This window comes from Hyaena hyaena, unplaced genomic scaffold (genome assembly GCF_003009895.1).
Source record: "Hyaena hyaena isolate Hyena2069 unplaced genomic scaffold, ASM300989v1 scaffold_135, whole genome shotgun sequence".
Lineage (NCBI taxonomy): Eukaryota > Metazoa > Chordata > Mammalia > Carnivora > Hyaenidae > Hyaena > Hyaena hyaena.
In genome coordinates this window covers 271,112-343,200 of record NW_024080767.1, presented here as the reverse complement: position 1 = coordinate 343,200, position 72,089 = coordinate 271,112, and the positions used below count along the sequence as shown (strand labels likewise).

The following is a 72,089-nucleotide window of genomic DNA, read 5'->3' as shown; positions in this document are numbered from 1 at the left end:
AGACCTAACCACCCATTTTATAGTGAATACAAGAGATAGAGGAACAAATTAAACAACACCAGGAGCAAGTAGCCATTGAAATAAAAAACTCAGTAGATGGGTTTATGGCATATTAGATAAAGCTGAAGAGAGACTTAGTAAACTGCAGGGGAAACCAGAAGAAATTTTTCAGAACGTAGCACAGAGGAAAATGTAGAGAGTAAATCAAGAAGTTCCCACATGTGTCTGTTAAACATTCCAAAAGGAGAGAATCAAGAAAAGAGAATGGCTTATTTCTGAATTAAAACAACAGAAGTCATTGGCCACATTAGTAAGTCTGGCTCTACCCCTACTCATTCAGACAACCTCCTTGCCTCTTTCCAGCCCTGGATAATGCCCTGAGATAAGTGTGCATTAGTAACATGACTACATCAGGAAGCGTATGTAATAGAATATAGTAGAAATCATTTATGAGACTTGGACTGGAGAAAGCTAATATGAGTTCATGAGGTCCCCAAGGTTACCCTGGAGTTTAGGAAATCATTAGCAGGACTTCTAGATGACTCATTCTTATCAGGTAGGACATTCTAAGGACTTACAAAATTACCTCCCAGGAGCCAAGCCAAAGGGCCAAACGTTTCTTTGGGTAAGATTAATCCTTTATTAAACAGCTTGGTATGTCAAATACCCCTTAACATAGTGTTGGAAGTCCTAGCATCAGTAATCAGACAACAAAATGAAATAAAAGGTATCAAAATTGGCAAAGAAGAAGTCAAAATTTCACTTTTCACAGATGACATGATACTCTATAAGAAAAACCCGAAAGACTCCACGAAAAGGGTGCTAGAAATGGTACGTGAATTCATAAAGTTGCAGGGTACAAAATCAATGTGCAGAAATCAGCTGCATTTCTATACACCAATGATGAAGCAACAGAAAGAGAAATCAAGAGACTGATCCCGTTTACAATTGCACCAAGAACCATAAAATACCTAAGAATAAACCTAACCAAAGATGTAAAAGATCTATATGCTGAAAACTATGGAAAGCTTACGAAGTAAGTTGAAGAAGACACACACACACACACACAAAAATAGAAAAACATCCCATGCTTATAGATTGGAAGAATAAATATTGTTAAAATGCTATTACTACCCAAAGCAATCTACACGTTCAATGCAATCCCAATCAAAATTCCACTGGTATTCTTCCCAAAGCTAGAACAAACAACCCTAAAATTTGTATGGAATAACAAAAAACCCGAAATAGCCAAAGAAATATTGAAGAAGAAAACCAAAGCAGGAGGCATCACAATCCCAGACTTTAGCCTTTACTACAAAGGTCTAATCATCAAGACAGTACAGTATTGGCACAAAAACAGACACATAGACTAATAGAATAGAGAACCCAGAATTGGACCTACAAATGTATGGCCATCTAATCTTTAACGAAGCAGGAAAGAGTACCCAATGGAAAAAGTCTCTTTAGCAAATGGTACTGGGAGAACTGGACAGCAACATGCAGAATAATGAAAGTAGAACACTTTCGTACACCGTACACAAAAATAAACTCAAAATGGATTAAAGACCTAAACGAAATCATACGGTATTTGTCTTTCTCTGACTGACTTATTTCACCTATCATTATGTTTGCCACTTCAATTCTTGTCGTTCCAAATGGGAATATTTTATTATTTTTCATGACTGAGTAATGTTCAGTTGTATATGTTTACCACATTTTCTTTACCCATTCATCTATCCATTGATAGATATTTGGGCTGCTTCCATAATTTGGCTGTTGTAAATAATGCTGCTATAAACATTGGAGTACCTGTGTCCCTTCAAATCAGTGTTTTTGTTCATTTGGGTAAACACCTAGTAGTACAGTTGCTGGATTGCAGGGTAATTCTATTTTTAACTTTTTGAGGAATCTCCATACTGTTTTCCAGAGTGGCTGCACTAGTTTTAATTCCTACCAACAGTGCAAGAGGGTTCCTTTTCTCTACATCCTTGCCAACATTTGTTGCTTCATTGTGTTTTTGAGTGTAGCTATTCTGACAGGTGTGAGGTAATATCTCATTATAGTTTTGATTTGCATTTCCGTGACGATGAGTGATGTTGAGCATTTTTCATGTGTCTGTTTGTCATCTGAATGTCTTCATTGGAGAAATGTCTGTCCATTTCTTCTTCCCTTTTAAAAATTATGTTCTTTGGGGGCACCTGGGTGGCTCAGTCGGTTAAGTGTCCGACTTCGCTCAGGTCATGATCTCGGGATTTGTGAGTTCGAGCCCTGTGTTGGACTCTGTGCTGACAGCTCAGAACCTGGAGCCTCCTTCAGATTCTGTGTCTCCCTCTCTCTCTGCCCCTCACCCACTCATGCTATGTCTCTCTCTGTCTCAAAAAGAAATAAACACTAAAAAAATTTTTTTAATTGTGTTTTTTGCCTTTTGGTGTTGAGTTTGAGAAGTTCTTTATATATTTTGGATACTAACTATCAGATATGTCATTTGCAAATATCTTCTCCCATTCTTTAGGTTGCCTTTTAGTTTTGTTGATTATTTCTTTCACTGTGTAGAAACTTTATTTTGACACAATCCCAATAGTTAATTTTTGCTTTTTTTTTTTTTTATAACACAAGAGACTCTTTTTTTTTTTTTTAATGTTTTATTTATTTCTAGGAGAGAGAAAGAGAGAGACAGCGCAAGCAGAGGAGGGTCAGAGAGAGAGGGAGTCACAGACTGAAACAGGCTCCAGGCTCTGAGCTGGCAGTCAGCACAGAGCCCGACGCGGGGCTCGAACCCGCGAACCGCGAGATCATGACCTAAGCGAAAGTCGGACGCTTAACCGACTAAGCCACCCAGGCGCCCCAGTTAATTTTTGCTTTTATTTCCCTTGCTTCAGGAAACATATCTAGAAAAATGTTGCTGTGGCTGATGTCAGAGAAATTACTGCCTGTACTCTCCTCTAGTACTTTTATGTTTCATGTCTCACACTTAAATCTTAAATCCATTTTGAATTTATTTTTGTGTCTGGTGTAAGAAAGTGGTACAGTTTCATTCTTTTGCAAGTAGCTGACTAGTTTTCCCAGCATCATTTGTAGAAGAGGCTGTCGTTTTCCCATTGATCACTCTTTCCTCCTTCGTAAAAGTTAATTTATCATATAGTTGTGGGTTTATTTCTGGGTTTTCTATTCTGTTCTATTGATCAATGTGTCTGTTTTTGTTCCAGTACCAGTCTGTTTTGATTGCTGTAGCCTTGTAAAATAGACCCAACTCCAGAAGTGTGATGCTTCCAGCTTAGCTTTGCTTTTTCAAGATTGCTTTGGCTATTTGTGGTCTTTTGTGGTTCCATTCAAAGTTTAGAATTATTTATTCTGGTTCTGTGAAAAATGCTGGTGGTATTTCAATAAGGATTGCTTTAAATATGTAGATTGCTTTGTGAAGTATAGACATTTCAATGATTATTTGTTCTTCTAGCCCATGAGCATGGAATGTCTTTGCACTTCTTGGTGTTGTCTTCAATTTCCTTCATCAGCATTTTATAGCTTTCATTGTACTGGTCTTTCACTTCTTTGGTTAAGTTTATTCCTAGCTGTCTTATTATTTTAAAGAATGCAATTGTAAACAGGATTGTTTTCTTAAGTTCTCTTTATGCTGCTTAATTATTGGTGTCTAGAAATGCAACAGATATCTGTACATTGATTTTATATCCTGCAACTTTATTGAATTCATTTATGAATTCTATTAATTTTTGGTGGAGTCTTTTAGGTTTTCTATATAGTGAATCATATTATCTGCAAATAGTGAAGGTTTTACCTCATCCTTACTGTATTTGGATACCTTTTGTTTCATTTTGTTGTGTGATTTCTGTGGCTAAGACTTCTAGTACTCTGTTGAATAAAAGTAGTCAGAGTTGACATCCTTATCTTATTACTGATCTTAGAGGAAAAACTCTCAATTTTTCTCCATTAAGGATGATTTTATAATGGGTTTTTCATATAAGGCCTTTATTATGTTGAGAAATATTCCCTTTAAAAATACTTCATTGAGGGTTTTTATCATGGATGGATATTGTACTTTGTCAAATGCGCTTTCTACATCTATCGAAAGGAACATATGGTTCCAATCCTTTCTCTTATTAATGTGATGTATCACGGGGAATGAGTTGCAAATTTTGAACCATGCTAGGAACTGAGGGATAAATTCCACCTGATTGTGGTGCATGCTCTTTTTGTTGCTTCAAGTTTTTATTTAAATTCTAGTTAGTTAACATTCAGGGTAATATTGGTTTCAGGAGTAGAATTTAGTGATTCATCACTTACATATAACACCCAGTGCTCATCACAAGTGCCTTCTTTAATATCCATCACTCATTTATCTTATACCCCGCCTACCTCCCTGCCATCAACCCTCAGTTTTTTCTCCATAGTGAAGGGTCTCTTATGATTTCCTTCCTTCTCTTTTTTTCCCTTCCTCTATGTTCATCTGTTTTGTTTCTTAAATTCCACATATGAGAGAAATCGTATGGCATTTGTCTTTCTCTCTCTGACTTATTTTACTTAGTATAATACACTCTAGCTCCATCCACATGATTGCAAATGGCAAGATTTCATTCTTTTGAATATATTCAAAAAGTTGAGTAATATTCCACTATATATATACACACATACATACACAATATATATATTATGTGTGTGTGTGTGTATATACACTATATATATATATATATATATATATACACTATATATACACTATATATACACACACACATATATGACTTCTTTATCTATTAATCAGTCAATAGACGTTTGGTCTCTCCATAATTGGGCTATTGTTGATAATGCTGCTATAAACATTGGGGAGCATATGTCCCATCAAATCAGGATTTTTGTATTCTTTAGGTAAATATCTAATAGTGCAATTGGTGGATCATAGGGTAGTTCTATTTTTAGTGTTTTGAGGAGCCTCCATACCGTTCTTCAGAGTGGCTGCAACAGTTTGCATTTCCACCAACAATGCAAGAGAGTTCCCCTTTTTCTGCAGCTTCACCAAAGCCAGTTGTTCCCTCTGTTGTTACTTTTAGCCATTTTGACAGGTTGAGGCAGTAAATCATTGTAATTTTGATTTGTATTTTCCTAATGATGAATGATGTTGAACATCTTTTCATGTGTCTGTTAGCGATCTGGATGTCTTCTTTGGAAAAGTGTCTATTCATGTCTTCTGCCCATTTTTTTACTGGATTATTTGTTTTTTGGTTTTTGAGTTTGATAAGTTCTTTATAGATTTTGGATACTAATCCTTTCTCAGATATGTCATTTGCAAATGTCTTCTCCCATTGCATCCTCTGCCTTTTAGTTTTGTTAATTGTTTCCTTAGCTGTGCAGAGGCTCTTTATCTTGATGAGATCCCAATAGTTCATGTTTACTTTTGTTTCTTTTGTCTTTGGCATCTTGTGTAGTAAGAAGTTGCTCTGGCCAAAGTTAAAGAGGTTGCTGCCTGTGTTCTCCTCTAGGATTTTAATGGTTTTCTGTCTTTTTTTTTTAATAGTTTATTGTCAAGTTGGTTTCCATATAACACCCAGTGCTGATTCCCACAAGTGCCCTCCTCCTTGGTTTTCTGTCTTGTATTTATATCTTTTATCCATTTTGAATTTACTTTCGTGTATGGTATAAGAAAATGGTCCAGTTTCATTCTTTGTGTGTCACCATCCAGTTTTCCCAACACCATTTGTTGAAAAGACTTTTTCCACCATTGGATGTTCTTTCCTGCTTTATTGAAGATTAGTTGACCATATAGTTGTGGGCCCAGGTGAATGATGTTTTAAATGTATTGCTGGATTTGGTTTGCTAGGATTTGATTGAGGATTTCCCCCTCTGTTTATCAGCAATATTGGCCTGCTATTCTCTTTTTTAGTGATGTCTTTATCTGGTTTTGGTATCAGGATAATGCTAGCCTCATAGATTGAATTTGGAAGTTTTCCTTCCTTTTCTATTTTTTTTTTAAATAGTTTGAGAAGAATGAGTATTAATTCTTTAAACGTATGATAGAACTCACCTGTGAAGTCATCTGGCCCTGGACTTCCATTTGTTGGAGTTTCTGATTATTGACTCAATTTCTTTGCTAGTTATCAATCTGTTCAAATTTTCTCTTTCTTCCTCTTCTAATTTTGGTAGGTTATGTCTTTCTAGGAATCATAACTTTCTTCTAGGTTATCCAATTTGTTGGCCTATACTTTTTCACAATATCCTCTTAAGATCCCTTGTATTTCTCTCATACTGGTTGTTATTTCTCTTCTCTTATTTTTGATTTTATTTAATTGAGTTCTATGTCGCCCAAAGATTTTTAAGGGTTTAATCAGTTAAAGGAGTGCAATGGTCTGTGGCATTTCTCAATTACATATAGACTTGGTGATACTAGCTAGAGTTATCCTTGTGCTCAAATATTGTGCAAGAAGATCTAGTTCCTTGGTGCCCAGGATGCGGGTTGTACAAGAAGGCCTGGTCCCTTGGTACCTGAGGGTTGTGCAGGAATATTTTGCTCTTTCTGCAAAGGAGTGCAAAGTCTACAGATGGGCAAAGGGAGGTCATCAAAGTCATTTGTGTGACCTTAAAAAAAGAAAAACATTTTGCTAAAAGATTGCTGAGCTTATCAGAAAGCTGAAGTGTCTTCAAACAGACTTGCTGGCCTCTGTGGTCTGGGAAAGTTTTGGCCCTTCATTCTCCAAGGTCAGTGGTCTGTAATTCTCAAAGAAAGTAAATTAGTTGTGCTACAAGTTAAGGGTCTTAGGTCAGCAAGCAAGAAGTGTGTTAACTTGAAGCAAGTTAATGAACAAGCTGGAGTGCTGTTACAGCCATGGGGACAGTTCCCAAGAGAAATGCAGCAGTATCCATAGCATGAGTCAGTGCTCATCCAGTGCTGGGATACCCCAGCATCCCACCCACAGCCTACAGCCTTGAAAGTCTCCTGGAAAACTGGTGCACACATAGAGATGCCCAGTGTTTTCACAACATTTTCCACACAAAACATCATGGAAGCCTAGCTAGGAAGTGGGAGACAGAATATTGTTGGATCATGCCAATGAGCAATACGAAAGACTTAGAACAATAGTTCAATGCTAAGATAAGTAGTCTGTGCATCACAATAGTGTGGCCCCTGTGATACCCTGAAACCAGTAATAGAGCTCAAAGAGTCATTCTCCAGGGAATATGAAGATCTCTCTTCTATGGCCTATAAGAATGCAGGTGGTACTAGGGGACTTCTTGAAATGTCTCCATTAGCTTCAAGCAGAAAACCATTGCTGGGAAAATACAGGAAGGCACATAATCTGTGAGAAACTGAATAAACAATCTAACATAAACAGAGCATATATAATACAACTCTAATCTACAATTCTCCAGGAATTCTAAGCCTGCAACTGGTTTATAATGGTGAAAACCTGGTCAATGACTGCCAACTTTCCTATATTTTGCTCCATCTTCTAACTCATGACCAGTCAGAGAGCGCTGACTATATTCTCCAGCCCTGTCACATAAGATTCCCCTCTCCAATTATACTGCCTCCAACTTCCCCATGCCAAAAACTTCCAATCAGAGTATGTCTGACCCTTTCCTTTTTTCCAGTATAAAACTTTCCCACTTCCCTGCTTGCCTTTGGGTCCCTGACAAATACAAGAGACAGTGGCTGATTCTCTTCCTATAGCAAGCTCTGTTGACTCTGATGTCATGGATGGTCTTTGTTTATTTCTACAACTGGATTTGGGACAGCCTCTCATCAAATAAGCAAAGAAACAAATGTAACTTCTTAACATAACCTATAACCTATAACTTCTTTTTGCTTGTTATAGAGTTTTACATAACCTTACCATTATTTTTTATCCACTATCTCCCTGCCCTTCACTAGAGACTCCAAACACATTGACTTCCTTTCTATTCTTTGAACCCATCAAGCCAGTACCAAAGTACTTTGGTTTGTTGTACCCTTTGCCTGGGATTCTCTCTCTCTCTCCCTCTCTCTCTCAACTTATTTTTAAGAGTAGTTTAAGGCTCATTACAAAATTAAGGAGAAGGTCTAGATGTTTTCCATATACTCACTGTCCCCGTACATGCATAGGCGCCCTCATTATCAACATCCCCCACCACAGTGGTACATTTGGTACAATTGATAAACTTATATAAACACATAATAAGCACCCTAAGTCCACAGTTTACATTAGGGTTCTCTCTTGTTGTTGTGCATTCTATGGATTTGGACAAATACATAATGACCAATGTGCATTATGAGGATATCATACAGATTATCTTCACTGCTCTAAAAATCCTCTGTGCTTCACATATTTATTACTTCTTCTTCTTCAATCTTCTGGCAACCATTGGGGTTTTTTTTACTGTCTTCATTATTTTGCCTTTTCTGAATGTCACATAGTTGGAATTAGAGTATGTAGACTTCTCAGGTTGGCTTCTTTCATTCAGTAATATGCATTTAAGTTTCTTCATGTCTTCATAGCTTGATAGCTTCTTTATTTTTAGCATTGCATAATATACTACCATCTAGATGTGACACAGTTTATCCATTTACTACTGAGAGGCATCTTGGTTACTTTGAAGCAATTATGAATAGAGCTGATATAAACATTGTGTGCAGTTTTGTTTTGTTTTGTTTTTCAAAGCAACAAATTTTTTATTTTAATTGCAGAGCTATTTATCTTTTTTTTTTTTTACAAATAGTTTATTATCAAATTAGTTTCTACATAACACTCAGTGCTCATCCCCAAAGTGCCCTCCTCCATGCCCATCCCCCCCCCCCCCCCCCCCCCCCCCCCCCCCCCTTTGTCAGCATTCAAGTTCTCTCATGGTTTGCCTCTCTCTCTTTCCCCCACCATTTCCGCCCTTCTTCTCCCCCTTGTTCCTCCGTCAAGTTCCTCCTAATCCTCCTATACGTGCAAACATATGATATTTGTCCTTCTCTGCCTGACTTATTTCGCTCAGCATAACACCCTCAAGGTCCATCCATGTTGCTACACATGGCCAGATTTCATTGTTTCTCATTGCCATGGAGTATTCCATGGTATAGATAAACCACATCTTCTTGATCCATTCATCTGTTGATGGACACTTAGGCTCTTTCCATGTTTTAGCTATTGTGGAGAGTGCTGCTATGAACATTGGGGTACATGTGCTCCTATGCCTCAGCATTTCTGTATCCCTTGGGTAAATTCCTAGCAGTGCTATTGCTGGGTCATAAGGGAGTTCTATTGTTAGTTTCCTGAGGAACCTCCACACTGTTTTCCAGAGGGGCTGTACCAGTTTACATTCCCACCAACAGTGTAGGAGGGTGCCCGTTTCTCCACATCCTCGCCAGCATCTAGAGTTCTCTGATTTGCTCATTTTAGCCACTCTGACTGGCGTGAGGTGGTATCTCAGTGTGGTTTTGATTTGTATTTCCCTGATGAGGAGGGATGCTGAGCATCGTTTCATGTGTCTGTTGGCCATCTGGATGTCCTCTTTGGAGAAGTGTCTGTTCATGTCTTCTGCCCATTTCTTCACTGGGTTGTTTGTTTTTTGGGTGTTTAGTTTGTTTTGTTCTTTATAGATTTTGTATATTAACCCTTTATCTGATATGTCATTTGCAACTATCTTTTCCCATTCCGTTGGTTGCCTATTAATTTTCTGGGTTGTTTCCTTGGCTGTGCAGAAGCTTTTAATCTTGATGAGGTCCCAACAGTTTATTTTTGCTCTTGATTCCCTTGCTTTTGGGGATGTGTCAAGTAAGAAGTTGCTGCGGTGGAGGTCAAGGAGGTTGTTTCCTGCTTTCTCCTCTAGGGTGTTGATAGTTTCCTGTCTCACGTTCAGGTCCTTTATCCATTTTGAGTTTGTTTTTGTGCATGGTGTGAGAAAATGATCTAGTTTCATTCTTCTGCATGTTGCTGTCCAGTTCTCCCAACACCATCTGTTAAAAAGGCTGTCTTTTTTCCATTGGATATTCTTTCCTGCTTTGTCAAAGATCAGTTGGCTGTATACTTTTGGGTCCACTTCTGAGTTCTCAATTCTGTTCCATTGGTCTATGTGTCTGTTTTTGTGCCAATACCATACTGTCTTGATGATGACAGCTTTGTAGTAGAGGCTGAAGTCTGGGATGGTGATACCTCCCGTTTTGGTTTTATTTTTCAGTATTACTTTGGCTATTCGGGGTCTTTTGTGGTTCCATACAAATTTTTGGATAGTTTGTTCTAGTTTTGAGAAGTATGCTGGTGCAATTTTGATTGGAATTGCATTGAATGTGTAGAGTGCTTTAGGTAGTAATGACGTCTTAACTATATTTATTCTTCCTATCCATGAGCATGGAATGTTTTTCCATTTCTTTGTGTCTTCTTCAATTTCCTTCATAAGTTTTCTATAGTTTTCATCATACAGATCTCTTGTATCCTTGGTTAGGTTTATTCCGAGGTATTTTATGGTTTTTTGTGCAATTGTGAATGGGATCAGTTTCTTGATTTCTCTTTCTGTTGCTTCATTATTGGTGTATAAAAATGCAACCGATTTCTGTACGTTGATTTTGTACCCTGCAACTTGGCTGAATTCTTGGATCAGTTCTAGTAGGCTTCTGGTGGAGTCTGTCGGGTTTTCTATGTAGAGTATCATGTCATCTGCGAAGAGTGAAAGTTTGACTTCCTCTTTGCCAATTCTGATGCCTTTGATTTCCTTTTGTTGTCTGATGGCTGATGCTAGGACTTCCAGCACTATGTTAAACAACAGTGGTGAGAGTGGACATCCCTGTCGTGTTCCTGATCTCAGGGGGAAAGCTCTCAGTTTTTCCCCATTGAGGATGATGTTAGCTGAAGGCTTCTCATAGATGGCTTTGATGATGTTTAAGTAGGTTCCTTTTATCCCAACTTTCTCGAGAGTCTTTATTAAGAAGGGATGCTGTATTTTGTCAAATGCTTTTTCTGCATCTATTGACAGGATCATATGGTTTTTATCTTTTCTTTTATTGATATGATGTATCACATTGATTGATTTGCGAATGTTGAACCAGCCCTGTAACCCAGGAATGAGTCCCACTTGATCTTGGTGGATGATTCTTTTGATATGCTGCTGGATTCAATTTGCAATTATCTTGTTGAGAATTTTTGCATCCGTATTCATCAAGGATATTGGCCTATAGTTCTCTTTTTTTGTTGGATCTCTGTCTGGCTTGGGAATCAGAGTGATGCTGGCTTCATAAAATGAGTCTGGGAGTTTTCCTTCGACTTCTATTTTTTGGAATAGCTTGAGAAGAATTGGGATTAATTCTGTTTTAAATGTCTGGTAGAATTCCCCAGGGAATCCATCAGGTCCAGGGCTCTTATTTGTTGGGAGATTTTTGATCACTGATTCGATTTCTTCACTCGTTATGGGTCTGTTCAGGTTTTCTATTTCTTCCCGTGTGAATTTTGGTAGTGAGTGTGTGTTTAGGAATTTGTCCATTTCTTCTAAGTTGTCCAATTTGTTGGCATATAATTTTTCATAGTATTCCCTGATAATTGCTTGTATTTCTGAGGGGTTGGTTGTAATAAGTCCATTTTCATTCATAATTTTGTCTATTTGGGTGCTCTCTCTTTTCTTTTTGATAAGCCTGGCTAGAGGTTTGTCAATTTTGTTTACTTTTTCAAAAAACCAACTCTTGGTTTCATTGATCTGTTCAATTGTTTCTTTGGTCTCTATGTTGTTTATTTCTGCTCTAATTTTTACTATTTCTCTTCTTCTACTGGGTTTAGGGCTTTCTTGTTGCTCTGCCTCTAGCTCCTTTAGGTGAGCTGTTAGATTTTGGACTTGTGCTTTTTCTAATCTCTTGAAATCGGCCTGGAGAGCAATGTACTTTCCTCTTAGGACTGCCTTGGCCGCATCCCATAGATTTTGAATTGTTGTGTTTTCATTTTCATTTGTTTCCATATATTTTTTAATTTCATCTCTAATTGCCTGATTGGCCCATTGTTTTGTTTTGTTTTGAGTGGATATTTTCAACTCTTTTGGGTAAATGCCAAGGAGCACAATTGCTAATTGGATGGTAAGATTATGCTTAATTTTGTAAGAAACTACCAAAATGTTTTCTAAAGTGATTGTATAATTTTGTATTCCTACTAGCAATGTATGACTACCCCTGTTGCCCCACATTCTTGCCAGCATTTGGTGTTGTCTCTGGGATCCTCTTCTCCCAGACCTTCACATGGCTTATGCTTTCACTTCTTTCAGCTTGTGCTCTAATGTTATATACTCCAAGAAGATGCTTGCTAGGGAAGGTCATTGAGAGGATGTGACTACCAGTGCACCGATGAATTGGACCCCAGTAATCAGAAGCTTCTCAACTCCTTTGTCCTTGAAATATGCATTCCATTTGCCTTTTACATTTCCAAAAGCTGCCCTAAGGAGATACATAACTGTGAGATAATGATGTGACATTAAGATCATCTGGAAAGTATATGCGATCAAACCCAGTTTAGGTTTCTATATAAACTTTAAAATTTGGTGGGTGGGTGTGGAGAAATACACAGAAATACAATTACCAGAGATTATGAAAAACTATGTGTCAAAAAATTGGACAACTGGGAAGAAATAGATACTTTCCTGGAAACATGTAAACTACCAAAACTGAAACAGGAAGAAATAGAAAACGTGAATAGAACAATAACCAGCAAAGAAATTGAATCAGTAATCAATAAGCTCTCCAAAACCAGAAGTCCTGGGCCAGGTAGCTTCACAGGTGAATTCTACCAAATAATTAAGAAGATTTAATACCTATTCTCAAACTATTCCAAAAAAAATAGAAAAGAGAGGAATACTTTCAAATTCATTCTCTGAGACCAGCATTAGCCTGGTACCAAAACCAGATAAAGACTCCACTAAAAATGAAAACTACTGGCCAGTATTCCTGACAAACGTGAAAAGAAAAATTCTCAATAAAATGCTAGCAAATCAAATCCACCAATATATTTTAAAAAGTCATTCACGAGGGGTGCCTGGGTGGTTCAGTTGTTTGAATATCTGACTTCTGCTCAGGTCATGATCTCACTGTTGTGGGTTCAAGACATGTAGGCATGGGGGGAGGGATCCCCATCCACGAAGAGACAAAGGGAAGAGAAAGAGAGGCTGAGGAAGCATAGGACTGTATCTGAACAAGAGAAAAACCATGGACCAGGATGGAGAAAGATCCAAACTCTAACTGCAGTGCTTCCTCCAGACTGAGGCCAGCTGTCTAGTTCATGCACCTGGAGAGTAGGGGAGCCAGCCCTGGGCTCAGTAACTAGTTCAGAGGTGCAGTCCACAGTGGGAGAAAGCAATCCCCTCCCTGGAGTGCCATGGAAAGTATATAACCATTCAAAGAACAAAGACTGCCTGTGTCCCCCAGCCAGAGACAGTATATTGGCAACATGGAGCAGCACTCCCCGAGTACTGGTGCATGGAGCAGAACCCTTTAAGGTGTAAATCCCAGCCGAGTGCCAGGTGGTGCAGGAATCTATGGAGCAGGACAAACAGCCTCATTCACACTGACAGCACTGTGATGACAGCCTGAAGAGAGTGGTTTCGGACACCTGGTCTGTGGAGGAGAGACTGTGGTATCGCCATTTTTCTCCCCATCACAAACAAAGCGGGGCTTTACAGAACAGACAGAGGGCCCAGAGTAGAGGCTGGACCCGCCTACACCAAACCAGGCCCCTGTGCACCTGGTTAACTGCTTATCTACAAGAGTGGGATTGACGCTGACAAACCAGACACCATCCTCCAGACCAGCACGGACACCAGTTCCAAGGCACCCAGTGGTTTTGCATTTTCTAATTTAATACTCGGACAATTCTTATTTTATATATATTTATATATAATATTTATTTATATGTTTATTTTATCTATATTATTTATTTTATCTTATATATTTATATATCTTATATATAATATTTATTTATAATAATGCATTTTCTAATTTAATACTTGGACAATTCTTATTATATATATAATATATATAATGTTTATTTATAATAATATATATTACATATATAATATTTTTTCTTTCTTCCTTTTTTCTTTCTTCCTTTTCTCCTTCTTAATTCTTCCCTCCTCTAGTCTGGTAATTTTGGTTGTTCATTTGTTTAAGCAGACATATTTAATTCATTCTCTTTATGCCTGTTCTATATCTCCTTCTTTATTTTCCCCTCTCTCTCTGGATTAAGTCATAGAGTTTCTCTGCCTGGTCAATTTTCTTTTCTGTTCTTTTTCCCCACCCCTGTTATATCTCTCTTTGTATGGGATAAGGCCTCTTCCATTAGCAACAACATCACTCCATTGTTTTGCTGTAGTGGCTGTTTTTGTTTTCGTTTCTGTTTTTTGTTTGTTTGTTTGTTCATTTGTTTTCTTTTCCAGGGCTACCTCAGTGAACAAATCAAAGCACACCTGATGAAAGGTCCAAACATCACTATGAGTAGAGAGATAAAGCAATCAGAGTCACAACAAGAGAGAGCAAGTAACACACTCCAAAAACACCTCCTGAAGGGCCAGTGTATGACCATTCTTTGATATAGTAGTGCTTGCACGTACAGGGCACATAACAAGCTTTTAAAACTCATAAGGGACAGAAAACTGGCCAAAATGATGAAATGGAAGAATTCTCCTCAAAAGAAATTCCAGAAAGAAATTACAGCTAAAGAATTGATCAAAACAGATATAAACAATGTAACTGAAAAAGAATTTAGAATAATTGTCATAAGATTAACCATGGGGCTTGAAAAAAAGCATAGAAGACAGCAGAGAATCTATTCTGTAGAGATCAAGGAATTAAAAAATAATCATGATGAATTTAAAAATGGTGTAAATGAGGTGCAAAATAAACTTGAGGTGGTGACAGCGAAGATTGAAGAGGCAGAGGGGCGAATAGGTGAAATAGATTATAAAGTTATGGAAAAAGACAAAGTTGGCAAAAAGAGATTAAAAAAATTCTGGATCACAAGGGAAAAATTAGAGAAGTAAGTGATTCAATGAAATGGAATAATATCCATATTATAGGAGTTCCAAAGAAGAAGAAGAGAGAGAAAGGGGCTGAAGGAGTACCTGAACAAATCATAACTGAGAACTTCCCCAGTCTGGGGAAGGAAACAGACATTCAAATCCAAAAGGCACAGAGAACTCCCTTCAGATGTAACTTGGATCGATCTTCTGTACAATATATCATAGTGAAACTGACAAAATACAAAAATAAAGAGAGAATTCTGAAAGCAGCTAGGAACAAATGAGCCTTAACCTACAAGGATAGACACATAAGGGTAGTAGCAAATCAATCTACTGAAACTTGGCAGGCCAGAAAGGAATGGCAGGAAATTTTCAATGTGCTGAATAGGAAAAATATGCAGCCAAGAATCCTTTATCCAGCAAGGCTGTCATTCAGAACAGAAGGGGAGATAAAGATTTTCCCAGACAAATAAAAACTGAAGGAATTCATCACCACTAAACCATCCCTACAATATATCCTAAGGAGGACTCTTTGGGTGGAATGTTGCAAAAACCACAAAGGACTAGAGCCATTATTGCAAGCGTGAAACCTACAGATAACACAATGACTCTAAATCCATATCTTTCATTAATAATACTACATTGGACTACATGCTCCAATCAAAAGACATAGAGTATCGAAAACAAAAAAACAAGACCCATCTATTTGCTGTCTACAGGAGACCCATTTTAGACCAGAAGACATGTTCAGATTGAAAGTGAGGGGGTGGAGAACTATCTATCACACTTCTGGAAGTCAAAAGAGAGCTGGAGTAGCATACTTATAACAGACAAACTAGATTTTAAACTAAAGGCTGTAACAAGAAGGGGATTATATCATAACTACACAGTCTATCCATCAAGAGGAGCTAACAATTACAAATATTTATGCACCAAATTCGGAAACACCCAAATATATATATATATAAAAGTAATCACAAACATAAGCAATCCTATTGGTAAGAATGTGGTAATTGCAGGAGAATTTAATATCCCACTTACAGCAATGGACAGATCATCCAGAAAGAAAATTGATAAAGAAACAATGGCCCTGAATGATACCCTGTACCAGATGGACCTGACAGATATATTCAGAACTTTTCATCCTAAAGCAGCAGAATACACATTCTTTTCCAGTGCCCGTGGGACATTCTCCATAATAGATCACATATTAAGACACAAATCAGCCCTCATCAAGTATAAAAATATGGAGATCATACCATGCACATTTTCAGATCACAATGCTATGAAACTTGAAATCAACCACAGGAAAAAGTCTGGAAAACCTCCAAATGCATGGAGGTTAAAGAACATCCTACTAAAGTAAGAATGGGTCAACCAGACAATTAAAGGAATTAAAAAATATATGGAAACAAATGAAAATGAACACATGACAGTCTAAACCCTTTGGGATGCAGCAAAGGCAGACCTAAGAAGAAAATACATCACAATCCAGGCCTATCTCAAGAAACAAGAAAAATCCCCAAACAAAATCTAACAGCACACCTAAAGGAATTGGAACCAGAACAAAAAAGAAACCTCAAAGCCAGCAGGAGAAAAGAAATAATAAAGATAAGAGCAGAAATAAACAATATAGAGTTAAAAAAAAAAAACAAAAAACAGTAGAACAATCAATGAAACTAAGACCTGGCATTTTGAAAAAAGAAACATTGATAAACCCCTAGCTAGACTTCTCAAAAGAAAAGATAGAGGACCTAAATAGATAAAATCATGAATGAAAATAGATTTATAACCAATCCCTCAGAAATATAAGCAATTATCAGAGAATACTATGAAAAATTATATGCCAACAAACTGGACAACCTGGAAGAAATGGACAAATTCCTAGACACCCATACACTACCAAAACTCAAACAGGAAGAAATAGAAAATTTGAACAGACCCATAACTAGTAAAGAAATTGAGTCAATTATCAAAAATCTCCCAACAAATATGAGTCCTGCGCCAGATGGTTTTCCAGGAAAATTCTACCAGACATTTAAAGCAGAGTTAATACCTATCTTTCTCAAGCTGCTACAAAAAATAGAAATGGAAGGAAAACTTCAGGACTCATTCTATGAAGCCAGCATTGCCTTGATTCCCAAACAAGACAGAGACCCCATAAAAAAAGGAGAATTACAGGCCAATATCCTTAATGAACATGGAAAATGTTCTCAGCAAGATACTAGCAAATCAAATTCAACAGCATATAAAAAGAATTATTCACCATGATCATGTGGGATTCATTCCTGGGCTGCAGGAATTGTTCAATATTCACAAATCACTCAATGTGATATATCACATTAATAAAAGAAAGAATAAGATCCACATATTCCTGTCAATAGATGCAGAAAAAATACAGCATCCTTTCTTAATAAAAACTTTCAAGAATGTTGGGATAGAAGGAACATACCTAAACATCATAAAAGTCGTATATGAAAAGCCCACAGCTAGGGGCACCTGGGTGGCTTAGTCAGTTAAGCGTCCGACTTCGTCTCAGGTCATGATCTCATGGTTTGTGGGTCCAAGCCCTGTGTTGGGATCTGTGCTGACAGCTAGCTCAGAGCCTGGAGCCTGCTTCAGATTCTGTATCTCCCTCTCTCTCTCTCTGACCCTCCCCTGCTCACACTGTCTCTCTCAGAAATAAATTTTTAAAAAACACTAAAAAAAAAATTAAAAAAATGAAAAGCCCACAGCTAATAACATCCTCAAAGGGGAAAAACTGAGAGCCCTCCCCCCTGAGTTCAGGAACACAGCAGGGATGTCCACATTCCCCACTGTTGTTAGGAAGTCCTAGCATCAGCAATCAGACAACAAAAATAAAATAAAAGGCATCAAAATTGGCAAAGAAGAAGTCAAATACTCACTTTTCGCAGATGACATGATACTCTACATGGAAAACCTGAAAGACTCCACCAAAAGGCTGCTAGAACTGATACATGAATTCAGCAATGTCGCAGGGTACAAAATCAATGTATAGACATCAGTTGCATTTCTATACACCAATAATAAAGCAACAGAAAGAGAAATCAAGAGACTGATCCCATTTGCAATTGCACCAAGAACCATAAAATACCTAGGAATAAACCTAACCAAAGATGTAAAAGATATATATGCTGAAAACTATAGAAAGCTTATGAAATAAGTTGAAGAAGACACACACACACACACACACACAAATAGAAAAGCATTCCATGCTAATAGATTGGAAGAATAAATATTGTTAAAATGCCAGTACTACCCAAAGCAATCTACACGTTCAATGCAATCCCAACCAATATAGCACCAGCATTCTTCTTAGAGCTAGAATAAACAATCCTAAAATTTGTATGGAACCACAGAAGATTCTGAATAGTCAAGGTAATGTTGAAAAGAAAACCAAAGCAGGAGGCATCACAATCCCAGACTATAGCCTCTACTACAAAGCTGGAATCATCAAGACAGTTTGGTATGGGCACAAAAACAGACACGTAGACCAATAGAATAGAATAGAGAACCAGAATTGGACCCAAAAATGTATGGCCAACTAATCTTCAACAAAGCAGGAAAGAGTATCCAATGGAAAAAAGACAATCTCTTTAGCAAGAGGTGCTGGGAGAACTGGCAGCAACATGCAGAAGAAGGAAACTAGACCAGTTTCTTACACAGTCCACATAAATGAATTCAAAATGAATGAAAGACCTAAATGTGAGACAGGAAACCATCAAAATCCTACACAAGAAAACAAGCAACAACCTCTTTGACCTTGGCCTCAGGAACATTTTACTTGACCTGTCTCCAAAAGCAAACAAAAGCAAAAATGAACAATTGAGGCTTCATCAAAATACAAACTTCTGCACTGCGAAGGAAACAATCAACAAAACTAAAAAGATGGGATGGGAGAAGATATTTGCAAATGACGTATGAGAAAGGGTTAATATCAAAAATCTATAAAGAACTTCTTAAACTCAACACCCAAGAAACAAATACTCCTATTAAGAAAGGGGCAGAAGACATGAATAGACAATTTTCCAAAGAAGACATCCAGATGGCTCACAGACACATGAAAAGATGCTCAACATCACTCATCATGAGGGAAATACAAATCAAAACCAAAATGAGATACCACCTCACACTAGTCAGAGTGACTAAAATTAACAACTCAGGAAACAACAGATATTGGTAAAGATGTGGAGAAAGGAGAACCTATTGCAACGTGAGTGGGAATGCAAACTGGAGCAGCCACTCTGGAAAACAGTGTGGAGTTTCCTCAAATAATTAAAAATGGAATTACTCTATGACTCACGATACAAAATCAGGCACTCTGATGAATGGAACCGAATAGAGAACCCAGAAATGGACCCAAAACATATGGCTAACTAAACTTTGACAAAGCAGGATAGAATATACTATGGAATAAAGACAGTCTCTTCAGCAAATGGTGCTGGGAAAACTGGACTGCGACATGCAGAAAAATGAACCTGGACCACTTTCTTACATCATACACAAAAAGAAACTAAAAATGGATGGAAGACCTAAATGTAAAACAGGAAGCCATCAAAATCCTAGAGGTGAAAGCAGGTAACAACCTCTTTGACCTCAGCCACAGCAACTTTGTACTCAACACGAGTCTGGAGGCAAGGGAAACGAAAGCAAAAATGAACTATTGGGACCTCATCAAAATAAAAATCTTCTGCACAGCGAAGGAAACAATCAGCAAAACTAAAAGGCAACCAAAAGAGAAGCCAAGGTGGCGGAACAGTGGAAGTTTTTTTCCATCTCGCATCCATGAAGTGCAGCTGGGTCAACACTAAACCATCTTGCACACCTACAAAACTGATTTGAGGATTAACACAACAAACTGCACAACCGGAACCACAGAACCCAGCAGGTACACAGCATGGAGAGGTGAACTGGGGGAGAGAGAAGCTGCAGAAGGCAGGGAGCTGTTTTTGCTTGGAGAGAGAGGACAGAAATGGGGGGAGAGTATGGGGAAAGCACCCCCCACAAAAGGAGCTGGAGAGAAAGTGAAAAAGTGGAAACAGCCACAGAGACTGAACTATAAAAAGGGAGAAAAGAGAAAGGAGAGGTTTAAATTCCATTAAGACTCTATAAACAGGGCGAGTGTAGAGTCTGAAACTCCACAGCTCAATACCTGGCGGTGCTCTGCTGGAAGGGGAAAATTCCCGGGAGCAGAGTGGAGTCTGGAAGGTCCTCAGGCACATTCACTGGTGCTGGAACAAGGACGTTAAGGAGGAAGCTGCTGCCAGATGTGTGTTGTGATTTTTCCATAATCCCTGAAATACTGCTGCTACCTGATCCAGTAAACTATTTATGGGACAAGCTGGCAGCCAGCCACAGTGTCTGGGCATTGGCAGCAGCATGGTGCCGCAAATATTCCTGGGTGTGGCTGGCATCTGGCTATTGCTTTGTCAGATCCTCCCCCAGAGGCTCTGAGTAGGTCAAAGCTACAGTCCCTCAGAAGTGAGGGGTCAGGAAATACAGTCACATGCGAGATAAAACTCAAGAGGGAGGTCCTGTCTGGCAATCTGACAGCTTGGTCATGGACAGTAAAAGCAGGGGGTGGACAGAAGCCAGAGATAAAGTACGGGTGTATGATTGCTGGTTGAGGAGAGCACAGAGTTCTGATACTAGAGACTGGATAGCTGGGTGATGCCATTTTCATTCTGTCCATGCATGTGCATACATACCTATAGGCACCACATCAATCAACCCCAGTAAGCTAAGCAGCACCACTTAGTAGAGAACGGAGCCATTACACTAAGCCCTACCCATCTGGGCCAACTTTCTCTTCAGGAACACCACAATCTCCCCTCCTGCTTAGTTTACAGACTATAAAGTGCTTCATAGTTTGACTTCTGGGGGAAAACAATGTAATATCAATTATATTTCAATCTGTTTGCAGGTCCATTTATTCAATTTTCTTTTCTTTTACTTGAATACCAAAATAAAATATTTTTATTTTCAAATTTTATTAAAAATATTTTTATTTTTTCTATTTTATACTTTTTTGTAAACTTTTCAAATTCTATTTTACTTCCATAATTTCAATTTATTCAATTTCATTGTATTCATATTCTCAAATTTTCAAACATTTTCCTCCCCCCATCCCTTTTTCTCTAATCAATCAAGCTCCTTTCAATAACCAGACCAAAACACACCTAGGATCTAGCATCATTTATTTGATTGTGTGTGTGTGTGTGTGTGTGTGTGTGTTGTTTTTAATTTTTTAATTTTAGGTTTTTTTTACCTTATTAATTCCTTTTCTTCCTTCAAAATGTTGAAATGAAGGAATTCACCCCAAAAGAAAGAGCAGGAAGAAATGACAGCCAGGGACTTAATCAATACATATACAACCAAATTGTCTGAAACAGCATTTAGAATCATGATAATAAAAATACTAGCGGGGGTTGAAAATAGATTAGAATCCTTCTTTATGGAGATAAAAGAAGTAAAATCTAGTCAGGATAAAATTTAAAAATTCTATAACTTAGCTACAATCTTGAATGGATGCCACGGCAGCAAGGATAGATGAGGCAGAGCAGCCAATCAGCAATATATAGGACAAACTTACGGAGAGTAATGAAGCAGGAAAAAAAAGGGGAGACTAAAGCAAAATAGCACAATTTAAGAATAAGAGAAATCAGTGACCCATTAAAAAGAGACAACATCAGAACCATAGGGGTCCTAGAAGATGAAGAGAGAGAAAAAGGGATAGAAGTGTTATGTGAGCAAATCTTAGAGGAAAACTTTCCTAATCTGGGGAAAGACACAGATATCAAAATCCAGGAAGCACAGAAGATCTCATAAGATTCAACAAAAACCGACCATCAACAAGGCATATCATAGTCAAATACACAAAATTTTCAGGTAAGGAAAGAATCATGAAAGCAGCAAGGGAAAAACAAAGTTCTTAACCTACAAGGGAAGATAGATGAGGTTTGCAGCAGACCTATCCACAGAAACTTGGCAGGCCAGAAAGGAGTGGCAGGATATATTCAATATGCTGAATTGGAAAAATATGCAGCCAAAAATTCTTTATCCAGCAAGGTTGTCATTAAAAGTATAGGAGAGATAAAAATTTCCCAGACAAATGAGAATTAAAGAAGTTCATGACCACTAAACCATCCCTGCATGAAATTGTAAAGGGGACTCTCTGAGGAGGAAAAGGATGGAAAAAAAAAAAAAAGACCAAAAGCAACAAAGACTAGAAAGGACCAGAGAAGACCACCAGAAACTTCTAGTCTATAAGAAACATAATGGCAATAAATTCATATCTTTTAGTACTCATTCTAAAGGCCAATGGACTAAATGCTCCAATCAAAAGACATAGGGTCACAGAATGGATAAGAAAACAAGATCCATGTATATGCTGTTAGACCTACTCTTTAGACCTAAAGACAACTTCAGATTGAAAGTAAGGGGGTGGAGAACCATGTATCAGGCTAATGGTCGCCAAAAAAAAGCCAGAGTAGCCATATTTATATCAGACAATCAAGACTTTAAAATAAAGACTATAACAAGAGATGAAGAAAAGGGCATTATATCATAATTAAGGGGTCTATCCACCAAGCAGACATAACAATTGTAAACATTTATGCTTCAAGTGTGGAAGCACACAAATGTATAAATCAATTAATCACAAACAAAGAAACTCATTGATAATAATACTGTAATGGTAGGGGACTTCAACACCTCACTTACAGCAATGGACAGATTATCTAAACAGAAAATCAACAAGGAAACAATTGCTTTGCCTTTAAAAATTTTTTTTAAGTGTTTTATTTATTTCTGAGAGAGAGAGAGAGAGTGAGCTTTGGAGGGTCAGAGAGAGGGAGATACAGAATCTGAAATAGGCTCCAGGCTTTGAGCTAGCTGTCAGCACAAAGCCTGACGTGGGGCTCAAACCCATGAACCATGAGATCATGACCTGAGCCAAAGCTGGAAACAACCAACCGAGTCACCCAGGTGCCCCAACAATGGCTTTGAATGACACATTGGACTGGATGGAATTAATAGATATATTCAGAACGTTTCATCCTAAAGCAGCAGAATATATATTCTTCTCCAGTGTACATGGAACATTCTCCAGAATAGATCACATACTGGGACACAAATCAGCCCTCAACAAGTACTAAAAGATCAAGATCATACCATGCATACTTTTCAGACCACAATGCTATGAAACTCTAAATCAACTACAAGAAAAAATTTGGAAAGAAAACAAATACTTGGAGACTAAAGAACATCCTACTAAAGAATGAATGGGCTAACCAAGAAGTTAAAAGAGGAAATTAAAAAGTACATGAAAGCCAATGAAAATGATAACAGCAAGCCCAGAACCTCTGGGACACAGCAAAGGCAGTCATAAGAGGGAAGTATGTAGCAATCCAGGCCTGCCTAAAGAAGGGAGAAAGGTCTCAGATACACACCCTAACCTTACACCTCAAAGAGCTGGATAAAGAACAGCAAATAAAACCCAAAACCAGCAGAAGACAGGAAATAATAAAGATTAGAGCAGAAATCAATGCTATTGAAACCAAAGAAACAGTAGAACAGCTCAATAAACCAGAAGCTGGTTCTTTGAAAAAATTAACAAAATTGATAAACCCCTAGCCAGTTTGATCAAGAAGAAAAAGGAAAGGACCCAAATAAATAAAATCAAGAATGAAAGAGGAGAGATCACAACCAACACAGCAGATATAAAAACAGTAATAAGGTAATATTATGCTCAATTATACACAACAAATGACAAAGAAATGGACAAATTCCTAGGAACATATAAACTACCAAAACTAAAACAGGAAGAAATAGAAAATTTGAACAGACCCATAACCAGCAAAGAAATATAACTAGTAATCAAAAATCTCCCAAAAAACAAGAGTCCAGGGCCAGATGGCTTTCCAGGGGAATTCTACCAAACATTTAAGGAAGAGTTAACACCTATTATCTTGAAGCTGTTCCAGAAAGTAGAAATGGAAGAAAAACTTCCAAACTCTTTCTATGAAGAAATCATTACCTTGATTCCAAAACCAGACAAAGACCCCACTAAAAAGGAGAACTATAGACCAATCTCCCTGATGTACATGTATGCAAAAATCCTCAACAAGATATTAGCCAACTGGATACAATAATACATTAAAAAAATTATTCACCATGAGCAAGTGGGATTTATATCTGCAATGCAGGGCTGGTTCAATATCCACAAAACAATCAATGTGATTCATCACATCAATTAAAAAAAAGTACAAGAACCCATGATCCTCTCAATAGATCCAGAGAAAAATTTTACAAAATACAGCATTTTTTCTTTTTTTTTCTAGAATTACAGCATTTTTTCTTGATTAAAAAAAAACAACCCTTAAGAAAGTAGGGATAGGAGGATCATACCCTGAGATCATAAAAGCCATATATGAAACACCCAACGGTAATATCATCCTCAATGGGGAAAAACTGAGAGCTTTCCCCTTAAGGTCAGAAACAAGACAGGGATATCCCTGTTTTTTATTCAACATAGTACTGTAAGTCTTAGCCTCAGCAATCAGACAACACAAAGAAATAAAAGGCATCCAAATTGGCCAGGAGGAGATCAAACTTTTACTCTTTGCATATGACATGATACTCTATATGGAAAACTCAAAAGATTCCATCAAAAAACTGCTTCAACTGACTCATGAATTCAGCAAAGTCACAGGATATAAAATCAATGCACAGAAATTAGTTGCATTCCTATATACCAACAATGAAGCAACAGAAAGAGAAATCTAGGAATCAATCCCATTTACAATTGCACCAAAAAACATAAAATACACGGAGCTAAAGTGTATTATGTTAAATGAAATGAGTCATAAGAAAGACAAATACCACATGATTTCACTCAGATGTGGAATTTAAGAAACAAATCAAATGAACACATGGGAAGTGGGGAAAAATAGAAGAGACGGAAACCAAACTACAAGAGACTCTTAACAATAAAGAACAAACTGAGGGCTGGTGGAGGAAGGTGGGTGAGGAATGGGCTAGATGAGTGATGGTTATTAAGAAGGGAACTTGTTATGATGAGCACTGGCTGTTATATGTAAGTGATGAATCACTGAATTCAATTCCTGAAATCAATATTTCACTGTATGCTAACTAAAATTTAAATTAAAAAATATACATAGACTGCTAAATGCAGAAGATGTTATATACAAAAATGATTGGTAACCACTAATCAAAAACTAGTAATAGATATGCAAAAAATAGAGAAAGTAATCAAGATATATCACTAAAGAAATCAACTTATTATGACAGAAGAGAGAAAGAGATGAAAGGAACAGAGAAGAACTATAAAAACAACCATAAAATAAGTTACCAAAATGGCAACAAATATATACCTATCAATAATTACTTTGAATACAAATGGGCTAAATTTTCCAATCAAAAGACAAAGCATAGAGCTCCTGAGTGGCTCAGTTAGTGTATTATCTGATTCTTGATTTTGGCTTAGGTCATGATCTTAAAGTGGTGAGATTGGGCCCTGTGCTGACATCATGGAGCCTGCCTAGGATTCTCTCTCATTTCTCTCTTCCCCTCTCCCACTTGTATGCACATACATGCATGTGTATTCTCTCTTTCTCTAAATAAATAAATAAATATTAAAAACAAAGACAGTGGCACTGGGTGGCTCACCCAGTTAAGTGTCTGACTTATTTTTGGTTCAGATCATGATCTCACAGTTTGGGAGTTTGAGCCCACATCAGGCTCTGTATCGACAGCACAGGGGCTACTTGGGATTCTCTCCCTCTTCCTCTCTCTCTGCCTCTCTCCCTCTCAAAATAAACATTTAAATAAAATAGAATAAAATTAAAACAAAGACATAGGGTGACAGAATGGATTTTAAAAAAGGACACATTTATATGCTGCCTTAAACAAACTTACTTCAGACCTAAAGACATATGCATATTGAAAGTGAGGAGATGGAGGGGCGCCTGGGTGGCTTAGTCGGTTAAGCGTCCGACTTTCGCTTGGGTCATGATCTCGCGGTTCGTGGGTTCGAGCCCCGCGTCGGGCTCTGTGCTGACTGCCAGCTCAGAGCCTGGAGCATGTTTCAGTCTGTGACTCCCTCTCTCTCTGACCCTCCCCTGCTCACGCTGTCTCTCTCTCTCTCCTAGAAATAAATAAAACATTAAAAAAAAAAATAAAAAAAAAAAAAGAAAGGAGATGGAGAAACATTGTCATGCAATGGATATGAAAAGAAAGCTGTTTTAGCAATACTTCTATCAGATAAAGTGAACTTTAAACAAAGACTGTAACAAGAGATAAAAAAAAAAGGACATCATATAATTATAATGCAGACAAACCAAAAAGAAGATTAAACAATTGCAAATATTTATGTATGTAAATATGGGAACAGCCAAATATATAAAACAGTTAATAACAAACATAAAGGAACTAATCAATACAATACAATAATAGTAGGGAATTTTAACACCCCATGTATGTCAATGGACAGATCACCCAAACAGAAAATCTTAAATGAAACAGTGGCTGTGAATGACAGATTCACCCATATAGATTTAACAGATATATTCAGAACATTTCACCTAAAACAGCAGAATACACATTCTTTTCAAGTGTACATGGAACATTCTCCAGAATAGATCACATATTAGGCCATAAATCAAGTCTTAACAAATTCAAACAGATCAAAGTCACCATGCATCTTTTCTGATCACAACGCTATGAAACTAGAAGTCAACCACAAGACAAAATCTGAGAAGACCACAAATACATGGAGATTAAAAACATGCTATTAGGGACGTCTGGTGCCCCAGTTGGTTAAGTGTCTGACTCTTGATTTAGGCTCAGCTCAAGCCCTATGCCGGGCTCTGTTCTAACATCATGGTGCCTGCTTGGGATTCTCTCTCTCCCTTCCTCTTTGTCTCTCCCCACTCTCAAAATAAATAAATAAACTTGAAAAAGAAAAATATGCTACTAAGTAATGAATGGGTCAACAAAGAAACCAAAAGGAAATTTTAAAAAATACATAGAGACAAATGAAAATAAAAATATAATGGTTCAAAATCTTTGGGTGGCAGCAAAAGTGGTTCTAGAAGGAAAAATTATGGTAATGCAGGCCTACCTCAGGAAGCATGAAAAATCTCAAATGAACAACCCAACTTTACACCTAAGGGAGCTAGAATAAGAACAAAGAAAATCTAAAAACAGTAGAAAGGATTAGAGTAGAAATAAATAATATAGACTTTTTTTAAAGAAAAAAAGATCAATGAAACCAGGAGCTGGTCCTTTAAAAAAAAATCAAATTTATAAACCTTTAGCCAGACTCATTAAAAAGAGAGAGGACTCGGAGAAGGAAGGCATCCTGTGGCTCAGTCAGTTAAGCATCTGACTTTAGCTCATGAGTTCAAGCCCCATTTGTGAGTTCGAGCCTCTGCGCTGATAGAGTCTGGAGCCTGCTTTGGATTCTATGTCTCCCTCTCTCTCTGCCCATACCCTACTCACACTTTGTCTCTCTCTCTCTCTCTCTCTCTCTCTCCTTCAAAAATAAATAAACATAAAAAAAGGAGGACTCAAACAAAAGTTGTTTCTTACTGTATAAATATATAATTATAAATCATGGTAAAATCATGGTAAAAACAATCAAGGAAATAAGAGGAGAAATAACAACACCACAGAAATACTAAGAATTGTAAAAGAATATTATGAAATATTACATGCCAACAAATTTGATAACTTAGAAGAAATGGATAAACTCCTAGAAAAGTGTGACCTACCAAAACCAAAGCAGTAAGGAATAGAAAATTTGAGCAGACCAATTACTATCAATGAAATGGAATCAGTAATCAAAAAACTCCTAACAAACAAAAGCTCAGGACCAACCAGTGACACAAATGAATTCTGTCAAACATTTAAAGATGAATTAGTACCTATTGTTTTTAAAGTATTTCAAAAAATAGAAGAGCAGGGAAAACTTTGAAACTTTAAAAAAATTTTTTTTAACGTTTATTCATTTTTGAGACAGAGACAGAGCATGAGTGGGGGAAGGGCAGAGAGAGAGGGAGACACAGAATCTGAGGCAGTCTCCAGGCTCTGAGCTGGCAGCACAGTGCCTGACATGGGGCTCAAACTCACAGACTCACGGACTGTTAGATCATGACCTGAGGCAAAGTCAGAGTCTTAACTGACTGAGCCACTCAGGTGCCCCAAACTTTCAAATTTGTTATCAGGTTAGCATTAGCCTAATATCAAAACAGATAAAGACACCACTAAACAAACAAACAAACTACAGGGTGATACCTCTGGTGAACATACATCAGAAACTCTTTATATAGTACTGACAAACAGAATCCAACAATGCATTTAAAAAGTTATTAACCACAATCAAATGGGGTTTACTCCCAGTATGCAAGGGTAGTTCAATATTCACGAGTCAATCAACATGATACATCACATCAAGAAGAGGAAAGATAAAAACTATATTATCATTGCAAGAGACACAGAAAAAGCATTTGACAAATTGCAACATCCATTCATGATAAAAGCCCTCAACAAAGTAGGGTTAGAGGAAATATACCTCAACATAATAAGGACCTTATATGACAAAACCATAGTGAACATCATACTTAATGGTGAAAAACTGAGAGTTTTCCTCCCAATGTCAGGAATAAAACAAAGAAGTCTACTCTCACCACTTTATTCAATATAGTACTGAAAGTCCTAGCCACAGCAATCAGACAAGAAAAAGAAATAAAAGCCATCTAAATCAGTAAGGAAGAAGTAAAAGTTTCCCTATTTGCAGACGACATACTATATATAGAAAACCTGAAAATACCAAAAAAAACTACTAAAACTGATAAATGAATTTAGTAAGGTCCCAGGATACAAAACTGATATACATAAATCTGTTGCACTTTTATATACTAAAAATGAAGCAGCAGAGAGAGAAATTAAGAAAATAATCCCACTAGCAATTGCACCAAAAATAATAAAATACCTAGGAATAAACTTAATCGAAGATATAAAAGACCTGTGCTCTGAAAACTACAAAACACTGATGAGAAAAATTGGAGACGTTCCATGCTAATGAATTGGAAGAACAAATATTGTTAAAAATGTCTATACTACCTAAAGCAATCTACATATTTAGAGCAGTCCCTATCAAAATACCAACACCATTTGTCACAGAAATAGAACCAACAATCCTAAAATTGGAGTGGAACCACAAAGGACCCTTAATAGCTATGGTAATTAAAAGAAAGAAAACCAAAACTGCAGGTATCACAATTCCACATTTCACATTACATTACAAAGCTGTCATAATCAAAACAGTATGGTACTGGGACAAAACTAGACATATAGATCAATTGAACAGAAAAGAAAACCTAGAAATGGACCCACAACTATATGGTCAATTATCTTGGACAAAGCAGGAAAGAATATCCAATGGGAAAAAGTTAGTCTTTTCAACAAATGGTGTTGGGAAAACTGCTCAGCTACATGCAAAATAATTAAACTGGTCCACTTTCCTTACATCGTGCGCAAAAATAAGTTCAAAATGGATTAAAGACCTAAATGAGAGACGTTTCACCATAAAAATCTTCTGTAATTGGCAGTAATGTTTCTGACATCAGCTGTAGCAACATTCTTCTAGATATGTCTCCTGCATTAAGGGAAATAAAAGCAAAAACTATTAGGACTACATCAAAATAAAAAGCTTCTGCACTTCAAAGGAAATAATCAACAAAATGAAATGGCAACCTACTGAATGGGAGAAGATATTTGCAAATAACATATCTGATAAAGGGTTAGTATCCAAAATATATAAAGAACTTATACAACTCAATGCTCTAAAACCAAATAATCCAATTTAAAAATGAGAAGAAGACATGAATATGCATTTTTCCAAAGAAGACATCCAAATGGCCAACAGACACATGAAAAGATGCTCAACATCACTCATCAGAGAAATGCAAAACAAAACTACAATAAGATATGACCTCACACCTAACAGAATGGCTAACATAATTTTTTTTTTTAATTTTATTTATTTTCAAGAGACAGAGAGACAGAGTACGAGCGGGGAAGGGGCAGAAACAGAGAGGGAGACACAGAATCCAAAGCAGGCTTCAGGCTCTGAGCTGTCACCACAGAGCCCAACGCAGGGCTCGAACCCACGAACTGCCGGATCATGACCTGAGCCAAAGTCAGAGGCTTAAGTGACTGAGCCACCCAGCTGCCCCCAGAATGGCTAAAATAAAAAACACATGAAGGGTGGCTGGGTGGCTCATTTTGTTTAGCATCTGACTCTTGATTTCAGCTCAGATCATGATCCCAGGGTCATAGGATTTAGCACCACATCAGGCTCCACAATGAGGGTGGAGTCTTTTTAAGATTCTCTGTGTCTGCCCCTCTCCTCTGCTCGTGCTCTCTCTCTCTCTCAAAACAAAAACAAAAACAAGAAACAAGGGTTGGCAAGAATGTGAAGAAAAAGGAACCCTACCACACTGTTAGTGTGAATGCAGTGTTGCAGCCACTGTGGAAAACAGTGAAGTTCCCTCAAAAAGTTAAAAATAGAACTACCCTATGATTTAGCAATGGCACTATTGACCCAAATAATACAAAAACACTAATTCAAATGGAGACATGCACTTCTATGTTTATAGCAGCATTTTCTACAGTAGCCATTTTATGGAAACAGCTGAAGTGTCCATCCACTGATGAATGGATAAAGAAGTGGTATGTATACACAATGGATTATTACTAGGACATAACAAACAATGAAATCTTGCCATTTACAACAACATGGATGGAGCTAGTGAGAAAAATAAGCCAATTCGAAGAAAGGCAAATGCCATATGATTTCATTCATACATGACATTTAAGAAACAAAACAAACAGCACAAGGGGGAAAAAAGACTAACCAAGACTTTTTTTTTTTTTTTTTACAAATAGTTTGTCAAGTTGGTTTCCATATAACACCCAGTGCTCATCCCTACAAGTGCCCCCCTCCATGCACGTCTCCCCCCTCCCCTCCCCACACCCATCAGTCCTCAGTTTGTTCTCAGCATTCAAGAGTGTCTCATGGTTTGCCTCTCTCCCTTTCCCCCACCATTTCCCCCCTTCTTCTCCCCCTTGTTCCTCAGTTAAGTTCCTCCTAATCCTCCTATACATACAAACATGTGATATTTGTCCTTCTCTGCCTGACTTATTTCGCTCAGCATAACACCCTCAAGGTCCATCCATGTTGCTACACATGGCCAGATTTCATTCTTTCTCATTGCCATGTAGTATTCCATCGTATAGATAAACCACATCTTCTTGATTCATTCTTCCATTGACGGACACTTAGGCTCTTTCCATGTTTTAGCTATTGTTGAGAGTGCTGCTATGAACATTGGGGTACATGTGCTCCTATGCATCAGCATTTCTGTATCCCTTGGGTAAATTCCTAGCAGTGCTATTGCTGGGTCATAGGGAAGTTCTATTGTTAATTTCCTGAGGAACCTCCACACTGTTTTCCAGAGGGGCTGTACCAGTTCGCATTCCCACCAATAGTGTAGGAGGGTGCCCATTTCTCCACATCCTCGCCAGCATCTATAGTTCTCTGATTTGCTCATTTTAGCCACTCTGACTGGCATGAGGTGGTAGCTCAGTGTGGTTTTGATTTGTATTTCCCTGATGAGGAGGGATGCTGAGCATCGTTTCATGTGTCTGTTAGCCACCAAGAAACAGACTCTTAATTATAGAGAACAAGGTGATAGTTATCAGAAGGAAGGTGGCTGGGGGATGAGTAAAATAGATGAAAAGGACAGGAATACATTTATCTTGATGAGCACTGAGTAATATATAAAACTATTGAATCACTATATTGTACACCTGAAACTAATATAACATTGTATATTAACTACATTGGAATTAAAATTTAACTTTTAAAAATCTCTATGCAACTGCAAAGGATATTTCTGTATTTTACAACCCATTTAACTGTGCAGTGAGAAGCTGCCACCTAACCTTCATTTAGAAGTGATTAATCTACCCTTTTTCGCATGCTGAAAAGCAAATATAAAGAGAAGAAAATTATGGGATTCCATAAATGCCTTCCAAGCAATGAATACGTTCCGTTTAAATCATAACCTTGTGAATGTTAGTATCTGACAGTAACTACCTATTCGAAAAGTTTTCAAAGATGAAATCAGTTACATGTAGTTATAGACTAGCATTAACAGATCGACAATAGCAATCGATTTTGGTGACGGAGAACATTTTGAACCCCAATTAAGCAAAATGTTATCCCTATTAAAAGAATTTCATCCTTCTCATCAGTAGACCTGTATTACAAAAAAGAAAATTGTATTCAATCATTATTATATTTTGAGTCTCTCAATACAAACGGGGGGGCGGGGGTGGTATTCCAGGACTGAGGAGGAGGAGGGCTTCCGTCCTCGCCTTGGGACACAGCAGCTACACCGCGGGGAAACCGAGTGCCGGACTATATTTCCGATTGGCAGGGACTATGGGCGGGTTCTCGGCCGTCCCTTTTCGTACCCCCAACCCCAACCTCCGCCTCCGGTAAGCAAAAGTCTGCGAGGCCTGGGGCGCAGGGCCGCGCCTCCCGGTTGAGCGCTTGCCGGGGAGAAAGCCGAGTCCGGGAGCGGGCGGGTGTTCCGAGTCCAGCGAGGGGGAAACGGTCCGCCTCGGGCGCCGCTGGCGCATGCGTATCGGGGAGCCTGAGCCAGCGCGGAGCGGTAGCCATCGCGGGAAGGCTGTGGTCAAAGCCGGCCTGGAGCTGGCGGCTGGTCCAGCTCCGGGGACCCAGCCGCTGGGCGTCATTGGCTCGGGCTGTGAGGCCCTCATCACCCCGTCCCGCCTAGGTCGGGCCCGGCGGCGGTGGCGTCAGGGGGCGGAGCCGGCTGGAGCGCCCTTTGTCTGTGGAGGTTGGTGAGTGCGGCGCGCCGGGGGCCCGGAGGCGGGCGAGGGGGGAGGGCGGGCGGCGGCCCGAGGGTGCCCGGGTAGCGGTCGCGGTCCGCGCTCCACTCGGAGACCCCTGCAGCGCCCTCGGCCTTCTCGGAGACCCGCGCCACTTCTTGGACAGAAAGGCCGCCCTATCCCAAGAGTATAAACATATTTTCCTCTGGTATCTTATGCAATTGTTAGCTGTGTGGGAATGGGTGGGTATCATTTTTTTGGAAAGTTTTTCCCCATCTGAAGGTTATTAAAACCTAAACCTTTACTTTTTTCTAATGTTCTTAAAGGATTTTTTTAAATGTCTTTTTTACATTTGTACTTATATTATGATGGGTATTTGTTGTCAGGTGTTGGATAGAAATGTGCCTTTTTCCCAGTTGTCCTGCCATTTTCTATTGAATAATTTTCCCACTGAATTGAAATGACACTTTTATTACATTTTGCAGGCGTGTATATACTCGGATCTGTTTCCTGACAGTTTCTGCACTTTTTTAAATGTTAAGTATGTTTTAATATGTGGCAGAACAAATGCCCCTTAACTATGTCCTTTGACGGTTTATTACCGTCTTATTTCTTTTGACTTATTTGAAATTGTGAAAAATGTAAAGGTACAGAAATTGTAATTCTCTAAGAGAAAGAATTGATCATGGCACTTAGTAGGTGCTCAATAGATAGTTATTAAATGAGGGAATATTTGTTGAAAGTCACTGTGTTGTTGAAAAGTTTTATGTTTCCCTGTTGCCATCAGGATAATCTAGTTTTTTAGAAGTGCCTTCAAAGCCGTTTATGATCTTAATATTGCATACTATTTTGCCATCCACTCTTGTACATTGTGCTAGGGCCATGCCAAACTGTTTAAACATGATACAAAACCCGCTGGGAAAACTTCATTAATTTGATTACATCAAAATTTAAATTTCTGTATTCAGAAAAAACAAAGGGCTAAAAACAAGAGACATGAAGAACAATGTGTAACGTGTGTAAGAAACAAAGTATTAATGTCCATAATATGTAAAGAGCCTCTGTAAATAGCAAAAAAAAAAAAAAAAAGGAAAAAAAAGAAACATCAGAAAGAAAAAAATAAAATGGGCAAAGGATATGCACAGGTAATTTATAGAATACAAGTAACCAAAATACAAAAAAAAATTTTCTGATGCTTAACCTCATAAGTAACCCTAGAATGCAAATGAAGACAGATATTTTTCACAAAATAGACTGGCAAAATATAAAAATATTGATGATAAAAGGTGTTGAGGGAAGTGCCCAGGAGAAGGACTCGGTTGTAAAATTAAGAAAGACACTTTGAATGGTAGTGTGACAGTACCTACCAGAATGTTAAATGAGCCCACCCTGGCTCAGAAATTTCATTCTGGAATTGGTCTTGCAGAAATAATTGCACAGGACACAATGTTTAAAAAGTATATATAAACATGTTTATTTCAATACTATTTGTAATTGAGAAATAAGTGCAGCTTAAACATTCACTAGGGATATGCTTAAATATATCATGATAGATCCATACAGTGGAATACTGTGCTTCTATAAAATAGAATAAGGTGGTTTATTTTGAAGTTAACAAATGAGGAAAGATCTCTAAGACATTTAGTGAATAAAGGATGCTGGAGAACAATGGTGTATAGTACAATGTGCCTCATGTTAAGTATGAATGTGGTTATATTATTTATGTTCATAAATGCACAGAAAAGGATGTACACCAAACGACTGACAATGAGTTATTTCCAGAGAGGGAAGTAGAATAGAGAAGAGGGGTTGAAAGTCACTCACATCTTACTCAATATATTCCCATGTTTTGAATATTTATGTTTTCATGTAGAATGTGTAAAAAAAGTGTGAACATGTATTAACTTGTGTAAGAAAAAAAAAAAACACTTGATTTTAGCCAAAAGGCTGAGAAGTAATTTCTTGTGTAAGGAAAAAAACAAACAAAAGCCTCACATAAACTTAAGATCTACACTTGGGGGGGGGGGGTCATTTTTTGATGCAGAAAAATTTTAAATTAACTCTTTTTTTTTAAACAGCAAAGAATAAAAGACATATGATAACATGAAGACTACATTTGTTATTTATGTTTTACCAAGGGAGTCACTGTTGACTGTGTTCAGGGATCCCCAAGACTACCCTTAGGTTCAAAGATTTGCTAAAAGTACTCACAGCACTCAACAAAACTGTTATACTTACAGTAGTATGAGTATTACAGTGAAAAGATACAGATTAAAATCAGCAACAAAAAATGAAAGTAGAGTAGAGTCCAGGAAAGAGCAGGTGCAAGCTTCCAGTTGTCTTCTATCAATAAGAGTCATGCAGATAGCATGTAAAACCTCCCAGAAGTAACATGTAATAACACGTATGCAATATTGCCAACTGGGGAATCTCATCCAAACCTTGGCGTCCAGGGTATTTATTGGAAGTTGTTCATGCAGGCATAGCTGACTGCCTGTGTTGCTGACCTTCAATCTCCAGTCTTTCCAGAGGGCAAGCTGATACCACATATGGCCCAAGGATCCCACTATAAATCCTATTTTGGCATAAACTTTCTGATCTGTCCCAAGGCTTCAAGTAGACAGAAACACTCTTAAAAGGCAGGATGTTGCAAGGCTGTAGGTTATCTTTCAGGAACCAGGACAGGATCAAACCTTTCCTTAAAATATGCAGAGTTTGGACCACACAGACTGCTTAGTTCATCCTTTCCTGTACTCTGTACTTTGTACTAATTCTTACAAATCAATGAAAAAGGCAAAATGGTAGAAAAGTGGACAAATTACACAAAAGGGTAATTTATAAAGGAAGAAACATGTAAGCTAAAAATGTAAAAGTTCTGCCTCCCATGTTATCTAAGAATTACATACTAAAACTGATTATATACTATATGTTATATTTAAAAAGAATAATGCTAATCATTCTTGGCTAGTGGTCACTCTCATATATTGTTGATTAATATGTAAAATGGTACAGTCTTCCTCAATAGTATTTTGTCTTCCTTTTGATCCAGCAGTTCCACTTCTAGGAATTTGTCCTAAAGAAATAATCACACAAAATTATGACAAAACTGTACAATATTTGCTGTTGTCTATAACAGCAAAAGAGAAAGGAAGCTCCCTAAATGCCTATTAATAATGAACTTGTTGGGGTGCCTGGGTGGCTCAGTCGGTTGAGCGTCCAACTTCGGCTCAGGTCATGATCTCGCAGTTCGTGGGTTTGGGCCCCGTGTTGGGCTCTGTGCTGACAGCCAGCTCAGAGCCTGGAGACTGTTTCGGATTCTGTATCTCCCTCTCTCTCTGACCCTCCTGCTCACGCTGCCTCTCTCTCTCTCTCTCTCTCTCAGAAATAAATAAAACATTAAGAAAAATTTAATAATGAACTTGCTAAACAAATTTTGGGTATTGCATGCAATTGAATATACCATGACACTTTTTTAAATTGTATTTCTTTATTTTGCTTTATTTTATTGTCTTTTAATTTTTATTTTATTATTTAATTCCAGTAAACCTAACATACACTGTTATATTAGCTTCAGATGTACAATAAGTGATTCAGCAATTCTGTATACTATTCAGTACTCATCATAATAAGTCTACTCTTTAATCCCCATCACCTGTTTCACCCATCCCTCACCAATCACCTCCCCTCTGGTAACCATCAGTTTGTTCTTTGTAGTTAGGAATCTGTTTCTTGGTTCGTCTCTCTCTTTTTTTTTTTTTTATTTATTTCTAGGAGAGAGAGAAAGAGAGAGACAGCATGAGCAGGGGAGGGTCAGAGAGAGAGGGAGACACAGACTCGGAAATAGGCTCCAGGCTCTGAGCTGGCAGTCAGCACAGAGCCCGACACGGGGCTCGAACCCACGAACCGCGAGATCATGACCGAAGCGAAAGTAGGACGCTTAACCGACTAAGCCACCCAGGCGCCCCTGTCTCTTTTTTTTTTTCTTCCTTTGCTTGTTTGTTTTGTTTCTTACATACTACCTGTGAGTGATATCATATGGAATGTGCCTTTCTCTGACTTGACTTATTTTGCTTAGCATAATACACTCCAGCTCCATCCATGCTGTCACAAATGGCAAAATTTCATTCTTTTTGATGACTGAGTAATATTCCATTGCATACATATGCCATATCTTCTTTATCCATTCATCTGCCGATAGATGCAGGCTGCTTTTATAATTTGGCTACTGTAAACAGTGCCATAATAAACACAGGGGTACATGTATCCCCTTGAATTAATGCTTTTTTATATTGGGGGATAAATATCCAGTAGTGCCATTGCTGGATCATAGGGCAGCTCTACTTTTAACTTTTTCAGGAACCTCCATAATGTCTTCCACAGTGACTGCACCAGTTTGCATTCCCAACAGTACAAGAAGGTTCCCCTTTATCTGTATCCTAGCCAACGTTTGTTGTTTCATGTGTTCTTTTTTTTAGCCATTTGGTCAGGTGTGAAATGATACCTCATTGTACTTTTGACTTGCATTTCCTTGATGATGAGTGATGTTGAATATCTTTTCATGTGTCTATTGTCCATCTGGATCTTCTCTGGAGAAATTTCTGTTGATTTCTTCTGCCCATTTTTAATTGAATTATTTGGGAGTTTTTTTGGTGTTGAGTTATGTAAGTTCTTTATACATTTAATACTAACTCTTCATCAAATATATCATTTGGAAACATTTTCTCCCATTCAGTAGGGTGCCTTTTCATTTTGTTGATGTTTCCTTCGATATGCAGAAGCTTTTTATTTTGATGTAGTCCCAATAGCTTATTTTTGCTTTTATTTCTCTTGCCGTAGGAGACATCTCTAGAAAAATGTTGCTACAACTGATGTCATAAACATTAATGCCTGTGCTCTCTTCTAGAATTTTTATAGTTTCAGGCCTTACACTTAGGTTTTTAATCCATTTGAATTTATATTCGCATATGGTATAAGAAGATGGTCCAGTTTCATTATTTTGCACATAGCTATCCAATTTTCCCAACACCACTTATTGAAGAGACTGTATGACCCTAATTTTTTAATATTTAGATTTTTGTTTTCTACCCTGAAGTGATATACACAATATTGTCAACTAAAGCCCAGGTTTCAGAAAAGAAAATCAGACATATAATAATGACTATGCCATATTATAATATGTGTGAGAATTAGTATAGAAAAAGCCAGAAAGTATGTATCCCAGAAAAAGTCACTGGTTATCTCTGGGTAATGATATTATAAGTGATTTTCTTTCTGCTTTTCTATATCTACAAAAATTTTTGTTTTAATATTTGTCAGAAAATAAAATGAAGGTGTTTGAAGGTAGAGAAGAGGTGTGGAGAGAAAAATCACTGTGGCTACAGCATGAGGAAAATACTGGACTAAAGTTAAGGACCAGTTTGATGGATGCAGAAGTAGTCAAAGTGAGAGATGATAGTGGCCTGAATCAAGGTAGTGGAAGTGAAAATGGGACATTCACTACATATTTAAGGGGATACATTTACCAGGATTTGACTTTAATTGAAAAGAGAGACTAAGGGAAAGAGAGAGAGGTCAGGAATGGCATCCAGGTTTCAGGCTTGGTGGTGCTATTCATTGAGATAGAGAATTTAACAGGAGAGTAAGAACAGTATGAACATATAAATATGGCTGCCATGTGCCATTATGCTTTAAATATTTTCAGAATATTCGCTTACTTAATCCTCAACAAACCCATGAGGTAGGTACTATTATTAGTAGTTTTACAGATGAGGAAATTGAAACACTGAAAGGTTGAGTAACTTCTACAACCAAATTCACACAGCTAGTAAGTTGTGGAGCTAGGAATCAAACCCAATCAGTTTGGCAATAGAGTTGGTGTTCATCCATACTTTATTGCAAATATATGGCAAGAGGCTTAAGAGAGAATGAGTTTTGGACATACTAGGTTTGAGAGATCTGAGGGACACATCTGCCTGGGAATGTCCAGTAAGATGGTTGGGTAGCTATGTGCTTATGTAGCTCAAAAAAGACGATCAGTGAAATTATGGCAGTGGGTAAAGCTGAAGGAAGCCACCTGAGAGCAAATAGAAGAGAACAAACACAAATACTAACAAATGGACCTAACTGTATTACAAGTGAATGACATAACCACACTGAAGGAAGTGGCAAAGAAAAAAAATTAAATTACTTTAGGAAATGCTATCTTGGTTAGATACTGTATAACTAAAGACAGAGAACTTTACATAGATGCTGTAATTCCAGTTAATAAATGTGTTTGTCACAGGGATATGAGTCAATTCTGAAATTACTTTATGTATATACCAAAACTGAACAAATAAGTAAATATATTGTAGATACTAAGAGCCAACAATCTTCCTCGTTTCCTCACTGGAAACTTCTTTCTTCAAGTTACCAGTGAGGGAAGGAGGAAGATTAAAAATGAGCCCTGAAGTTTTGGATTGGAATCAGAGGTATCATAATGAACTTGTGGCATTTAATACATAGATGAATACTCTGTGTGTGTGTGTGTGTGTGTGTGTGTGTGTGTGTGTGTGTGTGTGTATCTCCTATCTCTCATAGAGGGCCGCGAAGCAATGATACCCCAGTAGCAGCAAGCACACCCAGCACCCAGATCTTTGTTTCTAAGTACTTCTCCAATAAAAGGAACTAGGACTCCTTGGAGAAGTTGATTTCTAGGGCTGGGCAGGGATAATACAAGAACCTGAAACATCTTACAGTTCCAGGAAGTGCTCAAAATAGGATAGAGGCTGGTCAGAATAACATAGGAGCCTCCTACTGGCCAAAGCTGAAACTATTTGTGCAGGAAAATAAATAATGATAATATTGGCAGATAGAAAACAAATATTTGTGAGTTCATAGTGTTATAAATAAATTAGTAAATAAATGATAAGAGATAAGGAGCATCTTTTCCTTGCAGAAAAATTCCAGTTAATAAATTAGTGGGAGGTGTACCTGGGTGACTCAGTTGGTTAAGTGTCTGACTTTTGCTCAGTTCAGGATCCCACTGTTCAAGCCCTGCATCAGACTCTGGCTAACAGTGCAGAGCCTGCTTCAGATCCTGGCCCTGCTCTCTTTATGGCCCTCCCCAGATGCTTCTCCCTCCCTCTCTCTCTCAGAAATAAACAATAATATATACATAAACAAATTAGTGGGAAAGAGAGAAATAGAGAAGTCACCATTAGGCCAACACTATATTACTAATTGATGTAGACAAGATACACTATGGATGCTAAAATTAGTGGGTTTGAAAAGAATCAGGATATTTGTATACTCTTCAAGTATCTCCTCAAAGATATTTATAAGCTACAAATGGAAAGATGGTAGCTCTATAGTGGAGAAACCAGGTAAACACCACCTTAACCAAGTGGTAAAGGTTAACATCATTAATAAGGCATACCAACATCACAAACCCCTTAATATGATGCACTAAGAAAGATACAAGATCACTTCTGTAATATTCTTGCCAAAAATACTTTGCTTCATTCCAATCATGAGAAGAAAACAGACAAACCCAATTTGAGGGACACTGCAAAATAACTCATGGGTACTCTTCAAAAGTGTTAAGCTCATGAAAGACAGAAGGCTGAGGAACTTATAGATTGGAGAAGACAAAGGGGAAAAAAGCAACTAAATTCCTTGTGGGATCCTGGATCAGAGAAAAAATATTACTAGAGAAGCTGGTAAATTTTGAGTAGTTTGAATTAATAGTATTTTACCAATTTAAATTCCTGGTTTTGATCATTGTACTATGGGCATATAAAATATTAACATTTGGAGAAGTAGGGTGAATTTTATATGGGAATTGTATATTACTCTTGTAACTTTAAGTCTAAAATTGGTTCAAAATAAAAAGTTAAAAAATAGAAGAGCACTTCCATTTATTCATTTAGCAAATATTAAGTGCCTACTATGAGCCAAATACTGAAAGCATTAAAAGTAGAAGAGTAAATAAGACAGAACAGATCCCTGTCTTCGTGGAGATTAACATCACAAAATGGTGAGGTATAAATAAAAATGATGACTATACAAATAGTTACAAACATAAAAAGTGCTAGCAAAAAAAAAAGGAAGGTGTAAATGAGGGACCTCCTATGGTCTGTGAAATCAAAAATCTCCCTTGATTTAAGCTGAAACCTGAAGAGTAAGTATAATCTGGAGAGGAGGGGAGATAACACACATGGCACATTTAAGGACTTAAATGCAGAACAGTGTAGATGAAATCTCAGAAGCAAGCAGGAGAGTGGCTTGAAAGATCAGGAAGCAGGTCATAGGATTTTTTTATGGCTTTGTACTTAAGCCTAAGAGGTATAGGAAGCCACTGAAGAATTTCAGGTGAGGGACACATATCATCAGGTTTGTGTACTTTTAAAGATGTCTTTACTTCACCTGTAGAGGGAACAAAAATAGATATTGGAAACTCCTAAGGAACAACAACATGCAAATGGTAGGCAGAGGAAAAGGGACTAGAGCATAGAGCATAGCCTGTTGAGCCTGTGGACATAAAGCAAAACACAGCTGTCAACAATGTCAGATACCCATCAGAGTTCAGGAACTAATAACCTCCATTGCATGAACAAAAACATTGTTGACATTCCTAACCAGAGCAATTTTAGTGGTGTGCTGATGGCAAAAAAGAAGAAAAGTAAATAGGTAATGAAGAAGTAGAGACAAGAACTAACAATCCTTTGAAGAGTTGTAGCCTTGAAAAAAGAATGGATATTAGTTACAAAAAGGCATATAGCCAGTGAAAGTTTTTAATTTTGGGAGAGATATTAAATGGTTTCAAATTATGACAGGAAGGAGTCAATAAAACGAAAGATCAAGTTGCAGATTAAGGAATGAGAAGATAATATTCTAGATTCAGGCCTGTAGGGAGGCTGGAGAGAATGGTCTGATCCTAGAGAAAAATATTTTTTTAAGGCAAACCCCCAGGCCAAAAACACTCCCCTAGAGATGCTATTTCATTAGGTCTGGGATAGAACCAGTGAATCTGCTTTTCAGCAAATGCTGCGATTAAAGTGATCTGCAGACCATACTTTGATAAACATTGCTCTTTTTTTTTTTTTTTTGCTATTTTTCCCCTATATTAAGCCACTCCTGTCTTCACTTTCTTCCCCATCTAGTCTAGAATGTACAGTTTCCTGATTCATAGCCTAGCATTTTGTAAGGGAACAAACTTCAGAAGTGCTATGGCACTGGAAGTGGGTGACAGAAATAGAATGGTGGTGAAAATCACCAGCATTGAGGAAATTAACAAAATTAGAGGCTCTGATAATGAATTCCTGCTTGCTTCAAAATCACTTGTGAGGCACTTAAAAAATGTGTAGATGCTAGACTTCATCTCAACAGATTCTTGGGTAGAACCTGGGTATGTATATATACATTAATATATGCGTGGTCAAGGAAGTTCCTTCAGATTTTTGAAAGAGCTTGGAGGGAAAAGGATGTTAAGCCAGAAGTCATTCTTCATCTGCATTGATTATAATTTTAGTATTCCTTAGGCATTTATGGGAATTTGTTACTTTCCAAGCCATCGTGGTTACATATTTGAAAAAGCCTGTGGTAATGCCACAGGATTCTCTGGAAAGGACTACATGTACATTATATGAAAAATTACACATAGTTTGGGGATGGGGAGTAGGTTATGAGGGGTTTTGTGTGTGTGTGTTTCCAATACAAGAATTAAAAGGGAAAATTTGAGAAGTGGATCAGATTTTAAAAAATGAAAAGGAAGGTAACAGGTGCTAAGAAGAACTTCAGAGTATACTAGAAGGAACTTAGGGCTGTGAACCAGGAGACCTAGGTTCTAGAACCAGCTCTTTCACTTAGTTCTGTGATCTTCAGCTTCAGAATCCTCCTTTAAACCAAAAATCTGAGAACTAAATCAGCGCTTCCAAAGCATGTTCTCTGGAACCTTAGTCTCATCAGATGTCATAAAGAAATTCTCAAAGAACTGAGTTTACAAACAATATATATTTGACATGCTCCTCATCCGCTTGGATTCACATGTATGAAGAAGAAACCCTGTTCTGCCTAACTTGTAAGTGCGTTTTTATTATTTTGATTATCATTTTGTAAGTGGTTTTGAGGCGAGAGCATTCTCATAGATTCTGTCTGGCTCCTCAGAGAATAGGACCTTTTTAGAGCTTTTGCTTGGTGAAATAAGATTTTTTTAATGTTTATTTTTGAGGGAGAAGGAGAGACAGAGTGTGAGTGGGGAGGGGCAGAGAGAGAGAGGGAGACACATAATCTGAAGCAGTTTCCTGGCTCTGAGCTGTCAGGACAGAGCCCAGTGCAGGGCTCGAACCCACAAACCATGAGATCATGACCTAGCCAAAGTTGGACGCTTAGCCAACTGAGCCACCCAGGTGCCCCAGGACCTGGTTCTTTTTTTTTTTTTTTTTTTAATATATATATATAATTTGGGAGGTTCATCCATTTTCTGTTTTTTTTAAATATAATTTATTGTCAAATTGGTTTCCATACAACACCCAGTGCTCATCACAAGTGTCCTCCTCAATGCCCATCACCCACTTTCCCCTCTCCCCCACCCCCCATCAACCCTCAATTTGTTCTCAGTCTTTAAGAGTCTCTAGCGGTTTGCCTCCATCTCTCTCTCTAACTTTTCCCTCCTTCCCCTCCCCCATGGTTTTAAGTTTCTCAAGAGCCACATATGAGTAAAAATATATGGTGTCTGTCTTTGCCTGACTTATTTCACTTAGCATAATACCCTCCAGTTCCATCCACGTTGCTACACATGGCCAGATTTCATTCTTTCTCATTGCCATGTAGTATTCCATTGTATAGATAAACCACATCTTTATCCATTTGTCACTTGTACATTTAGGCTCTTTCCATGATTTGGCTCTTGTTGAAAGTGCTGCTATAAACATTGGGGTACATGTGCCCCTATGCATCAGCACTCCTGTATCCCTTGGGTAAATTCCTAGCAGTGCTATTGTCGGGTCTAGGATACTGCTATTTTTAATTTTTTGAAGAACCTCCACACTGTTTTCCAGAGCAGCTGCACCAGTTTGCATTCCCACCAACAGTGCAAGAAGGTGCCTGTTACTTCACATCCTCACTAGCATCTAGAGTCTCATGATTTGTTCATTTTAGCCACATTGACTGGCGTGAGGTGGTATCTCAGTGTGGTTTTGATTTGTATTTCCTTGATGAGGAGGGACACTGAACATTGTTTCATGTGTCTGTTGGCCATCTGGATGTCCTCTTTGGAGAAGTGTCTGTTCATGTCTTCTGCCTATTTCTTCACTGGATTATTTGTTTTTCAGGTGTGGAGTTTGGTGAGTTCCTTATAGATTTTGGATACTAGCCCTTTATCTGATATGTCATTTGCAACTATCTTTTCCCATTCTGTCAGTTGCCTATTAGTTTTATTGATTGTTTCCTTTGCCCTGCAGAAGCTTTTTATCTTGATGAGGTCCCAGTAGTTCATTTTTGCTCTTGATTCCCTTGCCTTTGGGGATGTGTCAAGTAAGCAATTGCTGCAGTTGAGGTCAAGGAGGTTCTTTCCTGCTTTCTCTTCTAGGGTTTTGATGGTTTCCTGTCTCACATTCAGGTCCTTCATCCATTTGAGTATATTTTCGTGTATGGTGTAAGAAAGTGGTCTAGTTTCATTCTTCTGCATGTTTCTGTCCAGTTCTCCCAGCACCTTTTGCTAAAGAGACTGTCTTTTTTCCATACTCTTTCCTGCTTTGTTGAAGATTAGTTGGCCAACACATAGTTGGTCTATGTGTCTGTTTTTATGCCAGTGCCATACTGTCTTGATGATTACAGCTTGATGATTAGAGCCTAAAGTCTGGGATTGTGATACCTCCCACTTTGGTTTTCTTCTTCAGTATTACTCTGGCTATTCAGGGTCTTTTGTGGTTCCATACAAATTTTAGGATTGTTTGTTCTAGCTTTGGGAAGAAGGCTGGTGCAATTTTGATTGGGATTGCATTGAACGTGTAGATTGCTTTGGGTAGTATTGACCTTTAACAGTATTTATTTTTCCAATTGATTAGTATGGAAAGTTTTTCCATTTCTTTGTGTCTTCTTCAATTTCCTTCATACGTTGTCTATAGTTTTCAACATACAGATCTTTTACATCTCTAGTTAGGTTTATTCCTTGGTATTTTATGGGTTTTGGTGCAATTATAAATGGGATCAGTTTCTTGATTTCTCTTTCTGTTGCCCTATCTTCGGCAGTGATTGGCTCTCTCATCTAACAAGACCATTCCACTGGAACTGTGATTTTGTCTTTTAAAAACTTGCTTCTCAGGAATGACTTCATTCTTTAATACCATCACTAGCTTTTGAGAGAAATTTTTCAGGCCAAGCGTTGTGAATGGAAAAAGAATGTTTTCTTTCATACTTATTAGCAGATCAAGACATTTTGCCCTGTTGTTGATGTTGATGAAAAGTCTTCTGAAAATCTTTCACTAGGCATGGACCTCGTGTTTTCTATTCTGAGAAGAGGATGGGTAAGAACTAAAGCTGAAGCTTGTTTTTGGTTGATGGATCTGTATATATCTGCTTTTTGTAATGTGTGAATCTGAGAAATTCTAAAAATGCTTTTTGATTGTTTTTAAAAATTCCACACCATACTGTGCTTTATTGTTATGAGTAGATAGTTTATATGTTTCTTTATGGACTCCCTAGGTCACTAGGTGACTGAGACTGCTGGACTTCTTTTGTTGACTGGTGCATCTCAGTACACGTGCTACACCAGTTTTAGTATCTTACAAGATTGCTGTCAGAATGGAGGTTTGAATATCATAGTGAAGTCTGTACATGAAGGACTGATGCCTTTAGGGGGAAAAAAGTAATAGCCACCTTGAGGAACCCCCACATGTCAGCCTTGCATGAACAAGGCAAGATTCTGAGAGTGGATGCCCCTGAGAAGCAGAAATCATTCTTGTGGATAGTCATTGGCCCCTGAGGCTAGAGATGATGCATCTTTAATACCTGGGAGGGAGTGACTGTTCTCCATAAGGCATTGGAAAATCAGCTTTCAGGGATTGACAAGGACACTGAAGCTGTTAGTACTGGGGTTTCTCCTGACTATCTTTCTCGAAGAGAACAAAGCTTTGATGACATTATAGCTTAAGAACTGCACAGAGGTGTAGTAATCCTGGTGGAGGACTGAATCCACGTACTCAAACAGGAAGGTGAACATTCTGAAAAATGAGAAGAGTGAAATCTCCTTTGTGTATTAGAAAAATCATCTTTTATAAAAAAGATTTTATTTTTAACTAATCTCTACACCCAACGTGGGGCTCTAACTCACAACCCTAAGATCAAGGTGGCCCAGAAAGATCATCTTAAAGAAAGTAAAGGAGAGAAGATCTCTGGAGTTTGAGTTTGGAGATGAATGCATCCCCTTAAAAATAAGTTGAGGCTCTCAACATATGTTTTCTGTATCAGCTCATCTCAGTGGTTCTCATCTCCTTACTTAGAATCACTTGGAGACTTTCAAATTTAAAATGTTGTTGCCCAGGCTTACCTTAGACCAATTTGGATAATATCGGATTTATCCAAATCTCAGTATTTGCATTTTCAGAACACCCCCTAGTATGTAGCCAGGGCTGAAAATCACTTAGCTTTCTTGAACTTCCCATATGCCACAGTAGGAGAAAAGTCCTATATTGAATTCATCAATGTGTTGGAGGAGCAAGAATGTCACGGTTAAGTTATCCAGCCTTTGAGCTTATATCTTAGAGGGCTTCTCTCTAAACTCTCTGCCATCCTAACACAAAGCAAAAACTCTTAAGAGTTTCAGTGTTAATATCATGTATTGACCAGATGCTTCTTTGCTCTTTTTCATAGTTATGCCCTCTCAGAATGTTATACTTTCCCAAGGGGGGAACATGGAGGAGAAGGAAATGAATGATGGATCACAGATAGTCAGGTCTCCGGTAAGTTCAGTTTTAATCTCCTCTGAAATGCTGTTGTAGTTCTAAGAATGTGGGCACTTATTTTTTCAATTATCAGAAGTGTATCCAGAGCCCTTTAGACTCTCAATGGCAAATGATAATCTCTGTAAGATGTTTCCCGTTTGCCTTACATATCCTTTATAACTCTATTTTCCTTCCAGCATTTTTACCAGATCATGGGCTCATGTCTGTTCTAGATATTTTAAAGGAAACAAAAGAACCCATAGACTATCTGTTAGTCACCCTTTACTTAAACAGCTCACCAGACTTTACACAACACTTGTCATTCTCTCTTTAAACAATGAATGATGTCCAGGTATGACTGCGTGGAGCTAATGGCATTATTAAATATACCTGAGGACATCTGCCACAAGACAGTGTTTATTAAGAATTTCTTGTATCTCTTACAAAACCTGTGTAAGCCTGTTGTTACTATCCTATAATTTAAGTATTATGTAAACTGATTAGGTGTAACTATGACAAGGAGTTGTTTCTGTGAAAACTAGTTGGATGCTTTGGAAAGAGCTTATCAATGCTGCTTTTTAAAAAATTGCTATCCATTTATGTGTGAGAAAACTATAAAATGCTGAAGTAAAATTATAAAAATATCAGAGGATTCTACACCTATATTATTTCCCAAGTGTCATTTGCTTGTTCCACTTTAATGAAACAAAAACTGATGTATTATGGGTATGGGCACCCAATCATTAAAATCATTCTCGTAGTAAAGGTTTAGATAAGCAAATGAATATACATTTATAACTTCAAATTAAAATGTTTAAGATATCTTTTATGGATCTCAACTTTAACAGCTTTCTAGCTTAACACACCAGCTACCAGTATCAATTGCTTCAGATAGGAGTGATGAAATTTGAAGTGGGGGTCGTGAGCAAATGACTAAGAAACAATTCTCAAGACTTTTTTTTTTTTTTTTTTTTTGATGTAAAAAGGTAATTTTATTTAAGCATGAGGACAGGACTCGTGGGCAGAAAGAGCTGCACTGGGATTGTGAGGAGCGACTGATTACTTACTTTTAAGTTTGTGGAGGGAGCAGGGATAGATGGAGAAAAATTTAGTTTCTGAGGAGTTTCTGTATGGTGAAAGCAGAGTCTTACAGGACCCCAAAGATAAGGTTGCTATTAGGTTGTAATGACATGTAAACATTAATGGATTAAGGCAGCCACAAACTCTTTGAGGAATGGTACACTCTGCAGGTCTCTGGTATCTATCAGTGGCCTGCAAGCTGTGAGGGGATTTAATTTAAACTACATTTTTCTTGTCTTTGTTTCCCTTATCTGGAGGACTTCTCTTGTTCCAGATTATATGAGATAATCATTATCTGTAGTTAGCCAGTCAACTCATTGGAGGAGATTTTTACAGGCCTACAACATACCACATTTAAAAATGGGTAATGTTGCATGCTCCTGTGAGTGTAGAATGCAACAAAATACAACAGGTACTCAGAGAAGGGAGAAATCTGTTTGAGACTGGAAGGATGAGGGTAGACTTCATGAAGAAGATGGAGTGTGAATTTGTGCTGATATTGGGTAGAATTTGGAGACTGACGTAGACAGGAGTACTACAGACAGGAAATAAAACTGTGCAAAAGCAAGGACAATTAGACTGCCAGCTGGAGCTGAGCATTTATTTGGTACATTAGTGCTTTGGGATCTTCGGGTTGCAGGGAATAGATTTATTCAATTTATTCTTAATTATAAGGCTCCCCACAGAGAGGAATAGAAAGACCTCAAAAACTAAGGTGATATATCTGCTTCTTGGCATTCTAGCCAAAGAAGTTTGTTTTAATTCTCCAGAACCACTTACTATGTTAAGAAAGAAGATGGTTCAGAGGCACCTGGGTGGCTCAGTCACTTAAGTGACAGACTCTTGATTTCAGCTCAGGTCATGATCTCATGGTTCATGAGATTGAGCCCCATGTTGGGCTCTGCGCTGTCAGGATAGAGCCTGCTTGGGATTCTCTCTCTGCCTCTCCCCTGCTAACACTCTCGCTACCCCCTCCCCCACCTGCCACCCCATCTGTCTGTCTCTCTCTCTCTCAAAATAAATTTAAAAAAAGAAAAGAAAAAAGGAAGATGGTTCATTGAGCCTGTATTTTTGAGCATCAACTGTGTATGAGAAATTGTGCTTGGCATCAGATAAACATCAGTAAGCAAAATAGACATTCCTAAATCCACGTTGCTTACAGTCTAACAGAAACATTCACTCAGCAGATGTACTAATAAATCGCAAATTGAGGTGTTTATTATACAAAATAAGAATAAGATGCTGTGAAATGTGCATTAGGGAATCAAGGAAAAACTCTCTGGGGAAGTGAAATTAAGGTGAGATGTGAAGGTTATATAAGTGTTATAAGAACTAAGTGAAAAAGAGCATTTTAGGCATGTGTAAACATCATGCATCTCAAATACACCCTTTTAACTTTTGGGTAGTTAAAAGAAGGCCACCATTGTTGGAGTGGAGGGAGGGAGAGAATGACTGGTGATAATCTTGGAGAAGTATGCATGGCCTAAGTATGCAGGACTTTCTTATGCAAGAAAAGTTTGGATTTTATTTGAAATGCAGTAGAAAGCCTTTGGGGAATTTCAGCAGGATAGTAACATAGTAATTCAGTAGAATTCCTTGGGGGAATGTAAGCAGGACAGTAACATAAAAATTACTGAATTCCACTTTAAAAATCACCCAGATGTGTACTGTATAACAAATGAATTTGTGACAGGCAAGAAAGGAAGGGGGAGAGAACCACTTGAGAAGGTACTGCCGTATTGTAGATGATAGGAAATAATAACTTAAAACTAGGTAGAGAAGGGGTGCCTGAGTGGCTCAGTCAGTTAAGCATCCGACTTTGGCTCAGATCTTGATCTCATGGTTTGTGGGTTCGAGTCCTGCATCTGGCTCTGTGCTGACAGCTGGGAGCCTGGAGCCTGCTTGGGATTCTGTGTCTCCCTCTCTCTCTGCCCGTCTCCTGCTCACACACGCACTCTCTCTCTCAAAAATAAATAATAAACATTAAGAAAAAAACTAGGTGGAGAAAAATAAATGGATTTGAGAGCTTTACTTTGGGAAAGAGCAGAAATTATTAAGAGTGGTAAAGGCAAAAGAAGAAAAGAGGTGATTACAAAAAAAAATGTAGCCCAGGAAGTGACAGGCAGGTAATGGTATATCAAATCATGTCACTGATCTGCTCAAAATGCATGGCTCCCATTTCACTCAGAGTAAAAGCCAGAGTCCTCATGATGGCCTAAATGGCCCTACAGAATCTGGGCCTGTTAGCTCTCAGACTTCATCATGCGCTTTTCTACCCCTTGCTTACTCCACCATAGTCACCATGGCCACATTCTTCCTTGAACATGCCATACACACTCTCACCTTAAGACCTTTTACTAACTTTGCAGGTCTTTTTTCAAATGTCACTTCTCCAGTGACATCTTTCCTGACCACCCTATGTAAAATTGCAACTGCCTCACCCCCACCTTGTCAAACCCTCTTACTCTACTCTTCTTTTATCTTCTTTTTTTTTTTTAATTTTTAAAAATGTTTTATTTATTTCTGAGAGAGAGAGAGAGACAGCATGAGTAGGGAAGGGTCAGAGAGAGAAGAGATACAGAATCTGAAACAGGCTCCAGGCTCTGAGCTAGCTGTCAGCACAGAGCCCAACGCTGGGGTCGAACCCATGAACCGTGAGATCATGACCTGAGCCGAAGTCGAATGTTTAACCAACTGAGCCGCCCAGGCGCCCCTCTTCTTTTATCTTCTAACATACTGTATAATTTACCCAAATATCTTGTTTTTTGTCTACTTTCTCTTGCTAGAATGTAAATTTCATAAAGGTGGGGAATTCTGGTCTTTTTCCCCCCACTGGTGTATCTCAAGTGTGAGGAATAAGCTTAGGAATTCCCTGAGCTTGCACTGATGGGTTAACAAGACATAAAGAAATAGAAAGCTATAGGAGTACACACCCAAATTTGGGTAAACAAGATTAGGTAAATAAGATTAGGCAAACCCGCAAAGCCCCCAGTATAGGACAAAGGTATAGGAATAGGAAATCTCAGGATGAAAACATCCAAAATGAGGTAAACAAGGTTAGGAGTCAGGGCGGAAACACCCCCAACTTAGTACAATAGCAGAAAGCTGCTTTCACAGGAAGGAAGGACCAAAATAGGTAAATCGGTAAGTAGGGCTATGGATCGCAGCAGGGCGAAGTTACCGGGATCAGAGCTAATTCGCAAAAGAAGGATGCCTTGTTGACCCTGAGGTAGCACGCTCTATCTTGTCCCTTAGACCAGTTCGAGTAAACAGAGTTGGTGCCTCATGTTTGCTGTAAACAACTTTCCACCCAGCACTAGAATTTTGTTTTGTATTAACCCAATCCCTAACACCACGTATCTCCAAACCCCCCTTTTCCCCATGCCTGTGAGTTAATGTTCACCATCTCTTTGTCCACGCCTATCACCATCACACTGTAAGACTTCTGATTTTAATAAAAACAAAGCAAGGGCCCTTATTTGGGACCTTTGTCTCCTCCCAAACATTACCCTCTCTCGCATTTTAATCCTGTGACTTGCTCTCTTGCTGGACAAGAGAGAACTCCAGACCCAGAGTCTACAACACTCAAGCACCATAATTGTCATATAAGGAAGCACTGAATATTTGTTGAAAAATAGAAATTTGTGGGGTGCCTGGGTGGCTTAGTTGGTTAAGTGTCCAACTCTTGGTTTCTGCTCAGGTCATAATCTCGCAGTTCATGAGTTAGAGCCCTGTGTTGGGTTCTGTGCTGACAGTGTGGAGCCTGCTTAGGAGTCTCTCTCTCTCTCTCTCTCTCTCTCTCTCTCTCAAAATATATTAATAAACTTTAAAAGAAAAATAGAAATTTGCATATGATAAAGATTGCATCTCAAACTAGCAGTGAAAAGGTAGTTTATTCAATAATTGATGTTGGCATTTCTGGGGAGCCATCTGGAAAAAGGTAAAGTTGAATCCATACCTCATATTTTACATCAGAATAGTCTTCAAACAAAACAGGTGAACCTGGATGGGAGTGGGGAGGGGAAGAGAGAGACAAACCTAAAACAGACTCTGAACTGTAGAGAACAAACTGAGAGTTGCTGGAGGGGAGGTGGGTGGGAGGATGGGTTAAAAGGGTGATGGGTGTTAAAGAGGACACTTGTTGTGATGAGCACTGGGTACTCTATGTAAGTGATGAATCACTGAATCCTGTACGTGAAACTAATATTACAGTGTATGTTAACTATTTGGAATTTAAAACTTGGAAGACAAAAAAAGAATAGTCTTCAAGTGGATCAAAGATTTAAATGTGAAAATTTTACCTTAAAACCTTAAAAGTATTACAAGAAAAAATGGCAGTTTTAAGACTAGACACCATAAAACAGCTAGAAGAAAACAAAGGTGGTAAGCTCCTTGGCATCAGTCTTAGTGATATTTTTGGGGATCTGACTCCAGAAACAATGTCTACAAAAGCAAAAATAAACAAATAGGAATACATCAAACTAAAAGGATTCTGCACAGTGAAAGAAACCATCAACAGAATTAAAAAGGAACCTGTTAAGGTACTTGGGTGGCTCAGTGAGTTGAGTGTCTGACCTTAGCTCAGGTTGTGATCTCATGGGTGAGTTCAAGCTCCCATCCGACTCCTTGCTGTCAGTGCAGAGCCACTGCAAATGGCTCTGTCCCTCCACCTCTCTGCACCTCCCCCGCTTGCTCTCTCTTCTCAAAAATAAGTAAATCTTTTTAAAATAAAAAAAAATAAAAAGGAACCTACTGAATGGGAGAAGATATTTGCAAATCACGTATCAGATAAGGGGTTAATATCCAGAACGTATAAAGAACTCATACAGGCCAGTAGCAAAAAAACAAGCAATCTGATTTTAAAAATGGACAGATGATCTGAAAAAACATTTTTGCAGAGGAGACATACAGAAAGCCAATAGGCACATGGAAAGATAGATGCTCACCATCACTAATTATCAGGGAAATGCAAACCAAAACCACAATGAGATATCACCTCACACCTGTTAGAATGACTATTATCAGAAAGACAAAAACTAACAAGTGTTGGCAAGGCTGTGGAGAAAAGGGAGTCCTTGTGCACTGTTGGTGGGAATGTAAATTAGTGCAGCTATTGTGGAAAACAGAATGGAAGTTCCTCAAAAAATTAAAAATAGGGGCACCTGGATGGCTTAGGCGGTGAAGTGTCCAACTCTTGATTTCAGCTCAGGTGATGATCTTGCAGTTCATGAGATCAAGCCCCTGTATCAGGCTACATGCTCACAGCACAGAAGCTGCTTGGCATTCTCTTTCCCTCTCTCTCTGCCCCTCCCTGGTTCACACATGTGATCTCTCCCTCCCTCTGTCCACCCCCCCCCAAAATAAATAAACTCTAAAAATAGAGCTACTGTATAATCCAGCAGTTCCACCTCTGGGTATCTATATGAAGAAAAAAAACCAAAAAGTCAAAAAGATATATGCACCCCTACGTTCTTTGCAGCATTGTTTGTAATAACCAAGATATGGAATCAACTTAAATGTCCCATCAGTGGATAAAAAAGATGTAAGGATGCCTGGGTGGCTCAGTCAGTTGAGCATTCGACTTCGCCTCATGTCATGATCTTGCAGTTCATGGGTTGGAGCCCTGCATTGGGCTCTGTGCTGACAGCTCAGAGCCTGGAGCCTGCGTCAGATTTTGTGTCTGCCTCTCCCCTGCTTGCGCTCTGTGTTGGTCTCTCAAAAATGAATAAACATTAAAAAAAAGATGCATGTGTATGTCTGTGTACATGTATGTGTGTGTGTGTGCACACACACACAACAGAATACTAGTCAGCCATAAAATGCAATCTTGCCATTTGTGACAAGATAGATGGACTCCAGGAGTATTATACTAAATGAAATAAGTCAGAGAAAGATAAATACTATATAACTTCACTTATATCTGGAATCTAAAAAACAAAACAAATGAAGAAACAAACAAACAAAAAAATCCCAAAACTCATAAGTACAAGTCATGGGGATATAATGTACAGTGGAGAATTATAATCAATATTGTATTGCAAATTTGAAAGTTGCTAAGAAAGTAAAACTCACAAGAAAAAAAAAGTGTGGTAACTTTGTATGGTGACAGATGATAAATAGACTTAATGTAGTGATCATTTTGCAATGTATACAAATGTCAAATTATTATGTTGTATACTTGAAACTGACATAATGTGTCTCAATTATACATCAATTTTAAAAATGGGAGCATTCCTTTACTGAGGAAAGGTTTTATAATTAGTGGGAATGCAGAAGCCATAAAAGAAAAGATTGATGGGCTCAACTCCTTAAAAATATCCAAAAAATCTGCATGATAAGAAAACTATAAGCAAAGTAAAAAGACATTATCCAGTGATGAGAAACATTTTACTACTCAAATTAACAGTGGGCTAATTTTTGAAATATATAAACAGTCCTTTAAATCAATAAGAGATTATGAATCCAATAAAAAATGTACATAACATAAAATATAATTTATAGGAAAGAAAATTCAGGTACATCTTAAACACAAGAAAAATGTCATCTATACTCATAACAAGAGAAGTTTAAATTAAAACTAGAGAAAGCTTGATATTTTATCACCAAGCTTCATATGTGCCACGAGTTTGATACTTTCCACAAGCTTGTAACATAATCTCTTGGCAAAGCTTTGGGGAAACAGGCACTCTCTTACTCTGCTGGTACGAGTGTGTGGCAGATTGCATTTTTAAAAAAATGGCCAAAAGATCTCCCATCAGAAGCACTTTCTTTACAGTGTGACTTTGATACTCATTGCATCAAGAGACATTGAGGTCTATATTCCCTCTTGACTCTGGGCAGGTCTGTGACCAGTGGAAGTGGGATGCTTGCTCTACCTTTCCATGAAGAAAGTCAGACAGTCCTTGGAGAAGCCCACCTGAAGAGGAACCAGCATCCTCAAAGAAGAAATAATGGGCAATGTTGTCACCTTCATAATAAGGAAAATAGGAAGTACACTTAATGAACTTTATCTAAGAAGATTTTCAGGTAGAAAATTGAAAGCCCTAATTGCTTTAGGCCTTTGACCACCTAAAGTAAAATATAAAAGGAAGAATATCAGCTAAAAAAGTACTGTTAAATATAAAGAAACCAAGAGTTACTGGGTTTGTAAAATGAAACTTTCCCATTCATGCCACTCAACATGTGCACAGTTCATCTACATTTTAGAACTACAGCGAACTGCTGTTTATTTGAAATACCTCCAGTGGTTATTTCTGTGCCTTTCCTACCATTGTAAATTGGGAGGCGGTGGGCGGGGGGGGGGAGGGGGGTTAGGGAAGGAGTTGAGGATGGGACCAAATGAGTATTTCTTTAGTTCACAGGTGATAGTATAGAGAGAAATCACTCAAGGAACCATACCTGAGGAACTACACTCCAAGATTCTTATCTGTATGTGGACCTAATTTAGATGACAAGATCCTGGACTTCAAACTGATGCCATAATGGAATGAAACCTGGGGGTTTATGGGAAGAAAATGGGTATATTTTGCATATGGGAGGGATGTGAATTTTTATATTCTAGAAGGTAGACTGTGGCAGAGAGTATTTTCCAAAAATGACATAATTTCTCCCATCCCACAGGCTCTTCTTATAACGTGACTTAAAAACTCTTTCCATCAGAGCCTGGGTGACTCAGTCAGTTAAGCATCCAATTCTTGATTTCAGTTCAGGTCATGATCTTACAGCTGTGAGATTGAGCCCCTCGTGGGACTGTGTTGAGTGTGGAGCCTGCTTAAGATTCTGTCTCTCCCCACTCCCTCTTCCTCTCTCTCCCCTCTCCTCAAAAAAAAAAAAAAAAGAAAGAAAGAAAGAAAAAAAAAAACCTCTTTCCATTAAGAGGTAAGGGATTGTATCTTCCCTTTGGATCTGGGCAGATCCGTAGGCTTGTGACTGTAGTGAAAGTGAACTATGTGACTGCTGAAAGCTTGGTCATAAAAGGTGGTCCTATTGGGAATTTTGCACTCAGGATCCAACTACCATCCCACGAAGAAGTCAGAAGCAGCCTGTTGAGAGGCTCATGCAGAGAGAAACTGAGGCCTCTGTCTGAGCACCCATCTGACAACCAGTACCAACTTGTCAGCCATATGAGCAAGCCATCTTAAAAGTGAATCCTACAGCCCAAAGTTGAGCCACCCCAGCTGAAACCAAATGGGACAAAGATGAGCTAGTCCCATTAAGTCCTGCCCATGTGTCAGATTTTGTAAACAAAATAAATGATTGTTGTTTTGAACTACTAAACTTTCATGTAGTTTGTTATGCAACAATAGATTGTTATAGTATGTAAATTGATAGAACCCTTATAAGAGATTAGTTTGACAATATATATCAGAATTACAGATTCATATATTCTTTTACTAGATATCCTATTTTGAAATTGATTCTTCAGACAGACTTATTCACGGTTGCAAAATAACATACATACAAAACAATTCATTGCAGTATTATTTGTAGTAGCAAGAGTAGAAAATAGATAAAAATTTTTTTAGTACACTAGTTAAATAAATTGTGCAACATTCACACAATAAAGTCCCATGTAGCCGTGAAAGAGAATGAGGTAGATAACCATGAACTGATGTGGAGGAATTTCCGGGATAAACTACTCAGTGAAAAAATAAAAATGCAAGGGTTATCTATAGTGCACTATTCTTGTGTAAGAAAGAAGAGAAAATAAAAACATACATACATGTGTATTTGCTCTTTTGAGCAAAAAGGCACACCAGGTTGAAATTTAGTCTGAGATTCGTTGCCAATAGGGCTTGAATGAGAATGGGTGAAAAAGAAAGAGGGAATAGCAGGGAGAGGGGGAGAGTTTGGTGGGTAGGACCTTCAGTTGAATGCAAGCAGAAACAAATGAACTAAACTGTATTTCAAATTACTGACATAACCACACTTAAGGAATCAGGTAGGAAAAGGACTTAACCTTTAAACCTAAATAGTTGGGCTCTATTCAGAGGCTAAAAGCAAAGTAACTGTAAATATGGAACTTTAATTTGTAGGTTTCTTTTGTGTAGAGGCATGAGTTAGCATGAAAAGAGAGGATAAACTCTGCCATGTTGGATTAGTATTAGTATGATCTCATAATACATAGAGCTAAATATAGAAATGGTTATGGAGTGGGGCGCCTGGATGGCTCAGTCGGTTAAGCGTCCGACTTCAGCTCAGGTCAGATCTCACGGTTTGTGGGTTGGAGCCCCGCATTGGGCTCTGTGCTGACAACTCAGAGCCTGGAGCCTGTTTGGGATTCTGTGTCTCCCTCTCTCTCTGCCCCTCCCCCACTCATGCTCTGTCTCTCTCTGTCTCAAAAATAAACTATAAAAATTAAAAAAAAAAGAAAGAAATGGTTATGGAGTTGTGTTTGTGTTCACATATACATACATCATTGTATATATACCTCTGTTTCCCAGGCACAACCACTGAAAAGGCCTAGAAGCAGTAATATTCCAGCAGCATTGAACACACCTAGAGCCCAGATCTTGGTTTTTAAATGCCATTCTCCATTAAAAGGAACTACACATGGTACTCAGTATTTGACCAATAGAACAGAACACGAAACATGGCGACCCTACAGATCCTTTGGTTAGAAGCAGAGCCACTCAGTCTTTGACCACTAGAAGGAACCATGGATCCTTGAAGAAATGGTTCATTCCAGCCTTGGGGCAGAAAAGCACAAAATGTACCTTGAAAGAACATTTTTCTGTCCCCAAAAAGTAAAGTGCTCAGAGAATGATAGGGAAATGTCAAAGGACACCTTTGAAGGGCTCCTACTGGCTAAATTCAAGACAATCTGAGCATTAAAATAATGATAGTAAATGATTATAAATTACTGAATAAAATGGCGTAAATAAGTCCACCTGATACAACATAATGAATGAGAAGGGAAACCTCTTCACAGTAGAAAAACAACTAATACAAAGAATGATGGAATTAGAAAAGTAAGCAATGATCATAATTGTAATTGATTCAGGCAAGAAGTATCAGCACTAAGACTAGGGGATGAAAGTTTGAGAAAGAACAAGGTATTTACATAGGCTCAAAGTATCTCCCCCACAAGGTACTTAATAATTTCAAGAAGAAATGGTACTTTTCTATTAGAAATTACTGGTAGATAACCACCTTAACCAAATTATCAAAATTGCTGGTCAATAATGACTAGGCAGTAATGTGTGCCTTTGATAGGATTCACCGAAAATCCAGTATCCTTTCTGTACTACCTCTGCCAAAAGTGTATACTGTGAATTTACTTATGAGGAGAGATTTTTATTCTCAAAATAACTAGCCTATACTTTTCCAAATATCTATGTTATAAAATATAAAGAAAGACTCAGTTATTGCTGCAGAGTAAAAGAGACAAAAGATAGAAGACAAATGTAGTACATGGTCTTGAATTTTCTTTTGTTATAAAGGACATTATTAGGACATTTAGTGAAATCTGAAGTAGTATATAGTTTAGACAATGGTATTGTATCAGTGCTAATTTCTGAATTTTGATCATTGTGCTATTATTATGTAAGAGAATTCCTTGTTTTTAGTGAGTAAACTGAATTTTTTAGAGATAAAGGGGCATCATGTCTGCAGCTTACTCTTAAACAGTCCAGAAAAATTATAGAAAGAAAAAAGGAGAGGAGAGGGAGGAGATTTTTTTTTTATTATTGCAGCTTTTCTTTAAGTCTGAAGTTATGTCAAAATTTTTTAAATTTAAAAACTACAATGAGGGGCTCCTGGGTGGTTCAGTGTGGAGCCTGCTTGGGATTCTGTCTCTCCCTCTCTGCTCCTCCCCTGCTTGCACACACGTTTTCACTCTCACTCTCTCTATCAAATTAATAAACTTAAAATAAATAGATGTAAAAGAAAATTTTAAAAAATGTATACAATATGTTAGCTTTGAGGTAAAAAAAAAAGTGGGAGGAAATAAGATTCATATTTGCATAAAGAATTCTGGGAAAATACGCTAAAATTATAAATAGTGTTTATCTGTGGGGAGTAGGAGCTGGATAAAAAGGAAAGAAGCCTGGGAGAGAGATTGTTTTTACTACTTTTTTTATGATTTTGTTTCTAAACTATATTAATATTAATATATTATCTACCTAAAAATATAATTAAAATAATATTTTTTAAAAAGAAAATAGAAGAAATGGGCAGCCAAGTGCAAAATCATTATTAGAAGCTACAGAAAGAAAGAGAAAGTACTAAATAAAACAGCCAAAAAAAGAACTACAAATGTAGATATTAAAGAATGTAGACTATAATAAATTTATAGTTTTCCTCACCCTGGTACTGCATGGAAGAAGCATGGAGAAAGTAGAATAGAAATTAGAAATAAAAGTCACAAGACGGAAGATATTCGTAAAAGCAGAAAACACATCTTTGAGGTATGATGGAAAGAACATAGGCTTAGAATAAGATTGAAGATAAAATCCAGTTCCTGCTATTTACTAGTTGTATGCCCTTGGATAAATTATTTAATTTCTTCCAGCCTTGGTGACTCATCTCTAAATTGCCTATGTTACTTAATTGAAGTGTATTTTAGAAGGATATGGTATCAAAGCATGAAATTTAATATAAGTAAAATGCCCGTACTGTATTTAAATATCGACTATTACCTTATGGAGGAAAGCACTTATTTGTAACACCACACTCATTCTGATTAATTGCAGAGTTATTATACCCATGAAGTGGGTGGTATTTGGTGGGGACAGTTAGGTAGTAAAGGAAGAGAAGGGGTATATGTATTGTTTGTATGTGCCTATATTTGTATTGTGTATCTCTTAGAGCAAAAGGATTGTTAAAAAGCACTGACAGTGGAGGAAATTTAGAAGTCACCCTTTTTTACTTGAGTTTCCTACCTATAGCAAGGCAATTTCTTTTACTGATCCCCACATACATCATGTGTCTTCTACTCTCAGTCTGTTTGCCCTTGCTCCTTTTTTTCCCCCCAACCCACTGGAATATCTTCTCTCCAATTCTGTCTGAAATTTAAAACTCTGTTAAGGATCTGTTGAGGAAACACAAAATCCAGCAACCTGACACCTCCTTACAGTATTTCTATTGATCCTGAATTCTTTCACTTCTGAAATCTTATAGCATGAATTTCCCATACAGTTTTTTAATTGTTTAGATGAGGAGAGTCTTTCCCTTGCAACAAACTGTAAAAAGCTTGAAAGCAAGCATTATTGGGGAGCCTGGGTGGCTCAGTCGGTTAAGCGTCTGACTTCGACTCAGGTCATGATCTCACGGTTCAGTTCATGGGTTCAAGCCCCGCGTCAGGCTCTGTGCTGACAGCTCAGAGCCCAGAGCCTGCTTCAGATTCTGTGTCTCCCTCTCTCTCTGACCCTCCCCTGCTCACTCTCTCTCTCTCTTGCGCTCTCTCGTGCTCTCTCTCTCTCTCAGAAATAAATAAAAACATTAAAAAGAGCAAGCATTATTTCATGCATGTCTTTATGTCTGTCTTAAAAGATGATAGACGGTACTAATTGTTTTAAAATTTTTGACCTAGATTGCTCAGAGAGATGCTGAAGACTGGCAGCTCAACAGCTCAGACATCCTCACCTTTTCCATGGCCATTGCTGCACCGTTGCCCCTTCCCCAAAGGGCCCTTGTAAAAACCAGTTTCTGGCTAAGTAGGATGTACTTGATATTTCAGGAATCACTGACGTTCCAGGACGTGGCTGTGGACTTCACCAGAGAGGAGTGGGACCAGCTGTACCCTGCTCAGAAGAATCTTTACCGAGACGTGATGCTAGAGAACTACAGGAATCTGGTCGCGCTGGGTAAGGATGTTGCCCCTGTAAAACTAGAAACCATTCTAAATGGGTTTATTTCCTTAAGTAGTGAAAATTTCCAAGGCTTTTGTGAATTTAGTTCAGGCCAGGACAGAATGCTAAACAGTGCTGGAGATAGAAGACCTTTGTTTCCTGCTTTTTCTCCTCAGGTAAAAGGTCTTGACTTAGAGTTTGAGATAAGTAGCTTTATTTTGCTGCTTCTGGTTTCCCCTTTCCAAATCCAGAGGCCCTAAAGACTAAAAAAGTTGGAAATGAGTTCTGAGAGACAGTTTTGTTCCCAGTATAAACTTCTGTGACATACATTTTTCCCATGAATAGGGCATCAACTTTATAAGCCAGAGGTGATCTCTCAGTTGGAACAAGAGGAGCAGTGGATGATGGAAAGAGGCAGCCCAGGGGACACGCGTGCTGGTGAGGAGCAGGCACTTGGGTATTTGCTGCTTAGTGAAGAGAAGCAGTCTCTTTTGAAATATTCAACTGAGTGTGCTTCAAATCTCTGCCTCTGGGATTTAAAAAATACTGAGGACTTTTAAAATTCAGCTTATGTTTGACTTTTTTCCAAAGTGGAAATGGCTCTCTAATTTTTTTTTCTGATTAAACAGATAATGTATACTTATTATTTAAAAATTTACACAACACAAAACTTACGTTGAAGGTATTAATTTTAACATTCATAAATATCTCGGTGTTGTAAATCTCCACATACCATTTTCTGGTCTTTATTCATATGCCCTCTCTCAGTATTCTTTAAATCTTCCTTTTCCATGTCAAAGATCCTCCGCTATTTTTACCTACTTTTCATTCTTTTTCCTTTTATTATCAAACTCTTTAAATTTGCCTAAAACCCATAACCTCAATTTTAATTCTTCAGATTACCTGTGTGATATGACTCTTGTCCTCCCTGTACTACTAAAAGTGTTTTCTTGGAGATTACCACTAACTTTTTACCAGTCACATCCAGTGACTAAAAAAAACCTAGTTATTGTCTCCTATGATCTTGTTGCATTCGATAGTGTTAGCTTTACTTTCTTGAAATTTTCTTCCACCCTGGCTTGTGATGCACACATATATACAAAATACACTCTTGTAGTCTCTGTCCTGTATCTCTACCTGCTCCTTCACTACCTTCTCTCCCTTTTTATTCTTCTAAAGGTATGTATCCTTACAGACGTGGTGCTCAGCTCTGCAGTACTTTGCTTTTTAAGTAGTCCTTCTGTGTCATTTTCCCATGTCTATATTTCTAACCTCAGTATTTCACCCACATTCTCTTCCCAGATTTCAGATTATATTTTTGTTTATGAATGTTATGCCATCATTTTAATTATTTCAGAACCTGGATTTGCTGACTTGATACTCTTTCTTTAATGCATCCCATTAAATGTAAGACTTCTTATCCAAAAACCCTCCAAACCTTAGCTCCCCACTGTTGGCATACCACCTACAATGTTCTGCCTGGTTATATTAGCAAGCAGTTGACTGTTAAGGGTATCCCAGATACTGAGTTAGGTATTTTCCACTCTGGTTTATTAAGCCAGGTTAACCTACCCCATCTCTACCTAGTGTCCACCCTGATTCTTTGCTCTGGCACCTGTTTTTCCCATTTGGACTTGGTTTTCTGTCATTCAGACTTCAGCTTATTTTACAAGGTGGCTTTGACTTGGCTGTCCTTCTCGCTTTTAGTTCTCCAGGTCATGTTAGGTAGGAATCCTTGTTTCTGTTTCAGCCTCATTGAACCTAAATTTTGGTCTGATCAGTGCTGTCATTCCATAAGTAGAGACTAATAATTAAAACATTTTTTTCAGGAGCCCTAGCACTTTCCCTGACAACAGTAGGTGATGTTATTTCTATGAATCTCCGTACTCTGAAACCTGGGAAGTAGGAAACTAAAGGAAGAAAATGAAGAACTCCCTTCCCAGGTGAATTGCCAGCATAGGCACATACACCAGAAGGCAAAGCTATTCTTTCCCTCAGGTACATATTTTTTCCCACAGACATATCCATTTGTAAGATCCACACTGTCTCCTATTATGTCCCTATGGGCCATAATGTCCCTTGGGGTCACAGACCCCAAGCTACAGAAAATAATTGCTAACTTGGGGAAATTTCCAGAACTTATTATATGGATGCCTAAGGCTCTTGGTTCACAGATCAGCTTGAATAAGTGATTTCCTCATATCCTCCTTGTCAGGAATGAGCAGCCTGACAGTCTCCTCCAGAGACAACTTGCATTTTTGCATTATCCTATAAGACACAGAGACACAGTGACTGATTCCTCTGATGAGGATGTGGCAGAACATTTCCGTTGATGGACTGATCTAATTCTGGCTTGCCCTCTGGGTTGCTGCTTGCCTTTTAGTCATTTACTGGTGCCTGTTTATCTAGAAATCTCTTCCAGATGAAGGTGAGACCTGGAAAATGTCCAGTGGATTTAGCAACAAAGAAATTAATAATTATATTAATAAAAGAAATAACAGGGGAGTGATTAGAAGAATGATCAGTTAGCACATTGTTGAGTGAATAGGAGGTAAACAGGCAGAGCTGGTAAGTATGCAGTACTCTTACAGAAGCTAGAATAATCAAGGGAGACAATAGAAAGTATATGCTAGAATAGGAGCTAGTGTCCAGAGAGGATTGTTCCAAGCAGGAATGGTTTTAGCTTGTTTGTAATGCTGAAGGGGAGGAGTTAATAGAGGGGGTAAGTAGAAAATAGATAAATTATAATTTATCTATAAATTATAAAGCAACGTTCTGGAAGAGATGGGAGTGGGATTGCAAAGAAGGAGATTTAGGTGATTTTGTATGTAACTAATTTTGTTAGAGAAAGATTTGGGGGAGTTCACAATGGTTATTTTCTTGGCAAAGTAGGAGACAAGGTTGTCTTTTGAATGTAAAGGAATTGGGGGAGGATAAGTACAGAACTTGAGGAGCACTTGCTTTAGCTTACTAAGGTCAACAGAAGCAGACCAGAAATGAATCAAGAGATTACCAAGCAGCTTTGAGGGTCCAGATGAGATTTTGCTCTATGCATTTGTGGTTTCCAGTGACCCACATACATTTGCCATTTCTCCTGTTCTACTCGGCAGTGGAAGGGCTTTGTAGAGCCCAGACTGAGGGCCTGTCAGACTGGTGGAACTGAAGGAGGAAAACTGAGAGTTTGTTTAATTCCGGTGATTTGACATAGAGTCCAAGAAGTGACAAGAAAAAGTAAGGTCTGAAGAGGACTGGAAACTAGGAAACAACAGAAGAGTCAAAGCAGCAGAGGTCTAAATGAGATCAGAAGGCAGGTGGAAAGTGAATAAAGGCCATAGTGTACTTGCTGGGCCAGATTCCTTGTATGGATCAAAGTTCAGATATAGCTGTGTAGCCAGGTAAATAAATAATTGTTGAAGTGATTATAAAGGTAAAAACACAAACAACTGCTAGTTAGAAAAGAAGATGGAAGAGAAGAGCCCAGTTAATAGTAACTAAAAAGATACAACACATAGAAATAAACTTTTAACAATAAATGTGCAACATCTGCATGAGGAAAACTTTAAAATGCTGACAGACACAAAAATAAACTTGAATAAATAGACATACCAAGATGTCAGTGTCCCGACTACAACATCTAATGTCATCCCATAAAAAGTGCCTTCAAGATTTTGGGGGAATCTAGAGAGGCTCATTCTAAAGCTCATATTGAAAAACCAAAAGACAAAAATAATCTGGAAAACTCTGAAAGGAAAAACAATGAGGGGTTATCTCAACTAGATAATATATAGCAAAAGTTTATTACTCAAAACAAGGCAACCAACTGAACAGAATAGAAAATCCAGAAATAGACCCAGATGTATGCAGGAGTTTAGTATATATTAAAGGCATTATTTCAATTTACTAGGGGAAAAAGTATACATCTTAATAAAATGGTACTGAGATAACTGGTATTGAAAAGTTAGACTTTTTTTTTTCAGTATAATTGACACACAATGTTGCATTAGTTTCAGGTACACAGCGTAGTGATTCATCTTTATGCTGAGCTTACCACAACTATAATTGTAAAAGGTAGACCTTTTAATGACTATTGAGTAGCCATCTGGAAAAAGATAAAGTTGGATCCATAGCTTACCCCTTAAACTAAGATATTCCAAAGGAATCAGAGACGTTAAATGTAAAACATGAAACCATAAGAGACCTGGAAGAAAACATAGGAGAAATCTTTTATAATCTTGAATGGGAAAGTAATTTCTGACTATGATTCAAAATCTAGAAGCAGTAAAAGAAAAGATTTATACTTTCAACAGATACAAATCCCCAAATTCTGCATGGTATAGAATAATAAGCAAGGTGAAAAGGTAAATGGCAATGGCAGGAAAATATTTGCAACTTATATCAAAAGGGCTAAGCTCCCATTAATAAAAGGCTCCTTGGGGTACCTGAGTGACTTAATTGGTTTGGTGTCTAACTCTTAGTTTTGGCTCAGGTCATGGGTTCGAGCCTGCATTGGACTCTACACTGCCAGGGCTGAGCCTGCTTGGGATTCCTTCTCTCCCTACCCTCACTCATGCTTGCTCTCTCACTCTCTCAAAATAATCTAATCTAATCCGATTTTAGAAAGGCTCCTCTATATCAATACGAGGTCAACAGCCCAATAGAAGTATACACATATGTGAACAGTTCTTAGGTAAATGAGTACAAATATGTTTAATGTAAGAAAAAATGTTCAGTCTCACTCATGATAAGAGAAGCACAAATTGAAACCAGACCAGATAACCTTTTCTCACCTATCAGGTTAGGAAAAGCCCAAAAATTTGTCTGCATACACTGTTGATAAGTCTGTAGGAGAGAAAGCACTCTCAGACATTGCTAGTATAAGATGAACCACCAGTCAACCCAGGATGTCTTAGATTAATCAAGGGGGTCTCCCTTTCCAGATAACCCTGTTTGGTATTGTAGACTCTTTGGATGAAGAAACATTGTCTAGAATCATATGCTTGTGTAAACAGTTTTATGGGAACACAGCCACACTCCCTCTATCACTCATAATATTACCTGTGGCTCCTTGCACACTGTAACAGCAGAGTTGAGCAAACAGTAAAGCCCATATGACCCACAAAACCTTAAATGTTTACAAGATGACCCTTTATAGAAAAAGCTTACCAACTTCTGCTAAAACAATAGTTTTTAATTATTTATAACCACCACTCTCATTAAGAAATGCATTTTTATTACAACCCATAAGATCTGTATAATCTATAAAATTGAGACAAAAATTTTACCAAACATTTATTCTTATTGCTATATTAGATAAACTCTGATAGTTTCTCATCTTTTTAGGCTGTTTTGTTTCAGTTTTTAATTTATTGTTCTACCCAATAAATTAATATCGTAACTCACTATAGATCAGGACACTTTTTTTTTTTAATTAAGAAAAGAGAACTGGAAATACTACAGTGCTTTGCACATAGAAAGGGTAAACTTTAAAATTTATTTTTCTCCCTCTCTTCCTAATTTTTTCCCTTTTTCCCTTCTTTCCCTCTCTCTCTCTGTTCCTCTTTCCCTTCTTGTTTCCTTCCTTCCTAATTCTAAATAATTCAGTTCAAAAGGCATTGGATGAGGCTAAGCAGCAGGGTAAGTTGTCTACTTGGTGAGATATACAGTAGTGCAGAAGGCCCTTCAAGATGTTGTTCAAGTTGCCCAGTGGCATCACAACATGCTTATACTGACCACGGTCACATCTAGAGGATGTCCCTCCCTAGATACAAAGGAGATCAGAGGTCTAGGTATCCTAGAAATCTAATTTTATCAGTGGCTTATAACCCCAAGAGTTGATCCAGAAAATATGGAGTCAATGGAGGCAAACAGTAACCACTTGAGACTACAGCAAATCCTGTTTTTCTTCATGTAGAGCCCTTAGGCCTCTGCAAGAATAATGGAAGTCTGATAAATGCCTGCAGTAAGCTAGAGAGCCTTAGTCTGTAGTCATGACCAAGATATTACACTTAATTAGTTTAGGGCTTAGGCATAAAATAGATTGCATATCATTCTCACAAATGCATAGCTCTTCTGCTTCCATGTCTGAAAACACTTTCTCCCAAGTAGCCCTTTTTCTATAATCTCAGTGTAAGAGGGGAGTAGGCAGAGGTACAGAGTAGGACTTGGGAGCTTCAGTGAGTGATTGGGTTCCTAACCAGGTAAGGCCAAACTAGGAAGAAAGTAGACAGTGAATAATGAATCAACAGCACCTCTGCATGCTCTCTTATACATAGCTTGATGAAAGTGTTTATCCTTATCAGTGCCCACCATCCTTTTAAGGTAAGTTGCAGTCATGTCTGCTAACATGGGGGCTTAGGTTAGGTGAGGAGCCAGAGCAAATGGACTAGAGTTTGTTCTTCACAAATGCTTTGAAGCCCAAGATAATCATTGTCTCGCTCTGGAGTCTAGACTCTGTTCCCTGGCATCCCACTGGGATGTAGATAGGCAGCTTTGTGACTGAAGATCTGATGTGCTTTGAAGGTATTCAGAGTAGGGGAGTAGTGCCTGTACAGCCTATGCACAGTCACTTTTCCTGTTATCAGTAGATGACAAGTCTGTCAACCAGCAGTACTTTTCCCTTTTCCCTCAAAGAGGCATGGAAAGGAGGGAGTCAACAAAAGTGGCCATGAATATGTTGATCAAGCCACCATGTTTCCAGGAATAAACAAAAGTTTTGGAAGCTGGGCCGCAGGGAATGAAGGCCCTGGATTCTATTCGTAGGCAGAAAATGTGTCTTCAAAGTTCTAGTCAGTCATTCTAAACATTTTAGAGCCAAAGTCCATAGGCAAGACAAAAGCATTTGGGCTGAAAATAAAGTGGTCCCAGGATAATTTGGTTGAGATAATCAGTGGGTTTAAAATGAATCTTCTAAATCACTGTTTTTTTCCACATACGATTTTGGACCAGAGTAGGTTCTGTTTATGTATCTTTAAGCATACTGATCTGTTTTTCACAATTTTCCTTTTTTTTTTTCTTTTTAAAATTTCTATTTCATGTTCAGCCAACTATTCTTACCATGTTGTTTGTGATAACACTAAGTTCAATGTAACCTAAATGTGATTGATTAAAAATAACTTTGATATATCCAGAAAATTGGATATTTTAAAACCTTTTAAAATTGCATGGAAATAGGGGCACCTGGGTGGCTCAGTCGGTTAAGCGTCCAGCTTCGGCTCAGGTCATGATCTCCGGTTCATGGGTTTGAGCCTTGTATCAGGCTCTGTGCTCACAGCTAGCTCAGAGCCTGGAGCCTGTTTCAGATTCTGTATCTCCCTCTCTCTCTGACCCTCCCCTGCTCACACTGTCTCTCTCTCTCTCAGAAATAAATAAAACATTAAAAAAAATTGCATGGAAATATATTTGTCAACATGGAAAATATGTTCATGATATGCAGTAATGTAAAAAAGCAAAATATAAAACAGTATTATGGTGTAATTCCATTTTATTTTCCCAAGGCAGTTATTGGCATAATTATTAATGGTGCCCCCTTTTACTCTCAAGTGTCCTAATTAGGATGATAATTGTATGTGCCAGCTTCAAGGCCAACACTTCTTCAGCTTTTATATATACATTCCCTATGGTTGGAAGATCAAGACTAGTGAGTGACTCACATTGAGAAGCCTAGAGCTAAGTCTAAGGCCTCAGAACAGCTGACTAATGAAATGGCTTTTATAGGTGAGCCAGGAGGAACCATTGAGTTATGATCTGTCTGTACTACCCAAGTTTGTCAGGACAAGGTATCGTGAGTGTTTATGAGTCAGCCAACATGATCTTGGATCCTGTCCAGGGATCAGCTGTAGGGCTGGTCTGAAGGGACTATCCAAACTAGAGCTTTATCTGTCTAGATCATGGAAATGAAAGGGGAGAGAGAGAGGTCCAGCTAAAACCTCCCAAGAATTATAAAAGTTCCCAAAGCGAGTCCTATTTAACCTTCTGCCAAGCAGAGAATGTGAAGCCACTCAATTATACAAAAATTGGCCTTTCTCTTAATCCCTCCCTCCACATGGCTCCTACCCTCCAACTCTTGTTAGAAGGGACCTAACAACAGTTAGTAAGTGAAGGAAGAGGTGGCCAGGGAAATAGTTAAGTGGGGAAAGAAGTGAGAGAGTAGTCAGGGAGAAAACTAGTAGGAAGAAAGTAGGGCAGGTGAAGAGGCAGGCAGTGGGAGGAAAGGAAGAATATGACTCTATAACAGCCCAGGGGAAGGGAAAGGGATTAATTTTGGAGTTTTGATTGTTAAACACATTGCTGAAAATTTTAATTATTGAACAGAAACTGTGTTTGTAACTAAATGTAACAGTAAGAGTGTCTGTTATCTAAGAATTAGGGGAAAAGCCATGGAACCTGCACACATCTTCATCTAGTAGCAGAATAAGAATACCTGCACTAAATTAAGTTCAAAGAAGTGGTAGGAGGCTGAAGTGAAATTTTGTTTTTAATCACAAAAATTTATGCTTGTTCAAAATATGATTTACAATTATATTTGTATGAACATAGGAAAAAAATCTGGCAAGACAGGCTCCAAACTATTAACAATAGCTACCTCAGGGGGCGGAATTCTTACATTATGCATTTCTACAGTATTTGAATATGTTACTAAAAGCAAGTATTCGTTTTATCATTTTAAACAAAAAATTAAAATAGAAAGAAATGCATACTTTTTAAATAAACAAGTAGCTAGCACTACAGTCAGATAATCCACAGGTGAGATTTATAAGGTCTGGATCTGTCTTACCCCAGTATAGTCTTTCCTCTGGTACCTCCTACCTCTCAGCACAGACCTTTCTCTGATATTTCTTATTCTCCTTTCTATTTCCTTTCAACCATGGAGACTCTAGATGATCTTTTCTTATGATTACCACACGTTTTTAAAATTTTCCCCTCCTCACTGCCTTTTGTGATCCTTTTATAATCTTCCCGTTTGTTACATGGCCATATTTTAAAACTTGTGCCACATATGCCTTGTCCACATTATTGTAAGTTTCACCTGGTAATTCATTGTGCAACAGTTTCTCTTTCAAAACAAAGAAGATGGCAAAGTATTTGTATGTTCTGAATTTCTTTTAGGTGGGGAGAATAGACCTGAAATCAAAAAATCAATTCCAAACCAGAATATTTCTGATGAAAATCAAAACCATGACATGATAATAGAGAGACTAACAGGAGACAGTTTCTGGTACTCCATCTTAGGAGGACTCTGGGATTTTGATTACCAATTAGAGTTTAACCAAGAAAATCAGCAGAGACATTTAGCACAAGTATCTTTCACCCACAAAAAGATCACACAGGAGAGAAGCCTTGACTGTAATAGATTTGGAGAAAACTATAATGTGAACTCAGACCTTATTATGCATCAGAGAATTCCTTCAATTAAAATACCCTTTAATTCTGACACACAAGGAAATAGCATCAAACATAATTCAGACTTAATTTACTATCAGGGAGACTATGTAAGAAAGAATCCTTATGAATATAATGAATGTGGAAAAATCTTCAATCAACATATTCTTACTAATCATATTCACACTGAAGAGAACCCCAGTGAATGTGGGAAGGCCTTCAGCCACAACTCATCTCTTACTCAACCTCAGATAGTCCTTACAGGAGAGAAGCCCTATAAATGTGATGAATGTGGGAAAAGATTCAGCCAGAGGATACATCTTATTCAACATCAGCGAATTCACACAGGAGAAAAACCTTTTATATGCAATGAATGTGGGAAAGCCTTCCGTCAACATTCATCCTTTACTCAACATCTGAGAATTCATACTGGAGAGAAGCCCTACAAATGTAATCAATGTGGTAAAGCCTTTAGCCGTATCACATCCCTTACTGAACATCATAGACTTCATACCGGAGAGAAACCTTATGGATGTAGTTTTTGTGAGAAAGCCTTCAGCCAGAGGACACATCTTAATCAGCATGAGAGAACTCATACAGGAGAGAAACCCTATAAATGTAATGAATGTGAGAAAGCCTTCAGCCAGAGTGCACATCTTAATCAACACAGGAAAATCCATACTCGGGAGAAATTGTGTGAATATAATAAATGTGAGAAAACCTTAAGTTCCAGTCCTTCCAGTATATAACTCATGGGGGGGGGGGGAATCATATGAATATATAAATGTAGGAAAACTTTTGGTCAGATCTTTTCATCTCGTTCAATATCAAATTATTCATAGAGAAGAGAAAGCTTATAAATAAACTTTTAATGCATAGAAACCAAATAAATTTAGATCTTAAATTAGTAGCATATTCTCAAGAGAGGTTATAAATAGTGGAAATAATTTATTTTATAAATAAGATTATATTAAGAGTTATGTTCCAAATCTGATATAAAGCTTTTTTAAATGACCAGAAATCTTGTAGGTGATAATCTGTAATTATTCACCTGTAACTTTTATGATATAAAGTTTTTAAAGTATGTAAACATTGATTAATTCAAGCAATGATGTAGTGTAACCCAGTCACATACACTTGAAATAAACAAAAGCAGTATTTCTCAAATTTCAATCATGTGTGTGTTTCCTTTACAGTTTTTACCATATTCAGTGTTTACTTAATATTTTTCTTTAAAGGGACTCAGAATTTTTAGCATTGTTCTAGAAAATATTAATTGCAGAAATTATGAGCTTTATATGTCCATTGTATTTGTCCTAAAATTAATAAACATTTATTTATCAAAATACGTATATAACTTTGAAATTTAAAATGTCCATTTGATGTACCACCTAAATCTTCTGTACCTTTCTTTGAAAAACAATGTGACAGGGTATGGTAGTGTTTGTTTTCATTTTAGCAACTATTTTGTTTTCATCAAACAGCTCCTAGGATCACTTTAAGAAGCATCATGGAGGAGACTAAAGGTCATAGTGATGAACTTTGAAAAGTGATTTGGAGAAGTCTACTTTTCTATCCTGTTGTTCTAGTTTTAAATTTCCCTCTAGCAATCATAGATTTTTTTTTAATTAAAATGGGTATTTCTGGGGGGTTTGAATAGAGGTTTTGTTGTTGTTGTTTTGTTTTGTTTTTATATAATGACCAGGGGCTAAGAATCCCTACACTTCCCTGCACAACTGTGAAAGATAAGAAGTAGAAGACCATACCAGATGTTGAGCTGTGGTGCCATGATGAAGCTAAGAACCAGGGAAGAGCCTTACTAGCTTATATAAATAACTAAGGAAGTACTAATAATTGGCTTAATAATTCATCTTATTTATATAAATTTATATATTTATATATATATATATAAATCATTTTTTCCAAAAAGAACTTAAAGTAGGTAAATTTTACTTTTACGAATACTGTCCTGTGTAACAGATAATCACATTTTGATGTTACAAAG

At 37.8% G+C, this 72,089-nt stretch overlaps 1 protein-coding gene across 2 annotated transcripts; it reads left to right on the top strand.

The window, feature by feature from the left end:
• The first annotated feature begins 32,528 nt into the window (after positions 1-32,528).
• ZNF713 (zinc finger protein 713) lies at positions 32,529-71,334 on the top strand. Of its 2 annotated transcripts, none has more exons than XM_039238106.1 (5): positions 32,529-32,921; positions 46,765-46,853; positions 60,595-60,721; positions 61,052-61,144; positions 69,812-71,334. In XM_039238106.1, the coding sequence occupies exons 1-5, from the start codon at positions 32,699-32,701 to the stop codon at positions 70,831-70,833; spliced, it is 1,554 nt and encodes a 517-aa protein (XP_039094037.1). In that variant the 5' UTR covers positions 32,529-32,698; the 3' UTR covers positions 70,834-71,334. The 2 variants fall into 2 exon arrangements, with proteins under 2 accessions (XP_039094037.1, XP_039094038.1); XM_039238107.1 differs by having other exon boundaries at positions 32,869-32,925.
• Positions 71,335-72,089: the final 755 nt, after the last annotated feature.

Bases quoted from the DNA above. Each gene is read 5' to 3' on its own strand.
- ZNF713 (XM_039238106.1), top strand. From the start codon at position 32,699: ATGCGTATCGGGGAGCCTGAGCCAGCGCGGAGCGGTAGCCATCGCGGG. The intron at 60,722-61,051 runs GTAAGGATGTTG...TCCCATGAATAG, and splicing joins CAGGAATCTGGTCGCGCTGG to GGCATCAACTTTATAAGCCA. The intron at 61,145-69,811 runs GTGAGGAGCAGG...AATTTCTTTTAG, and splicing joins CCCAGGGGACACGCGTGCTG to GTGGGGAGAATAGACCTGAA.